The sequence below is a fragment of the Pogoniulus pusillus genome, chromosome Z (assembly GCF_015220805.1).
Source record: "Pogoniulus pusillus isolate bPogPus1 chromosome Z, bPogPus1.pri, whole genome shotgun sequence".
Classification (NCBI taxonomy): Eukaryota; Metazoa; Chordata; class Aves; order Piciformes; family Lybiidae; genus Pogoniulus; species Pogoniulus pusillus.
This window is the reverse complement of record NC_087309.1, coordinates 54716513-54788601: the sequence shown is the minus strand read 5'-3', so window position 1 is coordinate 54788601 and position 72089 is coordinate 54716513. Positions and strand designations below refer to the sequence as shown.

The following is a 72089-nucleotide window of genomic DNA, read 5'->3' as shown; positions in this document are numbered from 1 at the left end:
CCCAGCGCTCCAATCCTCCCCCCCACCAATGCCTCCACCATCCACAGGCCTAAACAGAAGCTTCTGGAGGCCCCCAAACAGGCCTACTGCTTACACTACACTGCTGAAAACCTGATCTCCTTTTATGATCAGGTTACCTGCCTGGTGAATGTGGGGCAGGCTGTGGATGTAGTCTACCTGGACTTCAGCAAAGCCTTTGACACTGTCTGCCACAAGAAGCTCCTAGCCAAGCTGGCAGCTCATGGTTTGGACAGATTCACTTTGATATGGGTCAAGAACTGGCTGGAAGGCCAGGCCCAGCGAGTGGTGGTGAATGGTGCCACATCCAGTTGGCAGCTGTCACTAGTGATGTTCCCCAGGGGTCAGTGCTGGGCCCAGTCCTGTTCAACATCTTTATTGATGATCTGGATGGGGGGATTGAGTCCAGCATCAGTAAGTTTGCAGATGACACCAAGACAAGAGCAGGTATTGATGTGTTGGAAGGTAGGAGAGCCCTGCAGAGGGACCTGGACAGGCTGGATGGGTGGGCAGAGGCCAATGGGATGAGATTGAACAAGGCCAAGTGCAGGGCTCTGCACTTTGGCCACAACAACCCCAAGCAGCGCTACAGGCTGGGGACAGAGTGGCTGGAGAGCAGCCAGGAGGAAAGGAACCTGGGGCTACTGGTAGATAGTAGTCTGAAGATGAGTGAGCAGTGTGCCCAGGTGGCCAAGAGAGCCAATGGCATCCTGGCCTGCATCAGGAACAGTGTGGCCAGTAGGACAAGGGAGGTTATTCTGCCCCTGTACTCAGCACTGGTCAGGCCACACCTTGAGTCCTGTGTCCAGTTCTGGGCCCCACAATTCAAGAGAGATGTTGAGGTACTGGAAGGTATCCAGAGAAGGGCAACAAAGCTGGTGAGGGGCCTAGAACACAAAGCCTATGAGGAGAGGCTGAGGGAGCTGGGGCTGTTTAGCCTGGAGAAGAGGAGGCTCAGGAGTGACCCCATTGCTGTCTACAACTACCTGAAGGGAGGCTGTATCCTAGTGGAGGTTGGTCTCTTCTCCCAGGCAACCAGCAATAGAACAAGGGGGGGACACAGTCTTGAGCTGTGCTGGGGAAAATATAGGCTGGATGTTAGGAGGAAGTTGTTGGCAGAGAGAGTGATTGGCATTGGAATGGGCTGCCCAGGGAGATGGTGGAGTCACCATCCCTGGAGGTGTTCAAGCAAAGCCTGGATGAGGAACTTAGTGCCATGGTCTAGTTGACTGGATAGGGCTGGGTGCTAGGTCGGACTGGATGATGTTGGAGGTCTCTTCCAACCTGATTCTATGATTCTATGGTTCTGTGTTTCTCCGATAAAGTGACTCCTGCTCGACACAGGGCAGGAGGGGGAGGAAAGGAGAACGAGCTGGGCTTGCCGTGAGTTTATAAAGAGACAGCAGAATTATGGGATTGAATAACAGTCTTCTAATCCCCAGAAGATTTTTTTAACCATATACTTCTCAACCTGGGACAATACCCTTCTGGACAAAGCACCCATCAGACAGGCTGACAAATCCATAATACTTTTGGAGTGTAATTGGCTGACAGGTCAGGCTCAAAGAGTTATAATAACAGTGGTTGCATCAGGAACCAGGATCTCTGATCCTCAGGGATCAGTTTTAGGGCTGCTGGTCTCTAATGTTGGTGTGGATTTGTTTGTTTTGTAATTATATGAACATAAGAATTAAATGTACATGAAGTGCATTTATTGATGATGCTAAGTCTGTCAACACCCTTGAGGACAGAGACAACTCACAGAGCAATCTGTGTAGATATGGGAATCTCCAGTCATATGAAATTTGTCAAGAGCAAGTGCCGGATCCCCCACCTGGAATGGGGTAATTCTGCTTATACATACAAACTAGAGTATGAAAGGCCAGAAAGCAGACCCATGGAAACAAATTTGAGTGGTTTGGGTTGATGGCAGTTTGTACATGAGTCAGCAGTGTGCCCTGGCAGCTAAAGTGGCCAGCTGTGTTCGAGGCACAGCACTGCACCACTGGCCAGTCAAAGCAGGTAAGCATCCCACTCTACGGTGCACTGGTGTGGCCCTGCCTAAAGTGCTGGGTGGCGTTTGAGCGCTTCAATACGAAGCAAAACATCAAACTGCTACCCTGTGTCCAGGGGAGGGTGACAAAAGTTCTGAAAAGCCTCGAAGGCAAGATTTAGGAGTGGTTGAGGTCACTTGGTTTGCTTGGGTTGGAGAAGAGAAGGCTGAGAGGAGACTATATCACGGTCTGTAACTCCCCCAAGAGGTCCAGCAGAGGGGCAGGAGCTGATCTTCTCTCTGTGGTCAGTAGAGGCAGGACATGAAGAAATGGAATCATCTGGACAGTTCAGACTGGACATAAAGAAAATGTTCTTGACTGAGAGGGCAGCCGGTCACTGGAACACGCTCTTCAGGGAAAAAGTCATGGCAGCAAGCTTCTCAGGGCACAAGAACCATCCGGGCAACACGCTGAGTCATACGGTTTAGTTTTAGGCAGTCCTGTGAGGAGAAGGGAATTGAACTCAATGATGTTTATGGGTACTTTCTAAGGCAAGATATTCAATGATTCTCTGATACAACAATCCTATGGGTAGGAAGATAAATGTGAAAACAGTAACAAGTGGATAATGCTACCCAATCAGCCAGACTCTGGATATAGTGCCCTCGATACAGGCTTCTGCAAGTCGGTGTCATGGATACTGGCTTCCCAAGAACAATATTTTCACAAGAGAAAAGAGTAAGAAGGTCATCAGAAGATGAATCTTCGCAAGTAGTCATCATCTTAAGGAATGCTGACTTTTTCCAGGGTAGGGGCCTGTATAACTGCAATGCTTCAGTGCTTTTTCTCTGAGCAAATTAGCTTCAGAGTTGAATACACCTACTTTTTTTTATCTGTTAAAATCCCCAGAACTTTTAACTACAGTTACTCGTTGAAGAGGTCATAAGGTGTGGCAGTGAGTGACAAGCCCTGGGTGATTCACTGGATGGATCCTTGTCTCTGGTACTGCAATGGTCTGATGCCTAAATTTTGATACCAACCATATATCTGGGGGGTATGGTTTGGCTAAGATGTTGTAATGAACTGCCAAAGGGAAACACAACAAATGACAATTCACTATTTTAAAGAGGCCACATTGTAAAAAGAGATGAAGTAAGGCATAGAGGGGAATCAAGCCCCAGTTTTCCTGGTGTTTTCACTGATGTATGATCCAATGACTTCAGGCCATGCAGTCTCTGAGAGGTAAAATGAGATCAGCATCCTGGGCTGTTTCATCTTGGTCTGAATTTGCTTCATGTGATTGCTGTACAGCAGCTGCTACATGAAAGAAGAAAGAGAAGGGTGCTCAGAAGAAGACTTGCAGATGCAAACTAGGTTTTCTCTGGAATCCCAGCAAGAAGCAAGCCAGCTTTTGAACAGACATGGTCAGCAGCAGGAAAGCAGTACACGGTGCAGGCAGTGAGTCACCTCAAACACATATACAGACACAAACACAATGAAGAGAGAGATACCACAGCCAATCAAAGGCAGCCAGTGACAGGCCATAATGGACATACAGCATTTACATGCTTACAAAAAGAAAACATGAATTTCCTTTCTGCATCCCAGTTATCTGCTAACCCATGCAAGAGTCAGATAGCCCTAAGTGGGCAGGGCAAATATGGTAATATGGTAAACATGCTAGCATAAGCATATCCAAAAATAGTTGCAAGAGGTGGCTTTTGTGAGTAGAAAACCTGAGGAAATAGATGTATCTGATACATGCTTCAGCAAACACCTGCATAACAGCATCATGAAAAAGAAACACAGGGAATAAAGAACATATTTCTCTATCTTAATGAGTTAATGATCTTTACTTACAGGCAGGATGTTGAAGAACAAAGGGATTTAGCCCAGAAACAAGCAGCAGAATAATCAATCAGTATTTTCCTTATTGCACATTGCTGGGTGTGCTAGTTTGAAGCAGGGTAGAATGTTTTGGTGAGAGAAAGTAGATAATTGGCTGTGAAAGGAAAACAATGGTTGTGTCTCCTTCCCTCACAGTCTCGCTGAGAGGTATGGGAACAAGAAAGTAAACATTAGATAACACTTTCGCCATTTTCTCTCTCTGCTTTTGGCTTCAGACTGAACCACAGCTCCTTAACCTCTCCTGCCACTAACCTTGCTTCTTAACCTCTTGGCTGAACCTCTTTTCTTCCTAGGACGGGGTAAGGTTGAGAGGGGCAGGGGGAAGGTGCAGGGGTGTTTGAGAGCCCCTCCTGGGGACTCAGGTTTCTGGGAGGGGAGTTGTGCTTCTGTATTACTTTTACTTTGTATATTTCTGTATATAACTGTATATACTGTAAATATCTGCTTGTATATTGTGCTGCTGTAAATAAATAGCTTCATTTATATTCCCAGAGCCCGTCTGAGTTAGCTGGGGTTCTTTTCTAAAGTGTGGGGGGGTGGGTAACAGCTGAACCACCACACTGGGCTTTGCACTGAGCGTTGCTGTATGCAGTGGCTCATTCATTCATAAGCACTAGCATCTCTTCAGACATAGGCAGCTCATCACAGTCCTGCAACGAACACACACATTAGACAGCACACAATAGCAGCAGGAAGAACAAATTTTACTTGATGAATATATAGAGAAGCTGGAAACGGACCACAACAGCAACAAATCTGTAGGGGAGTTGGAGGGATGGCCTGTGCAATTGTCAGGCTTTATGCTTTATGAGCATCACACCTTTACGGGACTAAGAACTGCACTTGCTGTTAAAATTCAGCAGCCATTTTTGCTTTGAGAATCTGTTTTGTGCTGAAGAAGGGACAATGTATAGTCATGCTTATACAAAACATTTTCACTTCCTCTTTCTCCCAGGAATTTAATCTTGTGGGTTTTTTTCTTGTTTTGCTGTTTCCTTACACACAAGAGAAGCACTCTTGATTGGGAGTGTACAGTGCTTTTGGTTGGTTGGTTTGTTGGGGGTGGGGTGGTGGTTTGCCTTTCTATTGTTGTCTGGGGCTTTTTTTGATGGTGGTGATTTTGTTTTTAGCGTAGCAGGACCCTGCAAAAACAATTAGCATCATTGCACCTCGATAAAATTACAAAGCGGAAACCAGAGGTGAAATAGCAGTTCCTCAGCCCACACAGCCATTTCTGGCCTCATGAGCAGCACAGCATGCATTACCTTTCAGATTTCAGGATTCTGCAGCGGGCTTGGCACCCATCTGTCCCATAAAATGTGAAATGCCTTGTGAGTTTGCAGGCTGCATCATCCTGGTACCGTTTCAGTCAATGCTTCTTCCTTTTGTCCTGTGTGAATCCCATCTGTAGCAAGAATCATCCATGCTGGTCACAAATGTCAAGCTGGTATAGTTTATGATAACCTGTATGTCAAGATCTTGCAAAAAAAAGGTAATGATAAACCAAGGAAGTACATTCAACCTCGCATCCTTTTTTGGTGCTATGATGGTGAGTTGAGTTGGACTCTGTCACAGGGCAGTCTGAAGGATGCATTGTGCCAGAGCCGCTCCTCCAGATTTACACATTCTGTCATGCACTGTGCTGAGAACTATAGATGCTTTGCACAAACTTTACTGAAGCCAGCCAGCAACAGGGAAAAAGACAAATCATCAATACCCATTGCATACCACTGGAACAAAGAGACTTGGCAAAGGGTGTCTCACTGTGCTAAAACTGCCTTCTACTGAATGATAGTGTCTTAGTCTGCTCCTCTCTTACTTGTATGGGCTTGTTTTTCTTCACAGGAATTCACTGTTTGTGTCAGGTGACATGTTGATAGTGCAATGGCATTGCAGCAGTTTACTTCAGGATATATGATCGTGCCTAATACCTTTAAAATGCTGAATTCTCTTTCTTGTTTCTGCATGGCAATGTAGCCCAAGCATGATGTGAACATCAAGGTTCAGGAATATGTTCATAGGAGAGAGAAGAGATCCTTTTCCTTTGTTTCTCCTGGAAATCTTTCCATACTGACATCAGGATGGCATAGTACCTAAACAATATAGCTGCAACTTGTCAAATGAGATTTCCTGTGAAAGTTCTTCAGAGCTAAGACTTTAGCCTGTGATAGGAGATTGCAGAAGTAAACAATCTAGATAGCTTAAAAATCATTATCAATACACTTGTAGTTTACCTCTGTGAGTAGCCTTAGAAGAGTAAAATAAGTAAAAGAGTTTCACTGCAGCACAAATATGATCAGGAGTGACTTGAGAAAGTCAGAAAAGAAAAACAAGTCAGTCATAGGTGAGGTTTTCCTTGCTACAAGTGCAAGTGACAGACAAAAGTTGCAAGATAGGGTTGCCTGGATTAGATGGGTTTAATTGAAGCTCATACTGGGGTTGCTGAAACCAGGGCTCAAAACGGAAGTGCTGGCACTAAGCTGGAATGAGGAAGAGAAGGAGAGAGGAAGGAAGGAAGGAAGGAAGGAAGGAAGGAAGGAAGGAAGGAAGGAAGGAAGGAAGGAAGGAAGGAAGGAAGGAAGGAAGGAAGGAAGGAAGGAAGGAAGGAAGGAAGGAAGGAAGGAAGGAAGGAAGGAAAGAAGGGAGGAAGGAAGGAAGGAAGGGAGGGAGGGAGGAAGGAAGGGAGGAAGGGAGGGAGGAAAGAAGGGAGGAAGGGAGGAAGGAAGGGAGGAAGGAAGGGAGGAAGGAAGGGAGGAAGGAAGGAAGGAAGGAAGGAAGGAAGGAAGGAAGGAAGGAAGGAAGGAAGGAAGGAAGGAAGGAAGGAAGGAAGGAAGGAAGGAAGGAAGGAAGGAAGGAAGGAAGGAAGGAAGGAAGGGAGGAAGGAAGGAAGGAAGGAAGGGAAGGAGGGAGGCAGAGACAGGGACAAAGGCAGGGATGGAGAAAGAGGTTAAGATGCTTCCAAGAACAAGCAGGTATGGAGTGGCCTGAGGCAGCAAAAAGGAGGAGAAATGAGGGAGATTTGGGGAAAACAAGTGGAATGTAACTAACTAGTAATAGCTAATGTAGGTCTTTGTTGTGTACTGAAGAGTGATTTCCTTACATTGTCATCACATGTATTTGAAATGTGTTTGTGGAGGTGGAAAGCAAAGAAAAAGTCTAGTTATGCTGCATGTGATTTTTTGTTTCATGTGGGGTTTTGTGATGTGTACAGGACCAAGGCCTGGAGTTAATGGCCAGTAGGTTCCTTCTGGCATGACACCTTGCTTGTGATAATTTGTGATGTGTCAGACACTTTTCAGAACATGGGTATGTGACATTTTCCTGCCTCAGAGGTCATATAACTCAAGAGACACTTTCATGTTCTGTTCATGTGCTTTCCAAAATACATGAAACCAGCTTTCTTTCTTAGTAACTTGTAAAGTTCATCTGCAAGGACAAGAGAGTTGTGAAGGGCAGCTCTCTGTCACAATTCTGCTTTGCTAATTGCATTACTTTTTGCCCTTCTTCTACTTTTCATCCATCTGTGTTTTGCTTTGTTACCAGATAAATTCTCCACTGGCTCATCAGTGTGGTGCCTTTCTGTGTGCATGGTTCATCATCACAAATCTTGGCTCTGTTGAGTCAAGCCATTCAGTAACCTTCCAAGCACAAATTATCTATGAAAAGTGTGCCAAGCTTTAGGTAGTTGTAGATGGTGCTGAGAGTGAAGGAGAAATGATAGGGAGCTGTGGCTGCAGATCAGAAGAATCAGAGGAAGTAGGAAAAGGAGATCTGAGGTTAGACATCAGTGTTATATAGGTAATCATTATTGTGCAGGCACCAAACTGCTCTAAGACACAGGAGAGCAATAAAGAGAGTGTTTAGCTAAAGCACTCTTTCTCTTAGGGTGTCCCCTGTTTGCTGAAATATTATTTACTACTCTATGGTATAAATATGAAAGGTCACATGCTGGGTTTTAGCCACTCCTGGGGAGAGTGTAAGCAAGCATTTCACCACTAACACAAACATACCACCAGGAATCACAGTGTAAACACCTTTGAAACTGAGGGAGAAAAAAACAATAACAACAACCAAGCCCACAACCAACCAACCAAACCCCAAAAAAAAAAAACAACCAATCAAACAAATAAAGAGACAAAACCAATCACCAAACAAATAAAGAAGAAACTCTCTTGGCTTGCTCTTTTTCCTGGTTGAAATCAGTAAGAAAGCTTCAGCCCAGTGATAAAAAGCTACTCTGACTCTGCACAGTAGTGGAAGGCAGCAGGCAGCACACTAACAATAGTTTTCAGCCAAGGGGTATTTGTGGACTGAACACCACAGAAAAGTGAAGGTGATGAAGAAGCACCAAAATCTACCCTCACCAAAGAACCACAGGAAATACAAGAAACTAGTGTTTAATGAAGGAAAGAGTTATGATTGGAGTTTACAGCAAGATACGAGGTAAGCAATGCACACACTGGAGAAGGCTTACAGCAGGAGTGGAATGGCTGTGATCCCTATGATACACAGTAGCCATGGCTCAACAGTTATCCGGCATTAGCTGGGACACTGATGTGTCTTGGGAGGAAAGCTTTATTTTAAAAGGATGTGAAACATCTTTTAAAAATATATTCTCCACTCCTTCCCTTGTCTTTTGTTCTGACTGTCCACAGAAGTAGCTTCCCAAGCTATTGTTGTGCCTTGGCTCTTTCTCCATGTCTCACCTCTCCGATGAGCCAATGTGTTCACACAGAATTTGCTGAATGCAGGACAAAGCATGGTAGTTGTAAAGCATCACAAGGCAGCTCTAAACTGCCACAACACATACACACACTGGAGTGACATGCTTCAAATAACGTATTTTTCTCTGATGACAATTTGGCACTGTTGTCAAGGGTCTGGCAGTTCAGATATTCCCACTTGTTATGGAGGGTGGCAAAGCCCCTGAAAGGCCCCCATGCCATGAAGGTTGCAGTGTCTCACATTTACGCCAGAAGCGTCGTAAAACCAAAACCACGACATTCTGAGAGCCTGAAAGTTCTCAAAGATGAGCTGAAGGCATATCAGAAGTTGGGGCCCTTGCACCCAAAGGATGCCCTAAGGGCTCAATGGGGTTTTTCTGAGAATGCCTCATACTGTGGAATTTTTCAGAGAGGACCCAATGGTCCTAGTCGAGCTCTTTTGTTTTCCTCAACAGCATTCAAAGAGGCCGAGACACGGTACTCGGAATGGGAAAAGGGACTCCTTTCCCTAACTCGAGCTGTCAAAGAGGCTGAAAAGCTTCACACTACACAAGATATTATAGTGCAAGGCCCATTTCCTCTGCTAAAATAGATCCTTAAAGGATCTCCTCCACCAGAAGGAATTGCCCAAAAGGCCACTGTGAGAAAGTGGTATGCCTACCTAGAGGGAATATCACAGCTCATGCCACTAAAAGAGGGACCTGCAAAGGTATCCAAATTGCAGCAACCCATTAACCCTGACAAGGCACTGCTTGGTCAGCCATATAAGCCTTCTCCTATACAGGTGGCCCCAGAAATGACCGCAGACTCTGACAAATCAGGAGTGTGGTTCACAGATGCATCCTCTCGGAGGGTGGGGTCAAAGTGGCGTTACAAAGCCGCTGCCTTGGAGATTGCTACAGGCCAAACCATCACTGAAGAGGGTGATGGCAGTGCACAGGTACGTGAACTGCGTGCTCTTATGCTAGCAACACAGCATGGAGCAACAACCATTTACACTGATTCCTACTCTACGTTCAAAGGCGCCACTGAGTGGATTTGCCAGTGGGAAGCGAATCAGTGGAAGGTCTCAAATGTGGAAATTTGGAGAGCTGATGACTGGAAAAGGCTATTAGAGATAGGCCGATCCAGATCCCTTAAGGTTGGTTGGATTAAAGGGCATTCCAAACAGCAAACTCCAGCTGCAGCCTGGAATGATCAGGCAGATTTCCTGGCGAAAATAAACATCGTTGATGATGAAAAGGATGAATGGTGGAGATTAGCTGAATGGTTACACATCAAAAGAGGTCATTCAGAAAAGGCAGACCTCTATTATGAGTGTAGATCCAGAGGATGGCCAACCTCTATGACTACCTGTGAGGAAATCATTTCAGCTTGTCCACAGTGTGATGTCAGGCTCAAAGCCAATCACCCCAACCTAGCACCAGCACAACATATCAGAGAAAACAAGAAATTATGGAGCACATGGCAAATTGACTATGTGGGACCATTCAAACCCTCACATGGGAAGAAATACATACTGGTGGGGGTGGAGGTGGTTTCAGGATTAGTCATGGCTACAACAACTAGTGCTGCCACAGGAGCTCAAACTATTGAAGCTCTGAAACAGTGGTTTAGTTTCTTGCCAATGCCAGAGTACATTCAAAGTGACAATGGATCTCACTTCACAGCGTCATCTGTACAAGACTGGGCTAAGGGTGAGGGAGTCACATGGGTATTCCACACTCCCTATTATCCTCAAGCTAATGGTATTGTAGAGAGAACAAATGCTCTGATCAAGAAACATACCATTGTGTCCAAAGGTAACTGGGATAAACGTTTACCATATGCAGTTTTCATTGTGAACAACCGATGGGGTAACTATGGTAGTCCCAAAATAAGAGCATTTTGTCCTGACAAGCCAGTGGAGAATGTTAAACATCCACCAGATAAATCTCAACACTCGCAACAATCATTACACAAATTACAGGTGGGACAACCAGTAAGGGTAAACTTGCCTTCGATTGGAGTTGTGCCTATGACCCTGTCAAAACCAAATGGGTTGTATGCATGGGAAGCAACTGATGTAAATGGGAAAACTCATCGCATCAGTGTACGATGGATTCTCCCAGACTTCTGAAATTGCTTTCGCATATACCAGGTTTTCTTGCTTTGTAAATATTTAATAAAGCTGTATATTATTCAGGGGGTGGGCATATGGGATTAATCTGTTTTAGGCTGGTTTAGGTTATAGTTATGCTTATGTATTAGTTATATTACTCATATAGGTATAATGGTTAAGTGTAACTTGGTTTTCATTTTGTTTTCCGATTCTTGGCTTAATGTGAGCCAGGGGGTGGAATATGTTATGGAGGGTGGCAAAGCCCCTGAAAGGCCCCCATGCCATGAAGGTTACAGTGTCTCACATTTACGCCAGAGGCATCGTAAAACCAAAACAATCGTCTAGTCCCATGAGAAGTCTCCTCCCTAGGGGAGATAAAAGGTAAACATAGGCCTTGTTTTCCAACTTTCGGCCTTGGTTCTCTTGCACACTGACCACCTGGTGATGGGCCGAGCTTTGGGTGGTCCTACAGGTTGTTTTGGTAAGAACTGTCCAATTATATAGGTTAATTATAACTTTGTACCAATCTGCAATAATATTGTAAAAATTGTCAGAACTGGTGAGCACAGCTCTTTGGAACATTATAAAATGGTGTGTCTGCCTGCTTCGGTGTTCGGACCACTCGGACTGTTCGGAACTGTTCGGACTGTTCGGGTCGGCTGGTTCGGTTCATATGCTACCAACCTGCCTGCGGCCCGTTCCACCTTATCAGCCTGCTCTAGCGTGCCTGCCTGCTTCGGTCTGCCTGCTTGCTTCAGTCTCAGCCCGGCGTAAGACTGCTGACGCCCGACTCTCAGAGACCGAGGGCCTGCATGGACCCGATCCTGGCCGGGGGAAAAGGGACAACACCCTGGTGGTGCTCCGAAACCCTGCTAAGCTGCTGACTGTGGGTAGACTGATGAACTCTTAAATCGAAACTGAGTGACTTCAAAGACTCAAAACTCTTCAAGGAACCATAGACTCTCTTTTATTTACCATTTTCTGAAATGTTACTCTTGCCTAATCGAGAATAATTCACGTGGGTAATTCGGTTTTCGGGAAGGGGATCTTCGCTTTTAGCAATAAATCACTGGGTCTCTGCAAACCAGCCTCGCGCCTTTTCCCCATGAATTTCTCGTGAAACTGCCTTCCACGACACCACTACTGTGCCACATGCTCACCTTGCTCCTGTCGGTCACTGTTGGTCACATCCTCTCACAGAGCTTGTGCTGCTCCACTACGGACAGTGACTTGTATACCTTAGAGGGGCAATCTGTTACTGCTTGATTGCCCTGAAGAGTAGGAGAGAGCCTCAGAACGCAATACAGCATCCTGGCTTGCCATTTCCCTTTTGTTCACAGGTGTAAATGGCAGTTTGTTTTGTTTTGCTATCAATTGTGCTTTAAACTAAATCAGCCTACTGGAATGGGCTGCCCGGGGAGGTGGTGGAGTCGCCATCCCTGGGGCAGTTCAAGGCAAGGTTGGACGTGACACTTGGTGCCATGGTCTAGCCTTGAGCTCTGTGGTGAAGGGTTGGACTTGATGATCTGTGAGGTCTCTTCCAAACTTGGTGATACCGTGTGATACTGTGAAGATATCTTCAGCTCAAAGATTCCTTCTGATTTATTTTATAAGGTTTTTTCCTCCCTTTTCCCCCTTTTTTTCTCCTCACATATGAACAATTGAATACCTAGCCTGGTGTAAGTCCAGAAGGACTAAACTGTAATGATCACAGAAGAGCCATTATGTAGGCAGATTCAGACTGGATGTGATGAGGAAGTTCTTCACCATGAGAGTAGTAAGACCCTGGAATGGGTTGCCCAGGGAGGGGGTTGAGGCCCCATCCCTGGAGATGTTTAGGGCCTGGCTGAATGAGGCTCTGGCCAGCCTGCTCTAGGGTAGGGTGTCCCTGCCCATGGCAGGGAGGTTGAAACTAGATAATCCTTGTGGTCCCTTCCAACCTTGACTGGTTCTATGAGTCTATGGTTCTAGACAATTTGGTAAGTGAAGCAGAATATCAGGAATGTCATTTACTCAACTGCAGCATAATTTAGAGATTAAAGAAACACACACACATAATGCATTTAACAACAGATGGCATAAATCAATCTGTTTAATTTAAGTGTTCAAGTTATAAGGCACTAGGGAGGCAGTTTAGAGTGCTAGTGCCTGTAGGGCAAGCAGACAGGGACATGCTTCCTCAGCTGCACTGTTGCCACCACCTCCCTCCTGCAGCAACACTATGGGACCTCAAACCTTCTGCTTCCCACAGAGCAACTCATTATGGATGCAGTTGGCACTGTGTCTGGATCACTACTCTTAGGTATGTCTGTAACACTGGTGCCAAGTTTGAGAGGCTGTCACTACATGCCCAAGTACCCCTCATGGTATGCAGGGGCAGGTTGATCTTCAATCCAGGATTCAAGGGTAGAACCAGTAGCATGGGCCAGATTAGCACTAAAAGGAAATGAACTGAGTCATTCAGGTGCTGTGTTAGTTGGTAATGGAAAACAGACTTCTGCCTGAGCCTCAGATGAATTTTTAGCACATAAAATCCCCTCTTGAATGGGTTTAGGCAAACTAAACTTCACACACACAGACACAGACCCCAACTGTGGTAGAGAACAGAGTCTTGAAGTTTGATCCATTGTCCAAATGAACCAATGTAAATCAATATGATATTGTGCATACTAGAGGGAAATGCAGTTTAAGATGGTTGCACTGATGGAGAGCATGGGATGATGGGGTTTTAGTTAATTACTCAGATGTGGTAAGAGATGTTAATAGGTCACTGACATACATCCCTCTTTTCAGGCTTTTGTTTATGAAAGCTCCACAAGGAGTTCCACCTTAGGAAACAGCAGTTAAAACAACAACAAATCCATTGGAGGAAAGATTCAAGAATTCAGCATTGCATGTTGCCTCCAGTTTGATGTGACTACTGCACATTCAGACTGCAGACACAGCACACTGGGAGCTGTGGAAGTTACTTACATAAGCAATACAAACAGGATCTGATGGCTCATACATGCTGATAATGGTGACTGACAAACCAAGGGGTGGTTTGTGTTTTCTGTTTCATGTTGTTGTGACGGGATGCCATGGTGATAGAAGGTATAAAGAGACAGATGGTTTAGATTGATAGAAACACTGGCTCTTTATGGCATAAAACGTCAGTTCAGCTACAGAATTCTCTGTCTTCACCATAATGCTTGCACAGTACATTCATCTGCCTGCAAGATCAAAACTTTATTTTTAATGAACCAGAACCAGTCTCCTGAGGAGAAGCAATACCTTATGTTTTTTAGAGCATTTCCAGGGACAACCCCATCATGTCAGAGCCCCAGTAGATTTTAGGAAGGAAGGGGCTTCTACTAAGAGCCTTGAAGGAGGAAATTTCCTTCGGAGTAGTTTGGAAATGCAAGGTTACAGCAAAACTCTAGATAGAAATATTACACTTGCCATTTTTCATTAGTAATACCCTGAAGGGAAATTCCACTCATCAGGACTGCTCACAGGAGAGTTTATGTCCTGTCTAATGAACTGAAAAAAATGGACTTGTTTCTGTATTTTAATTTGTTCTGTTAGCTGCAGAGTTCAATTATATTAATTGTTTACTATGTTTCTGATAACTGGAGCACCTTAGACAATTAATGACTCTAGAGTTACTGCTGCTCTCTGTGTGACAGTCACAGTATTTAGTATGTTGATGAGACCAGACAGAGACATCCTCCCTGCCTTCATGAACTCAGAGGGATAAATAAAAAGCAAGATCTTGCAGTTTCCCCAGTTGTGAGCAGTATGTGAAAATGCAACTGTAAATACAGTTGAATAGAAAACAGACAGCTTGGATATGGTATATCCAAATTATGGGACAAGTCTGCATACTGATGATGTGGCTGAGCAAAGGATGAGTCAGGTTGGTCAGCACAAGACTGTGAGTGTCTTAGCAGAGCAACCTGAGAAATTCAAATTGCTTATTTCATTGCTGGACTCCACTAAAACCTCTGCTCTCATATGACACAATATGCTTATCGAGTGTCAGTGCAGCTCTGGGCTTTGCTACAACATCATGAATGGGCTTCATGGGAATTGCTTGAAATCACGTACCCTGTGTGTTACCCTGAGGGACCAATCTGTCCTGGATGTCCAGTCTGCTGCTCTCTTTGTGGAGCAGCTCCTTTTCAGCATGTGTGCAGCTGCGTGCACACATGCACAGAGATATGCGTGTGTGTAATGGATGGGGACAGAGAGAGTTGAGGGTCCACACATGCCCTGGTTAGTGTTCTGTGCAGACCTGAAGTAAATCAGCCTAGTGTTCCCTAGGCAGCCTAAATTTGGGGCAAGGCAGCTGATGTGCTCTCATGTGGACCATATTGTTCACGTGAAGGAAGTCTGCATTTCTTGTTCCTTAGTACTGGCTACATTAACAGTGGCTTGCAGCCTGGGGAGAAGATGGCTGAGCAGGTCCAGTGATGATGTGTAGGTGGTGCAGCAATAGTAAGTGTGGCATGCAACAATGGTAAGTGTGGCATGCCTAGAAATTTTCCTGGGGTTGTGGGCTGCAGATGAAACTGCAGAGGTTCTCCTTTGCACAACAGCTTGTGTGTTAGTTTGAAGCAAGCTGGAATGTTTTGGTAAAAGAACTAGATAACAGGCAGTGAAATGAAAACAATTGTGTCTCCTTCTCTCACAGTCACGCTGAGAGCTCTGGGAAGAAGAAGTAAAACATTCTCCATTTTGTCTTTCATTCTGCCTTTGCCTTCAGACCTAGTCACATCTCATTAACCTTGCTCCTACTAACCTTGCTCCCTAACCTCTTGGCTGCACCTCTCTTCTTCCTGAGAACTGGGGTAAGGTTGAGAGGGCTGGGGGAGGTGTTGGGGTGGTTTGAGAGCCCCTTCTGGGGACTCAGGTTTCTGGGAGGGGAGTTGTGCTTCTGTATTGTTTATCTTTTGTATATTTCTGTTTATAACTGTATATACTGTAAATAGCTGCTTGTATACTTGCTGCTGTAAAATAAACAGCTTCATTTATATTCCCAGAGGCCGTCTGAGTTAGCTGGGGCAAATTCAAAAGTGGGGGGGGGGGGGGGACAGGTAAGAGCCCAAACCATCACAGCTTGTAAAACTGTGGTTGTGGTTAACCCCAGACAACAGCTAAGCACCACACAGCTGCTCACTCACTCCCCCACTGCCAGCTAAAAGTGAGAAAACTCATGGGCTGAGATAATATCAGGGTTTTTAAATTATAATGGTAATTATAATAATGATAATGATGATGATTATAATAATAATAATAAATGTAATGAAAAGGGAAACAGTGACATATATAAACCTCAAGAAAGACAAGTAATGCAGATGAAAACAATTGTTCTCCCCCAACTGGTGCCCAGCCAATCACTGAACAACATCACCCCAGCTAAGCTTCCCCTTAGTTTTACTGACATGAATGACATCAAATTGGCTGAAACATTTCTTTGGTCACTTGGTGTTAGCTGTCCTGGTTATGTGTGCTCCCAGCTGCTCATGCACCCTCAGCCTACTTAGTGGTGGGGTGGTGAGAAGCAGAAAAGGCCTTGATGCTGTCTAGGTGCTGCTCAACATCAACAAAAGCGTTCCTGCATTATCAACACTGTTTTCAGCACAAATCCAAAATGCAGCCTCTTACCAGCTACTATGAAGAAAATTACTCTAGCCAATTTTCATGGCTCACAGATGAGACTAGATGAATTCGTAAGACTAAAATATGAAGGCAGTCACTGCATTTAAGTGAGAAGGTCCTTGACCTAGCAATCAGTAAGGACTGGATAAGTATTCTGGCAAAGCATTGCTATGTAATGTCCTTAAATTCTCTCTAGGCACCCACAGATGGCCACTGCCAGGGACTAGAGAGTAGGTTAGATAGATCTCTGATGTGCCCTGGCACCATTAGTATTTTCTCCTCATGTGATGACTTTGTCCATCTGCCGTTTCTTTTGTCTGCAATTTGTCCATAAACAAGAAGTTGTAGGTGGAGAAAGTCTTACTGCTCCATATTTATAAAATCAGATGGGTTTGTGCAAATGGTTGTGGTTCTTGGGCATGAAAGAACACAAGTAACGCCGTGGAAGGATGTGCTAAGTAGTTAGGTGTTGCAGAGCTGATGTTCTTGCATAGCTACTACTCACACAATGAATGGCGCCAGTTCCATTTCTGCCTTGTCAGCTTTCAGATGTACAGTATGCAGCAATCCCATGCTCAGCAACAGTGTCATGTGAAGGCTTGTAAAGGATTAGTTTACACAGAAAGTGAAGCATATTTGTTTTCTACAGAAGCACTTTGTAGCCTGCAAACCTGCAGCTGCTACTGGCTGAGAAATGGGCAGGTAAGGGAATTCCTTTGCCTTTGCACGTTAAAGCTGATTTACACCTCGGGGGATGGCATTCAAGCGGTTCCCACGCAGACAAAGCTGCGGCAGCGCGCAAGGATGTCCAACCGGGAAGAGATTCTCCTAGCGGCACAGATTCACCAAACCCCCCCGCGGAAGACATAAGGGGGGAGAGACCAAAACAAACGAGACGACTGAACACGTAAATCCAGACAGTCGCAATTCCTGGGAGACGGGAGCTGCAGGCAAACCCTATCTCTAGGACTCTCCAAACCCACCTTAAAGCAGCTGGCGAACTGGCAGCTGAGAGGCTTGGCGCTACGCATCCCGCCTGGTGAGCCCAGCGGCGGCGGCCGCAAGCAGCCTCGGGGCGGCAACTTGCCTAGCGATAGCGACACGCCCCGAGGCGGCCGGCCCCTGCGGGGGATTCTGCCGCTTCGCCAGGAGGGAAAGTTAACCTCTTCTCGTTTCCCACATGGGAGGCAAAACATTTACATGGAGACAGCAGTGGCTCAGGCAGCTTTGAAAGGTCAGCAACCACTGGGAGAGCTACAGAAGCCCCAAAATGAAGGCTTGCTGCCTAGTTCAGCCGGTCATCGGCACTGACCACATGTCACAAGGAACCAAGATAATTCCTTGTCCCTAATAGAATCATAGAATCAACCAGGTTGGAAGAGACCTCCAAGATCATCCAGTCCAACCTAGCACCCAGCCCTAGCCAGTCAACTAGACCATGACACTAACTGCCTTATCCAGGCTTTCCTTGAACACCTCCAGGGACGGTGCCTCCACCACCTCCCTGGGCAGCCCATTCCAATGCCAATCACTCTCTCTGGCAAGAACTTCCTCCTAACATCCAGCCTTTATCTCCCTCTGCACAACTTGAGACTGTGTCTGTGATGGTTTGAGTGTTACTTGCCCTCCAACGCTTCAGAAAAAAATCACCCAGACTAGACTCAGTAGCTCTGGAAATTGAATGAAGCTTTATATTTAGAGCTTAGCACAATATACAACCAGATATTTACAGTGCATATGGAAATATACAAGTGAGAAAGTAATACAGAGACACAACTCCCCTCCCAGAAACCTGAGTCCCCAGGAGGGGCTCCCAACCACTCTTCCACCTTCTCCCATTCCTCTCTACCTTACACCAGACATTGCCTTGTGCCTAAGGGAGAATGGAGGGTTGGCCAGGGGGGTTAGGAAGCAGGTGGATTAATCAAGTTAGGTTAGAGAGAAAAAAGCAGCCCACAGCCCAGACACAGAGCGACTACTTATCTATGTTTGGATTCTTGCTTTTCTATCTCTCAGCAAGCCTATGAGTGAAGTAGACCACCATTGCTTCCCTTCTATTTCTTCTCAACAAAACATTCTAGCTAGCTTCAAAGTAGCACAGTGTCCTCTTGTTCTGTTGCTGGTTGCCTGGGAGAAGAGACCAACCCCCACCTGGCTACAACCTCCCTTCAGGTAGTTGTAGACAGCAATGAGGTCATCCCTGAGCCTCCTCTTCTCCAGGCTTAACAGCCCCAGCTCCCTCAGCCTCTCCTCATAGGGTTTGTGTTCCAGGCCCCTCACCAGCTTTGTTGCCTTTCTCTGGACATGTTCCAGCACCTCAACATCTCTCTTGAATTGAGGAGCCCAGAACTGGACATGGTACTCAAGGTGTGGCCTGACCAGTGTCAATCACAGGGGAAGAACCTCCCTTGTCCTACTGGCCACACTGTTCCTGATACAGGCCAGGGTGGAATCGGCTGGTTAAACTACCCCCTACAGGAGTTGTGCCCATGGTAAACCCAGAAGCTTATATGCCTGAGAAGCTCTGGATGCCAATGGGAAAATCCACTGCAACAGTGCACTGTGCATTGCCCCCATTTATTAATTGCCAAGCCTGGCTCTTATATGCTATGGCAAGTTTTGTCTCCCTGCAGGACAGAGTCAAAGTTGTGGACCAGCTCCCTGGGAAAGGGAGAACCACCTACACAGGAGATGGAGGCACATCACCAGGGTGGCCAGTGGATGAGGGCATCAGGACCTGCAGAGTATGACTTCCAGCCATGGACTCAAAGAAGATAAGGCTCTGCCATGAACTTTATTATTGCTCTACCAGGGACAGCGCAATTAATTACTCAGTTAACCGTGTAGCTTTACTTAACATTTTTTGGGCTATGGTTAAGCCTTGTTAAATATTGGACTATTGCTAAGTGTTGTTTAACATTGTTAGTATTGGTGTTACATATAAAAAAAGCTAACCTATATATACAGCACACACAGCTTACTGAATTGCAAGGGGTTATTACTTATCACTTTGAATTTCTAGACAAATCTGCCCATTGCCACCTGGGTGGAATGTTCTGGAGCACTCCAAATTCCTTTCTTCTTCCCTGCCCTCCCACGGGTTTGAAGAGGGAGGAAAAGAAGATGTGAAAACTACTTCCTCCCCCCCCCTCAATTGCAGGCTTGAAGGGGGAACAGCAGGAGGCGCCTTTCCACATGTGTGCTGACCCATGTGGAAGCCCGTGCTGGAGTCGGGATGGTGGTTGGTTGGGTTTTGTGCCTAGTATAAAATGGCAAATGGACACTTTGTTTAGAAAAGGATAAATAGAGAAAGAGAAAAGCCATAAGGTGGTTCCCACCTTGAAAGAGTTCCTGCCTTGACAGAGCTTTCGATAGGACAGGTTCCTGCCATGACAGAATCCCCATTTTGGACCACCCCTGCTTTTGGATGGCTCCTACCTCTTTACACGGCTCTCAGTTTTACACTGTCCCTGCTTTTGGGTGGTTCTTTCCTCTTCTGCACCATTCTGTGCAAACTTGCAAGCTTGGCAAGTCCTGGGGTCCTTCTGAGAAAGCTGCCGGCAGCACCCAGACCCAGCTGCTCTCGGACCATACACAGCCAGCTTCCTGGCTGCCATTCTGGACTGGGGAGACCCTAGCAGTTTGGCTCTCCCCTGCTGCTGCTGAGGCAGCATTGCTTCCACGAATCCCTGCCTTGTGGCAGCTGTGTCTTGAGACATTTCTGAGTTTGGAGGCTTTGCCACTCACCTTGGGCTTCTGCCACTTGGATCCAGACTATTGGATATTGCTTGCAGTGTCAGGAGGTAGCCAAGCTGCAGAGAAATCCAGCAAGGGATCACTGCCAAATACCTACCTCACCTCTGTGAGTAAAGCCTGCTGTTCCCTAAGTTCTCTGCTCAGCCTGATTGATAGTGGGGTAAAGATGTATTTATAGCTTAGCCTTTTCCATTTCCTGACTTCCTAAATCTCTAAATTTGTCCATATCATCCTTTTGAAGAATTCCCAATCGGATTAGAATCCATAAATAAACCTAAACTAGTTTTGTATATAGTTTGGGGGCAGGGTGTTGAGGAAAATAAAATAATTCTACTTCTATAATTCCTGACTCAGCCACATTAATTCCCTGCCTCCCCGACACTTGGGCCAGAACTTTTGCAGACATGTCTGGTGTAAGAATGATGGAATGCAATTGTGAGAATGCAACTTGTCCTTGTTGTGGCCTTTTCCACTTGTTGCACTGAGAACAGAGTTCTCCCAAATGGTTTTAAAACACTTACGTGATTAGGTAAAGCATCTGCAGGTGTGTAAAACCTAAGCAGTCCAGAAAAATGAAGCAAAATGTCTTGCATTATCCTAGTGTGCCGTCTTGTCATTACTACATGTACTGCCAATTCAACAGCCAGGATAAAGTACTCCCATAGGAGTGAGTTATCATGAGACTCCAGATGGCTCTTCCTCCTTCTTCCAGTACATAACCTAAATATGTAACAACTCATGCACCGTCACACCGAGAATATCTTACTAGAATGACACAACAAAATGAACTGGTGGGAAAGCAAGAGACAGTTTGGGGACTTTTATAATGTTCCCCTCTGAATTTCAGGCTCAAAAAAAAGAAAGAACAAAGAAAAAAAGAAAGAAAAAAAAAATTAACATGTCTCATGGTATGAATGAAGTAATTCACAGGAGGATGGGCTTTCATCACCCTACACCTGGAAAACAACACAAGGCATTGTCCAGAAATGAAATTTGCTCTTGAGCAGAGAGTCTGTTTATCAGCCTGTGCTCCCATCATGAAATCATCCTTATCCATCTAACTTTGTTCAAATTATAGCTTAAAGAGAAAAATAAGCTTCAGATTTTTCTGACTGATGAGATATGGAAGGCCAGAGATATCTCAAAAAAGCAATGCTGAAAAAATTAATCAGTGTCTCCCATTGCATGTACACACCTCATATTTGTGCTTCAGTGTAAGGGTGAATAGGAATTGGGTTTGATTTTCAGTTTACTATATTTGATTTAGCTTCTGAGAGTAGTAATTTGTTCAAAAAACAGTAACTGTGGAGGTATGTCTGATTTTGTTTTTTCTCTGATAATCAGAGAAGAGAACAATACAATACTCACTCTAGTAGTCCGCTCACAATACCCTGCTACAATTACCTGCTTGGTATATAATGGCAAAGAAAGTAATACTTGAAGTAAAAAAGTTTCCCAATCATAACCTAGACCTGCTTGGACCAAAAAGTGAAATTTCCTTGATGTAACTGGAACTTAGGTGAGTAACTATTGACAGGTAAAAGGTGAGTGCCAGGAGGATGGAGCCAGGCTCTTCTCGGTGATGTCCAATGGTGGGACAAGGGGCAATGAGTGGAAGTTGAGGCATAGGAAGTTTCATGTAAACATGAAACTCTCTTCACTGTGAGAGTGGCAGAATACTGGAACAGGCTGCCGAGGGATATTGTGGAGTCTCCCTCTCTGGAGGTATTAAAAAGCTGCCTGGATGTGTTCCTATGTGATCTGGTATAGAGACCCTGCTCTGGCAGGGAGGGCGTTGGACTAGATGACCTTTTGAGGTCCCTTCCAGCCCGTGACATTCTGTGGTTCTGTGATTCCATGTAATATTGACTGGGAATGAGAAAAGTCTGAAGAAGATTTAATACAAAGCCGTCTCTAGGTAAATAATTGAAAATTAATAATAAACTGGTCGAAGACAATAAAGATTCTGGACAGTTTTCTGTCCTCTTAGAAGGGAATTTTTTTGGCTGTAAATAGTGTGGTGGGAAGTCACTGACTATATGTACATTTTTCTAGCTCTCTTGAGCACTGGGTGGATGTGCAGAATTTAACATTAACAGGCTCTCTTCACTTGCAGCAACCAGGTTTGGATCAACAGTTCCATAGACATGCAGTTAACATAGGAATTACAGCATGCTTTATAGGCCCTTTTCTCTCAAGGCAGCTAACTGTGAGTCATTCAAATTCAGTTTCTATGAGGTGTAAAAATATGACTCCATTAGACCTCATAAATGAACTGTTGGAACCCACATTCCACAGTAACCTGTATCTCTGTTTTTTTGTGGAATAAATCAACACTACTCCATTAGTTTTTAATGGACTCAAGCTAATTTACACCAACTGAGGTTATCATCCAGGAAAGTCAGGCTTCCACAATGTATGGATTGTCTCATTCATCACAAAATCACATCTGCCTACAGCTGGCAGAAAGTACCTACTCAGCTCCTTAACACTGAACAATAAAGCAGAGTAAACCAGGAAATGAATAAGGCCCTTGTGGGACTGTACAGGGCATGTCCATTTTCTGAACACGGTGTGGAATTTGGCCAGGGTGCTTGTGATACAGCCATGGGGTGCTTGGGAATAGGGGAAAGCAGTTTAAAATCCCTGTAGGATCTTAGATATAATGCAACAGGATATACAACAGAACAACATAGGTATTGGGTTAGTCCATCTGTGCAGTCTTTGAAATCTGACAGAAATTTAGGACAGAAGTCAAAAGATTTTTTAAAAAAACATTAATGATTTTTTCCCTTGCCAATCAAAAACCTGAAATGGAGGACAAGGGTTAGACTCCATCTGCCTGAGGCAGGCATTTCTCACCAGCCTATCTGTTCTCTTGTAGCTTTTTCACCATGTTATTAGTGGTGACTACAATATAGTGATACTCAGAAGACAAGTGAGAAGTAATACAAAATGTATATAAATAGCAGTTATTTCTCCTTGTTGTGGAGGCAGTGAATTAATGTGGCTGAGTCAGGAATTTTCATAGAAACATAGAATCAACCAGGTTGGAAGAGACCTCCAAGATCATTCAGGCCAACCTAGCACCCAGCCCTAGCCAGTCAACTAGACCATGGCACTAAGTGCCTCATCCAGTCTCCTTTTGAACACCGCCTGAACATGAGCCAGCAGTGTGCCCAGGTGGCCAAGAGAGCCAGTGGCATCCTGGCCTGCATCAGGAATGGTGTGGTCAGCAGGAGCAGGGAGGTCATTCTGCCCCTGGACTCTGCACTGGTCAGACCACACCTCGAGTACTGCGTTCAGTTCTGGGCCCCCCAGTTTAGGAAGGACACTGAGATGCTTGAGCGTGTCCAGAGAAGGGCGACGAGGCTGGTGAGAGGCCTCGAGCACAAACCCTACGAGGAGAGGCTTAGGGAGCTGGGGTTGTTTAGCCTGGAGAAGAGGAGGCTCAGGGGTGACCTTATTGCTGTCTACAACTCCCTGAGGGGTGGTTGTGGCCAGGAGGAGGTTGCTCTCTTCTCTCAGGTGGCCAGCTCCAGAACAAGAGGACACAGCCTCAGGCTGCGCCAGGGGAAATTTCGGCTCGAGGTGAGGAGAAAGTTCTTCACTGAGAGAGTCATTGGGCACTGGAATGGGCTGCCCGGGGAGGTGGTGGAGTCGCCGTCCCTGGGGCTGTTCAAGGCAAGGTTGGATGTGGCACTTGGTGCCATGGTCTAGCCTTGGGCACTGTGGTAAAGGGTTGGACTTGATGATCTGTGAGGTCTCTTCCAACCTTGGTGATACTGTGATACTGTGTGATACCTCCAGGGACAGTGCCTCCACCACCTCCCCGGGCAGCTCATTCCAATGGCAAATCACTGGAAAACCTGCCCCCAAAACTATATACAGAAATTTATTTAGTTTTAATTACCAGATTCAGTTCGTTTGAGAAAATCTACAGGATGCCATAGATAATTTGACTATTTCGGAAGTCAGAAGTTGGAAAAGGCTTTTAGCGAGTAAATTATAGCATTTTTCTTAATAATAAAGCTGAGCTAAACAAATCCCGGTCAGGCTGGCTGAAAAGGGTGGACTGCTGCTTGTCTTCTCAGGTTCCCTTTCAGAAGCCGCAGGAGGGTCGTTAAGGGTTAACGTTAATAGGTGTTAATGGGTGAAGCAGTCCTTTGGAACAGGGCACCAAGGGCTCCTGCTGCAGAATCTATCCAGGCCAGGTGAGCAGGGCAGGGGGAAGAACTCTCAGGCAGGCACAAACGCTCAGGCAGGCACAATCTCTAACGCAGGAACCCCAAAGGCAGGAAGTCCCCCAATATTTATACCCTCCCTAGACAAAGAGCAGTTACTACTTCCCAGGTGCGAAGACCACAGCCAATCCCCAGCCCGATCCCAGCGCGGGCACTGCATGGGGCACCCCTCGTGCCTAAGGGCCCCTTGCTCTACCCCCTTCATGCCTGCAGGGCAGGGAGGGGAAACAGGTCTTTTTGTGCCTTTTTCCTCTCCCATTCAAACCACAGAGGGAGAGGAATTTAGGGGTACACAGGACTCCAGGACACTACTAAATTAGGGTATTTGTACCTTAAATAGTAAATATTCCAAGCCCTATATTGGGACTTCTACTTTCAAGATCAGCAGCACTACCCTGGAGAAGAAAGCCTTGACAGAATCCAGTGGCTTTTGTGTAGACCATTAGATGTTTGTGAAAAAAAAATACAATTATAAATATTGACCAACCAAAAATTTGCCAGAAACCAGATGCTAACAGAGCTGTTAATACTTCTGTCCACAATCTCACCTTTCCAGGAGAGCTGGTATCTGCTGTTTTGCACACGTGTGGTAACAGGAACATGCTACTTGGTTTGTAGGCGCTCTAAGGCGACAAAAATGAGCAAACTGCCCCTCCTCAGCTATGTCATACAGAAACACTCTGGCTGGAAAAGACCCCCAGGATCATCAAGTCCAACCGTTATCCCTACTCTACAAAGTTCTCTCTTAAACCATATCCCCAAGCACCACGTCAAAACAAGTTTTAAACACATCCAGAGTTGGTGACTCAACCACCTCCCTGGGCAATCCATTGCAATATCTGACCGCTCTTTCTGTGAAAAAGTGTTTCTTAATGTCCAGTCTAAACCTACCCAGTCACAGCTTGAGGCCATTCCCTCTTGTTCTATCACTATTTACCCGTGAGAACAGACCAGTGGCAGCCTCTCCACAATGTCCTTTCAGGTAGCTGTAGACAGTAACAAGGTATCACCTCAGTCTCCTCTTCTTCAAACTAAGCAACCCCAGCTCCCTCAGTTGCTCCTCGTAAGTTTTATTTTCCAGGCTTCATTGCCTTCCTCTGCACTCACTGGTCTTGTTTTCACAGAATACATGTGAGGTAACGCTTGTGAAGTTATTGAAGAAACTGAGGAGAGGTTCAGACTCTGGGAAGGTAGGAGTATTTGTGGGGTTTGTGTGCCTTTCTTCTTTGTTTTGGTGGGTGCTTCTTTTTTTTTTTGCTTGCTTATTTTTGTTTGTTTGTTTGTTTTCTTGCTTGTTATTGTTTCTTTTTTGTGCCACTCCACACTCCTTTTTTTTTTTTTTTCCAAAAGGAAGTGTGTAAAGTTAGAAACATCTTGAAAGTTGAGTTTTTCAAACAGAAGAAAAAGGTGAATCCTGAGAAGGAGGTGGGGTGCAAGAGGAGCCTCCACTCCTTACTGGACTGCGAGGGGAAGAAAAGGCTGAGGTCCTGAATGCCTTCTTCACCTCAGTTTTCAACAGCAAGGAGGGAGGAGTTCAGGGCAAGTGGCCTCTTGAACTGGGGGATGGGGTGGGGGAGCAGTGTGTTCCCCTGGAAATTCATGAAGAATTAGTTCAGGACCTGCTGAGCCATCTGGACACCCACAAGTCCATGGGACCAGATGGGATCCATCCCAGGGTGCTGAGAGAGCTGGCAGCTGAGCTGGCCAAGCCACTCTCCATCATTTTCCAGCAGTCCTGGCTCACTGGAGAGGTCCCAGGAGACTGGAAAATGGCCAACGTGGTCCCCATCCACAAGAAGGGTCGGATGGAGGAACCTGGGAACTACAGACCTGTCAGCCTGACCTCAGTGCCAGGGAAAATGATGGAGCAGGTTATCTTGGGGGTGATAAGAGCGCACCTGAGGGATGGCAAAGGGCTCAGGTCCAGCCAGCATGGGTTTAGGAAGGGCAGATCCTGCCTCGCCAACCTGATCTCCTTCTATGATCAGGTGACCCGCTTGGTGGATGTGGGGAGGCCTGTGGATGTGGTCTATCTGGACTTCAGCAAGTCCTTTGACACTGTCCCCCACAGCAAACTGCTGGCTAAGCTGTCAGCCCATGGCTTGGATGGCAACACTCTGTGCTGGGTTAGGAACTGGCTGGAGGGCCGGACCCAGAGAGTGGTGGTGAATGGTGCCACATCCAGCTGGCGGCCAGTCACTAGTGGTGTCCCTCAGGGATCTGTGCTGGGCCCCATCCTCTTTAACATCTTCATAGATGATCTGGATGAGGGCATGGAGTCAGTCATCAGCAAGTTTGCAGATGACACTAAGCTGGGGGCAGATGTGGCTGGGTTGGAGGGCAGAAGGGCTCTGCAGCGGGACCTTGACCGCCTGCACAGATGGGCAGAATCCAATGGGATGGGGTTCAATAGCTCAAAGTGCAGGGTGCTGCACTTTGGCCACAACAACCCCATGCAGAGATACAGGCTGGGGTCGGAGTGGCTGGAGAGCAGCCAGACAGAGAGGGATCTGGGGGTGCTGATTGATACCCACCTGAACATGAGCCAGCAGTGTGCCCAGGTGGCCAAGAGAGCCAGTGGCATCCTGGCCTGCATCAGGAATGGTGTGGTCAGCAGGAGCCGGGAGGTCATTCTGCCCCTGTACTCTGCACTGGTTAGACCACACCTTGAGTCCTGTGTTCAGTTCTGGGCCCCCCAGTTTAGGAGGGACATTGAGATGCTTGAGCGTGTCCAGAGAAGGGCGATGAGGCTGGTGAAAGGCCTTGAGCACAGCCCTATGAGGAGAGGCTGAGGGAGCTGGGATTGTTTAGCCTGGAGAAGAGGAGGCTCAGGGGTGACCTTATTGCTGTCTACAACTACCTGAGGGGTGGTTGTGGCCAGGGGGAGGTTGCTCTCTTCTCTCAGGTGGCCAGCACCAGAACAAGAGGACACAGCCTCAGGCTGTGCCAGGGGAGATTTAGGCTGGAGGTGAAGAGAAAGTTCTTCACTGAGAGAGTCATTGGACACTGGAATGGGCTGCCCGGGGAGGTGGTGGAGTCACCGTCCCTGGGGCAGTTCAAGGCAGAATTGGACGTGGCACTTGGTGCCATGGTCTAGCCTTGAGAATTGTGGTGAAGGGTTGGACTTGATGATCTATGAGGTCTCTTCCAACCCTGATGATACTGTGATACTGTGATACTGTGATATAAAACATACCCATATGTGTGTTTTTTCTTGCTAGGCAGTTCTTGGGTTGAAGAATGAAGAGGTGGAGCAGATGGAGTCTACAAAATCAAGATTCTTGATGGAGGATCTAGAAGAATTTTTACAGACAACAGTACCAGGGGAGCCAGAAAACATATAAGTAATAATGCAGTTTTAAAAAGTCCATTAAGAAAATACTGTATGGTATGCAGCATCTGAGACCTTTCTGTATCTCTAGAAAGCTTCATCATCATATGTTCTTCAGTCTGAGTAACACCAGTAGGAAGCCTGTTCTAAAGGGACAAATCTATCTTAAGCTCCAGAGACTCCATCACAAAGGGGGAGATAGGATCTTGCTTCACCTGCATCTAGGAGTCTCAGCTTGGACAGCAGATTATGCGACACACAGTCTCATAAGACATTAGCCTAAAACTGGTTGTGCTCATTAAAATATAGAGGCATCAATGGAAATGTGGAAAATCCATTATTCTCTGGACTAATTTAGCCTAAAGATAAAAAAATGCCTTTCCAACTTTTTTTGTCTGATGCTTCTTTTTACAACACAGCTTCTTTGTTTCCTGTTTTCCCTGTTCCATTTTGACCAAACATATGCTAATTTATGCTGGTGGACTCCTTAGAATGTACGAGAAGTCTGCAAAACTTCAGGAGCACTACACTCATCATCTTTTTGTTGGGGAAGGCAGGTTGGGAAAATCCTATCACAGAAACACAGCTCTGCTCCTCTGCCCCTGTTTTGGAATGAAGTATTTTCAGGGCTCAAGGCTCTGGGTTTTGTAGTGATGTCTGAAGGTTTAGCTTTGTGGCTTTAAGGATTGGGATACACAGACCAGCTGATAGATCTAGTCCTGAGTATGGAGAGTATGGCTGTTATGATTACAAACCAAGCATTTTCTTCAAGATTATTTTGGTTATATATTTTGTCTGAATGTTGTTATGTTACACTCTCAATGGACTAGAAATTTTTTAGGGTAGAATAATTTTTCATCTTCTTATCCATTATTTACTACAACGTTGCTCTTATTTTTATGGCAGCCGTGAGCTACACTAAAATATCAGTAACATCAAAATAAATATGGTATTCTTGCATTCTGTCCCTGCTAACATTGTTCCCTGCTTTCCCTGCTAATGTTGTCAATTTGTTCTAACTACCTAATTGTTGTTTTCCACCTTGGAGAAAGCCCCTTCGTATCTACATGATTCAGACATCCTCCAAATAAAATAATAGTGGCCACGCAGGACACAAAGCAAAATTAAACTGAGAGGATTTAACTATAGCAAATTAAATAGCTATCATTTTTATCAAGGAGGACTCTAAATGATTAATGATGAATTAGACAGGAAAAACATCTGTGCCCGGATATGCCTTCACTTTCCATTAACAGGAATTCCAGTGTGATTTCGCACCTTGGACTGAAATTTCCTGTACTTGCTGTAGGTCTAGAAGTTGAATTCTTACACAGGTCACTGGGATGGGAGTTTGCTGCTGGCATGCCTTCTGCATACCTTTCTCAAACATTAATTTCTTATGTGAGATCGCCCATTCAGGGGCTGTTTGGACATATTATTGGACCTAATTCAAGCAAAAAAGGTCTGGGAAGACAAGACAGTGTCAGAGAGGATAAAGTATATCCTGAGTTTTCCAGTTCTGTTAGCCACTAATGGAAATAGAAATGGCAACCAGCTAGTCAGCGATTTTACAGTCCACAAGTTCTGTTCTAGAATATATCATTAAAGCAGATCTAGCCTGGACTCATGGCAGTAGCATCTAAGATTTCATGCAGCCACTGGTGCTCAGATTCTCTCTCCTGTTTCCACCACTTTGAACCACAGCAGTTCAGCAACCTCTCCTAGTATTCAGCTTTAATGCCCTTGCAGATAGCCACCAGTGTGCAAACTTACAAGCCAAGGCTCTAAATGCTGGAGATGTGGCTCAGGTTTCAAACCATTATTTATTATTATTATTTTTGCCCAGCAGCAAAAGGCTGAACTTGTATTCCTGCACAAAAAGTCCATAGATACATAGATAATTTGGACTGGTTCCCAGGGAGGTGGTGGAGTCACCATCCCTGGAGGTCTTCAAGAAAAGACTGGATGAGGCACTTGGTGCCATGATCTAGTTGACTGGGTAGGGCTGGGTGATAGTTTGGACTGGATGATCTGGATTGAGAGAGTGATTTCCCATTGGAATGGACTGCCCAGGGAGGCGGTGGAGGCACTATCCCTGGAGCTCTTCAAGAAAAGACTGGATGAGGCACTTGGTGCCATGGTCTATTTGACTGGATAGGGCTGGGAGATAGGTTGGACTGGATGATCTTGGAGGCATCTTCCAACCTGTTGATTCTGTGATTCTATGATTCTATAAAAGACTGGATGAGGCACTTAGTGTCATGGTCTAGATGACTGGATAGGGCTGGGTGCTAGGTTGGACTGGATGATCTTGCAGGTCTCTTCCAACCTGGTTGATTCTATGATTCTATGATTGATATTGTCAAGAAATAGAAGTATTTACTTTATTAGCCATGTAAACACCTCTCAAAACTCCTCAATAGCTTTAAAAAGAAATCTATACAAATGCTGTACATTTTACTTTCTCTGACCTTGTATTAAGAGCCAAACATGACATTCTTTGGGACCCTAGATGGTCTTGCAGGTGGTGCATCTGTAAAAGATGTTTCAAGAACATGACAACAAGCTGGGGGCAGATGTTGCTGAGTAGGAGAGCCCTGCAGTGGGACCTCAACCACCTGGACAGATGAGCAGAGTCCAATGGGATGGGGTTCAATAGCTCCAAGTGCAGGGTGCTGCACTTTGGCCACAACAACCCCATGCAGAGATACAGACTGGGGTCAGAGTGGCTGGAGAAGAGACAAACAGAGAGGGATCTGGGGGCGCTGATTGATACCCACCTGAACATGAGCCAGCAGTGTGCCCAGGTGGCCAAGAGGGCCAATGGCATCCTGGCCTGCATCAGGAATGGTGTGGTCAGCAGGAGCAGGGAGGTCATTCTGCCCCTGGACTCTACACTGGTTAGACCACACCTCGAGTACTGCGTTCAGTTCTGGGCCCCTCAATTTAGGAAGGACATTGAGATGCTTGAGCGTGTCTAGAGAAGGGCGATGAGGCTGGTGAGAGGCCTTGAGCACAAACCCTACGAGGAGAGGCTGAGGGAGCTGGGATTGTTTAGCCTGGAGAAGAGGAGGCTCAGGGGTGACCTCATTGCTGTCTACATCTACCTGAAGGGTGGTTGTGGCCAGGAGGAGTTTGCTCTCTTCTCTCAGGTGGCCAGCACCAGAGCAAGAGGACACAGCCTCAGGCTATACCAGGGGAAATTTAGGCTGGAGGTGAGGAGAAAGTTCTTCACTGAGAGAGTCATTGGACACTGGAATGGGCTGCCCGGGGAGGTAGTGGAGTCGCCATCCCTGGAGCTGTTCAAGGCAGGATTGGACGTGGCACTTGGTGCCATGGTCTAGCCTTGAGCTCTGTGGTGAAGGGTTGGACTTGATGATCTATGAGGTCTCTTCCAACCTTGGTGGTACTGTGATATTGTGAAGAACCAGAAGAGTTGTTGTCGTGGCAGAACCTGGAAGAAACTCAGCTAAGGAGTAGGGGCTCACTGTTTTTAATTAATACTCATAAACACATATCAACACATTCAATCTCTATATGTAAATAGCTGTACAACTATGACCTGCAGAGGAGCACAAGCCATTTAGAGAACTCGTTCAAATAGGTTCATTTTTTTTCTCCCCCAGTTTTCATTATGGTCCATAGTAGAAATAAAAATGTTATTGCTACTATTTAGCCATCACTCTGAGAGGCTCACTGATTGGGCACTCACAGCAGAGACATGAAAGGTCTGGATACCAAATCACATCACTGGAGCGACGAGCTGAAGTTTGCAACAGAGAAAATGGCTATTTTCTGAAGCTATTATTTGAATTTTTAATTATTTTTTTTTACACCAGCTTTCAATTTTCTTTTTAGGAAAATGTGTTGGTTTTTTTGTTTGTTTGTTTTTTTTCAAACAAGAAATTATAGCCTGCAGAAAACATCTGCTACTAACTTGGTTAATTAAAGACTAGATTCCCTGAAAGCAACTGTTGTGTTAGGCTGGAAATAAGAGATACAGAGAGTGTGGCTGAGCAGCCTGGAGAGAGCAGCAGTAATAGTTTCTAAACTTATATGGACAAGCCACAGGCGAGCAATAAGCTGAAGAAGTCAGAGGTTCGTCATTTTTAATAACCAGATGAAATTTAATTCATTAAGACACAAACACTGTAAAAGATGTTCTGGGTGCATAAGCATGACAGACAGTATAATTTTCTTCATGCCAGACAGAATACCAGACACTAAGAACGGGTTTACTTCTTTGCTGCATGCTAAAGACACTGTTCCTTGAGTCTAACTGAAAGAGCAATGGCAGAGGTTTTAAATCTTGCCGCTTGCATTGTACTTTCTCAGGTAACCCCTGAGGACCACTATTTTTTTCCTGAGCAGTTGTGGGAAATGAGTGCTTCTTCCAGATCCCCTCTCTGGAGGTGGTCTCTCGAGTGGAAAGCCCTAAGCCCCTCAGATGCACCTGCAGGAGAGTCACCCAGCCAATGACATGTCCTGCCTCTGCCTGGTGCTACATGAACCTCCAAGCCCTTCTCAGCACCTCTTCAATCATCCAGAGTCATTAGAGGGACCTAATGAAGCACTCTCAAATTACACTTTTTGTGTGGAGTCAGTCACGGGAATCTGTGTTTCATTCCCTGCTGGGTGCCACACCATTGAGTGTGATACTAATGCAAACAACACTGCCATGATGTTTGCATCTTTAATGCCATGCTTGGCTGGTTGTTCAGGACCTGGTCTTTTTCACCAGATATTATTTATTAATTCAAAAAATAGTAATGCTGGGAAGATTCATGGCTTATGAGGCATAAGTTGCATTCATTGCTGCAGGCATTTCCCAGACTGCTGATGAAGGGCTGAGAGCCACTTGAAGTCCCAAAGCTGAGGTTATATGTAGCAATATTGAGTCAAAACCACTATGTGGTCTCTCTAACCTTTCCCTCATGATGCCTTTATTAGGTTCTTTTTCATCTGTCATGTGTTTAGGTGGATAAATTAATCCAGATACATGTATTTTGGGTTTAAATCAGTCTTACTTTGGTTGAATGCATCTATTAGTTTGGCTGTTTCTAAAGACAACCGAAATAAATAGCAATACTGGGGACCACAAATAGCCTTGCACCAGTTTAGCTGAATCCCCATATTTTCATAAGTGGAAACCCATTTTGTACAATTCTCCATCTGTCAGGGAACACCTGTGAGGAGGAGAGCATAACTACAGCATACCTGAGAGATTTATCTTTGCAGTAGTAGGACGGTACAGTACTTTGCAGTACAGTAAAAGAGCTCATTGGCTTTCTGCTACAATAGCCTATTTTCCATTTTTTTTCAATTATTGGAGCAGGAAGCTTCCTGGAGAGGCTTTTCTTTATTCAGCTTTGTGGCACATTACTCAGCCTCAGTCATCACCAGTTACAGAACTAAAAAAAAAACCCCAAAACAACAACTTACTGCTAAACAAGTAAAATTTCAGTTTAGTGACCTGACCCCCTTTCAGCTTAGTCTAAGAAAGAGATACAGTCATGAAAGAATTGTGCTGTACAGCACAAGCACTTCAATAAAAGTCTACCATATACGAACCACAGACCTATTCTAATTAGATAAAACAAGAATTTAATTGCTTTGAAACATATTCTATAATCAAAATAGTAGAAAGTGAAATGGAATTGCTTCCTTACTGCAATTAGCTGTTGAGGATTCCTAGGTCATAGGAACAAATGTTTATTTCAGTAGTGGGAAAGAATATGTATTAACTTATATAGAACTCAAATATGAATTTCTACATAAAATATTTTTAAGACAGTCTATGGTGGAGAAGGAGTTGAAAACAGTCTAATAAGGATCTATCCTCTGATGCAGAATTAAGCCTATGGCTTATCACTCAAATGTAAGAGCTAGATGTTCAGAAATGACTTATAGGCTGCCCTGTGTGGCACAAGGTGCAGCCATGAGCTTGGGAAAAGTCATTAACATAGAAGACAATGGAAATGCTAAACTGGGAACTTAGTTTCCTGATCTTCTTTTTACTATTTCTTAAGGAGGAAAAGAGGACAGCAGTGCAATATAGGAGAGTAAATTAAAAAGGAACAGACTCACAAAAAAAAAAAAACTTTTCCAGATGAGCTGTCTGACAACACTAATTCAGTCACTTGTATATACGGCTCCACTTAAATGAAAACTCAGCATTACTTCTGAGTTTGACATAACCACTTTGCGAGTGCATCTGTATGCACGTCGAGAGGGCACACAGTTAACATTTTGGAAGCAGCATCAAACCTCAACTTCTTGATATTTTTTTTGGCAGCCAGAACATAACACTGCCTTTCAAGTGGATTTTCTTGCATTTAAATTTGTTGGATTAAGACAACTAAAATCATAGAATCAACCAGGTTGGAAGAGACCTCCAAGATCATCCAGGCCAACCTAGCACCCAGCCCTATCCAGTCATCTAGACCACGGCACTAAGTGCCTCATCTTTCTCTTTGTCACTTTGGGTTTGGTGGGGTATTTTATTTTTTGCATGCTCTCTGGCAATAGTTCACTGTTTGCCAGTTTGGTGACAGACTGCTTGATTGAGTTTAATCATATTGCCCTCCGTGGTGAATACAATGTTGTGTCATGAGCAAAGCATCCATCACACCATAGTTTTAGGCTCTGGTGGATGTACACCAGAGAAAATAAAAGCTGTAAAACAAATATTTGTCTGTTCAAATTTCCCTGTGCCTGCTGGTAGTTTACATTTTTGTATTCACTACTTTTCTTCCATTAGAAGTTTCTGCTTTGTTATTAGGAAAAAAATCCTTTCCTTCACCAATCATATACTTTTGTTTCACAGGTCTTGATATATGGATATAGGGTTGGTTTTTGGTTTTGTTTTTGTTTTTGTTTTTTTTTTTTTTTTGAAAGCTCTTAACTTACATGGTTCTTTCTGCCTATCCTGGCCTGTCTGTGGGATCAGTGTAATTTTAAGTAAGAAAATCTCTTCTGGAGTTCAACACTGTATCCTAACAATAAATTGCTAGGCCTGAAAACCAGAGAAAAGATGAGGCATTTAGTGCCGTGATGATTGGATAGGGCTGGGTGAATAGTTGGACTGGGTGATCTTCAAGGTCTCTTCCAACCTGGTTGATTCTATGACTCTTTAAAGGCAGATGGAAATTTCCCTCAAATCTAAGGCATCTTCTAAATTCACCTTTTGTCATAAGATGATGATAGTGGCAAAGTGAGAACATAGAATTGTTACACAACGAATAAACACTCCAGATCTTCGTAGCACCACAAATATTCCCTACTTGTAGGGTATGTTCCCTACTCTGTAGCCAACAGCTACCTGGCAATTAAATAAGATAGAAAAAAATTGCTGTCAAATTTAATCAATTGATATTAATAATCCCTTTTATTACCATTAATAGTAATAATGGTTCATTATCATTACAATTTAGGCTGTTCTGATCATGGAGACTGTAAAATGTGTTCTGCTGAACTTAGTTGACTGTTACCTCTAGGCTGTTACTATGGTTGCAAAGCTCTTACTTTGAGGAAACCAGGTTCCAGCCCCAGGGTACCAGATTTTCTGTGAATGTTTAAGGAACAGCTGTTCTCCAGACTTCAGGGAAGCATATCACACATGTAGGGTTTCAGACACAGAAAATAATAATAATATTATGCTGTTACATAAATCTAATGGAAATGACAACTCGCTCTGAAGGAGGAGCTCTATAGAAAACAACAACAAAAATACTCCTAGTATCTTTATAATTTTGTAATTTACCAAGTTCGATTTTCTCCCTTATCCAGAGCAAATAAATCACTTTGATTTTGTTTAAACAGGGCAAACTTTCATGAACATATTAAAAAAATAGATATATTTTTGTACCACCTAAAGTATGCACAGTTCAAGACAGGGTGTTTATTGTTATGCCCAGGCACAACAGTGCAGATATCTTAGTATGTGCCTTTCCTTTTTCAGTTACATTAAGTGAATATTAATTTTAGCTAGGATGTAAATGACAATAATATGGTAGCTTGTTTTACATCAGGCAAGTTATTCTGCTTTGCCTCTTACACGATCATTTGTCTGTACACAAAGAGAGAAAAAGCTGGTCAAGGTTTCTTGCTGTTTGACTACTATTTGGCAAGCCCATTAAATTACTACACAAAGCAGACAATGCAGATTCAAGCCCCAAGTCTCGTGTTAACTTGACTGCATAAATGGGTCTCCAAGACAGAAACAGTTGAACAAAAGAGCCACCACGGAGTGATTAAGATTTATTTGGGTGCTGGAGTGCACAGCTGCTGCAGGGAGGAGGGAGGGAGACAGCACACATCCTCAGGGCTCACCAGTGCTTGGCATAGATCCCAGCTGTGAGGGAAGGAACTGAGCAACTGTACAACCCTTGTGCTCCTCTGCTTCCTCAGGGCTGGCCTAATCCCCCTGCACAAATCAGATCAGGCCCACAGAAGTACCACTCTGTGCAGGACCTGCCAGGCTGCAGCAGCACTTTGGGTAAGTGCTGTCACCTGCCACAACTGCCCCCAACTTTGTCCAGTTTTCCTGTAGGTGGATCTGTGGTACTTTTGCATTATTCTAGCTGGAGCAGAGGGTAGAGGTTAGGTGAGGAGTGGACTTCCAGCTTTCTGGTGAGCTCTACTTCTTCATCTCAACAACCTGAATGCCCAGAATTGTTTGCAAAAATAAACCTTTGACAGCTCTGCTATCATCAACAACAAAAGGGTGACCTCCAGCAAAAGGCTGTCTCCTGTTTCCTACATTACTGCTTATCCCAGCCTATTCATGTTTACTAATGTTCTGAGAAGCCTGTTGAGAAGGAAGAGCAGCACCAGTAAGATTAAAGCATTGCAAGAGCAATATTAACACAGAAGCAAAACACTTCATTGTGACTGCTTTAAAAATGACCAATTGTGGTGGAAATGTGCCGCCTCTACAAGGGCAGCCAGCACAGGATTTTAATTAAGCTAGACAGAACAAAAATCATAATTTTACAAGTTAGGAAGCCATTCACCTATTCAGCACTATAGCTTTAGCAAAAAGATAACAAATTGCTGTGTTTATTTTAATGCCATCAGACAGTTTACTAACAGCAGATTTTATTTAACAGTCCACTTGTAATGCATCAACAGATGGGAGGGCTGATAGAGTACATCCAGCTTCTATGTCGGTGTCCTTTGCCCTCAATACAAGATGGTATTGTCATACAAGTTGCAGATTTTTACTTTGGTTTCTCCTTTGGGACAAACGTGGTTTAGCTTTATCATACGTAAAGCCCCACATCACAGCAACGAATTATGATTTTGTTACACTTAAGAGAATTCTTGATTGTTACAAATGTTCTTAGTGGCATAGGCCAATTAAACAATAAAAACGTCTGAAGGTCACGATGCTACCCACCTTAAGCCCTCTGCTCATATTATTAGCTTGCTGCTTTTGAAAATGTGCTTATGCTGAGTACATCAAAGAATGACAAATGCGGTGGGCAGGTATGTTAAGATTTCCAATCAACAAAAAGCAAACCAGATTATTCTTGAAACTCCTGCGTAACCTGAACAGATCAGTCTTGGAACTAGTACCTAAGTTTGTGAGTTAACAGAGAACTGAAGTCTCAAGTGTGTGTACATATACTCAAAAGCATCACTGATCCAGGTCTTGAAGTACATTTACTTCCACTAAATGTTAGTTTAGTGGAAGTAATCATGTTTTTTGCTCAGAACAAGAATTTCTTACTCTGGTGGGTGACATTTGCATTTCGGTCCATTACTGTCTTCAAAAACAATTCCTTGTTTTGTGGCCCTGTACCAGAAAGCCCTACTGACTCACTGCTAAAAGAAACTAACATCTTAAGTTGATCAAGAACTGAGTAACAAAGCATGATCTAAGCTGAAAACTGTGAGATAAAAACAATAATAATTAGTTTTAAAAAGTCCCCCAAATAACTACTAAGTTATTGAGAATATGAGTGATGAATACCTGCAGTGAGCTGCCATGAGGTCATGGCAATTCCATCCTCTGGATATTCAAAACTTGCCCACACAAAGCCCTGAGCAATCTGATTTAGGTATGAAAAGTTCTCTGCTCCAAGAAGAAGGCTGTAGCAGATGACCTCCAAAGATTTTTCTGTGGTTCTCTATTTGAAATCCAGTTACTGACATGGTATTTTTTGTTTACTCTTCTTGCTACTTTAAAACATACTGCCTGCACTTTAGACCAGTGTAATACATTTTGTAGAATGAACATAAATACATTTAATTAATTAATGTGATTTGATTAAATGTCATATATGTGTCACTTCTGTTCCTTTCTCCTAGGCACAACATGCTTAATACAAAATCTTACAAATAACAGCGAAGTAAATGTCCTTATGGTGCCCATCAGCTACTCTGTCTGCTCGAAAATACACAGCAGCAGAATGCTAGAAGATCTCACCAGAAGTCTTAGCTAAGATTTGGTTAAACTGGACACCTTTAAGTGAAATCTATTTCATAGAATCATAGAATTAACCAGGTTGGAAGAGATCTCAAAGATCATCCAGTCCAACGTATCCATCCAGTCCAACCTATCCAACCAAGATCATGCAGTTCAACCTATCCAATCAACTAGACCATGGCACTAAGTGCCCCATCCAGTCTTCTCTTGAACACCTCCAGGGACAGTGACTCCACCACCTCCCTGGGCAGCCCATTCCAATGCCAATCACTCTCTCTGGCAAGAACTTCCTCCTAACATCCAGCCTAGACCTCCCCCGGCACAACTTCAGACTGTGTCCCCTTCATTCTGTGTCCCCTTCATTCTGTTATTGGTTGTCTGGGAGAAGAGACCAATCCCCGCCTGCCTACAACCTCCCTTCAGGCAGACGTAGACAGCAATGAAGTCACTCCTCAGCCTCCTCTTCTCTAGGCTAAACAGCCCCAGCTCCCTCAGCCTCTCCTCATAGGGCTTTGTTCCAGGCCCCTCACCAGCTTCATCGTGCTTCTCTGCACACTTTCCGGTATGGGAACATCTCTTCTGAATCAAGTAGCCCTTAACTAGACACAGTATTCAAGGTGTGGCCTTACCAGTGATGAATACAGGTGAAGAATAACCTCCCTTCTCCTACTGGCCACACTGTACATGTGTGTTTGTGTGCATGGTTGCACATATGTGCAGGCACCCACAAACTCCTAGAGCTTTACAAGTTCTAGATAACATTCACATACCAAGTCAATATCCCCTGTGAGTTGTATCAAGTAGAAAAACAGTGGGTCAGTGGATCCCGCAACAATACCACTTCATAGCTATGTCAGCATATGAGCTTATGATGATAAATTGCTGAGGGAAGCATTTTCTTTTATGTCAGGCAGAGGATTTCTGTGACTTTAGCACATTTGTTTCTGCCCTCAGCAACACTACAGAGAGTACACTGGACTGTTTGTTGGTACACTTGTCTGTGTGCTTCTTTTAAAAGCAAACTATGAGTTATAACCATACCAAGCTATACATTTGTCAAGCTGAAACCAGACATAGATTTGGTTTTGCTCTTATTTGTACAAAGCAAAAAGTATCAAAATGAATTAAAGCATTAGTAATGAAGCATAGGATCAAAAAATCATAGAATAGCTTGAGTTGGAAGGGGCCTTAAAGATCCTCTAATTCTAGCTCCACTGTCATGGGCAAGGCCACCTTGCAGGAGACCAGGATGCTCAACTCCACATGCAACCTGATCTTAAACAGTTCCAGGGATGAGGCATCCACAACTTCTCTGGGCAGCCTGGTTTAGTGTCTCACTACTATGAAAGAAATTCTTCCTTATGTCTGATCTAAATCTACTCTGCTCTACTTTAAAACTATTTGCCCTATCACCACATGTTTCTCCAGCTTTCCTGTAGACCATTTTCAGGTACTGGAAGGCTGCAATAAGGTCTCTTCGGAGCCCTCATTTATTCAGACTCAGTAGAATCACAGAATCATCCAGGTTGGAAGAGACCTCCAAGATCATCCAGTCCAACCTAGCACCCAGCCCTAGCCAGTCAACTAGACCATGGCACTAAGTGCCTCAGCCAGGCTTTTCTTGGACACCTCCAGGGACGGTGACTCCACCACCTCCCTGGGCAGCCCATTCCAAAGGCAAATCACTCTCTCTGGCAAGAACTTCCTCCTAACATCCAGCCTATACCTCCCCTGGCACAACTTGACACTGTGCCCCCTTGTTCTGTTGCTGGTTGCCTGGTAGAAGAGACCAACCTCCACCTGGCTACAGCCTCGCTTCAGGTAGTTGTAGACAGCAATGAGGTCCCCCCTGAGCCTCCTCTTCTCCAGGCTAAACATCCCCGGTCCCTCAGCCTCTCCTCATAGGGTTTGTGTTCCAGGCCTCTCACCAGCTTTGTTGCCCTTCTCTGGACACGTTCCAGTAGACCCAGCTCTCGTAGCCTGTGTTTATAGTAGAGGTCCTCCAACCTTCTGACCATCTTTGGGGCCCTCCTCTGGACCCTCTTCAGTAGATACATGTCCTTCTTGTACAGAGGCTCCAGAGCCAGACAAAGTAAATCAGATAGGGCATCACAAGAGACAAGGGGCAGAATCATCTCCCCTGACCTGCTGGTCACACATATTTTGATGCAGGACATGACATAGTTGGCTTTTTGGACTGTCTGCACACATTGTCTGCTCATGTTGAGTACTTCATGAACCAGCACTGTCAAGTCCTTCTCTGCAGGGCTGCTCTCAGTCCACTTGTCACCTAGCCTGTATTTGTGCTTGGGATTGCCTTGACCCACCTGCAGCCCTTGCACTTTGTCTTGTGGAATGTCATGAGGTCAGCATGGACTCACCTCTCCAGGCTGTCGAGGTCCCTCTGGATGGCATCCCTTCCCTTCACTATTTTGACCACACCACACAGCTCGGTGTTATCTGCAAACTTGCTGAGGGTGCACTCTATCTCGCTTTGACATAGCTGACAAGGATGCTAAGCAGCAGCTGTCTTAGTAGGTTGCTGAGGCATTCTGCTTGTCACAGGTTTACATTCAGATGCTGAGCAATTGGTCTCAACATTGAGAGTGGCGCATCTAGCCCATTCCTTACCCATTGAGTAGTCCATACCTCAAAGCTGCGTCCTTCCAATTTAGAGACAAGGATGTCATGCAGGACAACGTCAAATGCTTTGCACATGTCCAGGAAAATTACATCAGTTACTCTTCTCCTATCCACTAGTGCTCTGAACACATCATAAAAAGACACCAAATTTATCATGAAGGACTGTCCCTTGGTGAAGCCATGTTGATTATCACCAACCACTGCCTTGTTTCCCATGTGCTGTAGCAGAGACGTCAGGAGGATCTGTGCCATTATCTTGCTAGCACTGAGTTGAGACTGACTGACCTGTACTTCCCTGGCTTTTCCTTTTGCCCCTTTTGGAAAATGGGAGGTGTCTCCCCTTTTTCTGGTGATTGGGACTTCACCAGACCACCATGACTTTTCAAATGTAATGTAAAGCGTCTTTGCAACTTCATGTGCTAGTTCCCTCAGGATTCATGGATGGATCTCATTCAGTCCCAGGGATTGTGCATCTTTAGCTTCACTAGACAGTCTTGAACCTGGTCTTCTCTTACAGTGGGTGGATATCCATTCTCCTGGTCCCTGTCCTTACCTTCTGCATATTCCCTGCTACTGATGGGTTATGGCCTTCTTTATCCTTATTGTTTTAGTAGCTGAGCTATGAATAGCTTCTGGACTTTTAGTCAAACTAGAAAATAGCAATCTTTATCTGTACTCTATGCACTTAATGCAGTTCATAAAGTAACAACAACAATCCATTCTGACAAGGATCCCCTGCAAGACAAGAATAAGTGGCAACATTACCTTAAATTTTACACACTAGTCTTTAATGTACTGCTCCATTTTTAATATTAATTTCTGAAAATCTTAAGTGATACAGGATGTCTTCTTGCTTGCTTATTGCTCCTCATTCCTGTTTCACCACATGGATGAGGAATCCTACAATGCCCTTGGAAGAGAGCTGGAGCCTTTCTGTAAGTCCCAGACTCTCTGACAGGAACTAACCCTTCAAAGGCCATCTAAGGATGGTGCTGCACACTTTATAGAGGCCTTCCAAACCTTTTCTGCTCCTTTAAGGTTGCCTTACCTTTTGCAGTGGGGTTTTTGCATGTTTTGCTTATGTTTTTGAATTTAACCGTGCAATTGCTTCTGATTTCTATTTGCTTCCTGTGATCTGAGGTCAACAGAAAAGAGACTGAAAGCTTATCTAAGAATATGGGATGACGAAAGTAAATCCAAGAGATAGCCCAGACCACCACCTGACAGCGCATTCACCACGCTGCTGTTACTGCCTGCAACAGACTCTTTGACACTGGAAAACTCAAGGTTGCTCATCCATCCTTGTATACCTACCTTGTACTCTTTGTTCCCACAGACCTTATTTCAGAGCATCAAGAATCTTCTGAAAGAAGCTAAAAGGAGAATTGCAGGCAAAGCGAAACAAGATACATTGTTTAGGTGCACCAGAGGCACTGAAATATTTACTGCTGATGATTAGCTTCCCAGAGACCCAATGAAGCCCATCTCCTGAGTGCAGAAGCATTATACTCTTTGTAAATAAGCAGTTTTACAGCATTTCTTTCCTTGCCTTTACTTCCATAAACGACACCATCAGTGGAAGCTGCCAAAGAAGAAAAAGGACTAGAAACTGCTAGCTATTTCTGTGCATAGGCCACTTTGCAATCTGGCAGTTGTTCACTCTGAGCCAAGCAGTTTTTCAAACTCTGTTTCTGAGGCATGATAACAGGCATATTACAACTACAAACTTGCCAGCTTTTACCCAGTAGCAGGAACTTTATAATGTGTGGGATTCACAATCAATACTTAAATTCTATGGATTCCACTCCACCCACCCAATTACATTGACCTATTCTTCAACCAAAAAGAGCCAAGGTGGAGTGGCCTAACTAAAGAATAAGTAATGTTTCTTCCTGTAAAACCAAAAGGACCAAGCTGCTTCTGCATCAGTAACTGCACAAGTCATTTGAATTTTTCTGTTGAGGCCTTCTTGCAATGATTTGAAAAAAGTTCATGAGATGAGCTTCTTTTACCACCAGAGGCATAACCTGAAAGTTGCAAACAGATGATTTCTCACTTAGTGGGTATTTGTCATTTAGTGGGTATGCTTTCACCAAGGAGTGACAAGTTTCAAGCTTTGCAGGCTACAAGAACATGAAGCAGAAATAAATACTTGAAGTATAAAGCTCTTGAGCTATACATTTCAGCTTGGAGAAAAATGTTTTGTTTTTCATGGGATTCTTCTAATCCTCTGCAGAAAATATATTGTACAGTGACACTACGGTGGGCAAAATCATCGCCACCTTACAAGGACAACTTCTAGATCTGTAAAGTTCTCTTCATCTGGCCAGGCAGAGATCCAAAAACAGGACTAAAAGATTACAACGGAAAGCCCACTGACACAAGCAGACTAGTGTCAACCAGAAGAGACATCCAAGAGATGGAAAACTGCATTATGTTAACTTGCCATTAGTGATTAGAATGCTTAAGTGACTGTGCCTAGGCCATTCTCTGCTTAGAAGTATGAATGTTTGCTACCCCCTACTTTCCATTTTATCCACCACAGGAACTCCCATCTATAGGGATAATATTTATCACCATTTTGAAAGAAAGCCAAATCAAAACAAGAAAGAAAGAGTGTATTTATTATTAGAAGAGCAACATTTTGGAAGCCTGACTGTGGTGGAAGGTCCAAATTATACCTAGAATTCATGATATGTCCTAAACACCTGTCTGAATACCCACCTTGGTGCCCCACCCCACTTCTTCCTGGGCAGAGAAGCACAGGAAAGCAGACAAAAGCCTTGGCACCTCTCAGTCTACCACAGACACCATATTTGACCTTGTTTTGCAGCCTGCTTTGTCTTTGGTAAATACAGGTCACATACGCTTGGCATGTGCATCTCCCTTTTTTGGTGAAATAACTTAGGATTGGTTTTAGGGGTGGTTTTATCTGCTGCTATTGGCCAAAGGCAGTCATTAAAATGCTTAAAGCCCTAGCAAATCTGTTTGCTTGCTGCTGCCTTTATTTTGTTCGCCACCCATTTGCTTTGCGTGCCTTTGCATTCTACGACACTTTGCACCACGTGTAGCTGGGGACTTGCCACCTCCACGAAGGGAAGCCCTGACCCTGCACTGAGGTGAGGAACTGAAATGGCTTGCCCCAGGCTGGGATACAGCTGCCCACCTGAGCTCAGGTGAGCCCAAGTCCGTTTGACTCTAGTTGAGCCTGGGCAACAACCTAGCAACAAGTTGCGACACCAGGACCTGCTGGCCTACCGCTCCAGCCCAACGCTGACTCACCTCAGTGCAGGGTCAGGGCTTCCCTTCGTGGAGGTGGCAAGTCCCCAGCTACACGTGGAAGTCCAAGTGCAGTGCTCAGATGTAGTTTGCAATGAGCGCTGGGCAGAGGGGACAGATCCTACTTACACCTCTATCACTGCTGCCGCTGCTGGCCCTTGTTGGTGCCTGTCCCTAGTCTGCATTGTTGCAGGGTTTTGCCTTCCCAGGCCTGTTCCCCTTTGCTGGATTTCAGGGTATCCTTGTCAGTCCCTTTCTCCTACCTGTGCAAATCCCCCCAAGACAGCAGCTCTGTCTTTGAGTGTATTCAGCAGTTCTGCCCCACCACTTACTTGATGCTCTACAAACTTGATGACCATACCCACAGCACGCTTCTCAGGGTTCCTGATAAAGACATTGAACAGAACTCATCATAGGACAGATCCAACCTCCTTGCAGAGCACAATCCATTATCCACAACCCTCAGTTTTCACCTCTCTGAGTTGTCCTCTCCTGCAGGCCATAATGTCCCAGATTTGGACAGAAGAATATCACAAAAGATAGTGCTGAATGCCTAAAGGTGCATAGGTTAGTAGAGCACAATCAACCCTCAGTAATTTCACGTAAGCAGAGTGTGTTCAGAGTGTGTGGAGTTTCTTCAAATGATTGAACACACCCACCAAGTTTTACTACAGCAATATCAGTGCCTTGACACGATGAGATAAGCAGCTAAAGAACAAACTAAGAACATTAACATTTTTCTTAACTACCTGTCACCAAGTAAGTTACCTATCTTTTTAAATCCCCATGAGACTGAGTTCTAAGAAGCTTTCCAATCATGGCCTAAAAAGAATAAGTATCTTCTTAAGCCACGTTCTCTACTGCTAAATTCAGGAGACAAAAAGCTACAACCACAATATATTATGCAACTACCAAGTCACAGGCCAGCCTCCTTGAATTAGAAAATCTAAGACTTAAAACCTCACTTGTGCATTTAATACATTTTAAGAGAGAAAAAAAAAGGAATAAACTGTCAAAGTGTCTAAAGAAAGCCACTTCTCACTTGCATACCACCACAAAAGGGACCTTATAGCAGGTAGCACTGCTTTTAAATTATGGCACTGTCTTCAGTGATCAGCCTTTCAAACACACCTCTAAGCAACTAATATGTTCCACTAGAGGGAAGCAACTCTTCTGCATGTCAATGTGGTCACATTGCTGTCTGAGTTTTAAATCTACACTGACAGTAACTGCTATTTCCATGCATTTTGACATTTGACTCCAAGAGAACCTATCTAGGGAAAGTGAGGAAAGAGGTGCTAAAAACTGCTTACTATTCCTACACCAGACTTCTCCACAGGAAAAAAAAAAATTCTACAAGTCATTTGTCTTTACTGCTTACTGTTTCCTATGTTTGAGCAATTTAGAGTATGTTAGTATATCAGTTTCAAGAGGATCAGCAAGTCAGTACTAGCTGGCATCTGTACTTCAACAGATCAGATCTCTTCAAGAACCTAAGAACCTTCTTTCAATAAGTGACAGTATCAGTCATTGTTGTAAGACAGCTCAGAGGAGGAACAGGAGCATGCTTCTCCACAGAAATGCTGTGGTTTATCTGCAGAAACTACTGGCATGTCTTTACTTGCATGCAAGTCTATACAGTGAAGAGTGCTTCTGTAACTCTAAGCTTTTTCCTTTACTTGAGGTCTGTTATCATAGAATCAAACAGATTGGAAGAGACCTCCAGGCTTGTCCAATCTATCACCCAGCCCTATCCAATCAACTAGACCATGGCACTAAGTGCCTCATTCAGGCCTTCCTTGAACATCTCCAGGGACAGCAACTGCACCACCTCCCTGGGCAGCCTATTTCAATGGGAAATCACTCTCTCTGGCAAAACTTCCTCCTGATATCAAGCCTATACCTTCTGTGCTAGTTTGAAACAGGCTAGAATGTTTTGGCAAGAGAAAGTAGATAATTGGCTATGAAAGGAAAACAATGGTTGTGTCTCTTCTCTCACAGTCCCGCTGAGAAGTATGGGAACAAGAAGTAGACATTAGATAACATTCTCCATTTTGTATCACTCTGCTTTTGGCTTCAGACTAAGCAACATCTCCTTAACCTCACTGCCACTAACCTTGCTCCCTAACCCCTTGGCTGCACCTCTATTCTTTCTCAAGACTGGGGTAAGGTTGAGAGGGGCAGGGGGAGGTGCTGGGGTGGTTGAGAGCCCCTCCTGGGGACTCAGGTTTCTGGGAGGGGAGTTGTGCTTCTGTATTGTTTATCCTTTGTATATTTCTGTATATAGCTATATATATTGTAAATAGCTGCTTGTATATTATGCTAGCTGTAAATAAATAACTTCATTTATATTCCCAAAGTCTGTCTGAGTTAGCTGGGGCAATTTCTAAAGTGTGGAGGGGCAGGTTACAGCCAAACCACCACAATCTCCCCAGTACAACCTGACACTGTGTCCCCTTGTTCTGTTGCTGGCTACCTGGGAAAAGAGACCAACCCCCACCTGGCTACAACCTCCCTTCAGGTGGTTGTAGACAGCAGTAAGGTCACCCCTGAGCATCCTCTTCTCCAGGCCAAACAACCCCAGCTCCCTCAGCATCTCTTCATAGGGTTTATGCTCCAGGCCCCTCACCAGATTCATCACCCTTCTCTGGACACGTTCCAATTTCTCAACATCTCTCTTGAATTGAGGAGCCCAGAACTGGAAACAGTACTCAAGGTGTGGCCTGACCAGTGCTGAGTACAGGGGAAGAATAACCTCCCTTGTCCTACTGGCCACACTGTTCCTGATGCAGGCCAGGATGCCATTGGCTCTCTTGGCCACCTGGGCACACTGCTGCCTCATCTTCAGCCTACTATCTACCAGTAGCCCCAGGTCCCTTTCTTCCTGGCTGTTCTCCAGCCACTCTGTTCCCAGCCTGTAGCGCTGCTTGGGGTTGTTGTGGCCAAAGTGCAGAACCCTGCACTTGGCCTTGTTAAATCTCATCCCAATGGCCTCTGTCCACCCATCCAGCATGTCAAGGTCCCTTTGCAGGGCTCTCCTACCCTCCAACAGATCAACACCTGCTCCTAGCTTGGTGTCATCTGCAAACTTACTGATGCTGGACTCAATCCCCCCATCCAGATCATCAGTAAAAGATATTGAACAGGACTGGGCCCAGCACTCATCCTTGGGGAACACCACTAGGGACTGGCTGCCAACTGGATGTGGCACCATTTACCACCACTCTCTGGGCCTGGCCCTCCAGACAGTTCTTGATCCAGCACAGAGTGAATCTGTCCAAGCCATGAGCTGCCAGCTTTGCTAGAAGCTTCTTGTGGCAGACAGTGTCAAAGGCTTTGCTGAAGTCCAGGTAGACTACATGCACAGCCTGCCCCACATTCACCAGGCAGGTAACCTGATCACAAAAGGAGATCAGGTTGGTCAGGCAGGACCTGCCCTTCCTAAACCCATGCTGGCTGGGCCTGATCCCTTGGCCATCCTGTAGGTGCTTTGTGATGGCACTCAAGATGACCTGTTCCATGCCCTTGCCTGGCACTGAGGTCAGGCTGACAGGTCTGTAGTTTTCTGGTTCCTCCTTCTGTCTGGGCATCACATTGGCAGCTTCCAGCCTTTGTGGACCTCTCCAGTGAGCCAGGACTGCTAATAAATGTTGGAGAGCAGCTTGGCCAGCTCATCTGCTCTCTCAGCACCCTAGGATGGATCCCATCTGGTCCCATGGACTTGAGGCGCTGAGTGGCTCAGCAGGTCCCTTACTGCTTCCTCCTGGGTTACAGGGGGAATATATTGGTCCTTGACTCCATCTACCAGCTCAGGAGGCCAGTTGTCCTAGAGACAATCTGTCCCCCTACTGAAGACTGTGGCAAGTGTGGTGTTAAGTACCTCTGCCTATTCATCATCTTTTGTCACTATATACTCCTCTCCATCTAATAAGGATTGGAGGCTGTCCTTGGCCCTTCTTCTGCTGTTAATATTCTTATAGAAACATCTTTTATTCTCCTTAACAGCCGTAGCCAGCCTAAGTTCCAAATTGGCTTTTGCCTCTCTCATTTTTTTCCTGCAAGACCTAGCAACATCCTTGAACTCTTCTGGGATACCTCCCCTTTTTTCTCTTTGTTTTGTCTTTAATTTCTTTAGAAGCTCCCTTCCCATCCAGCCTGGCAGTCTCCCTCATCAGCTCATCTTCCAGCACATTGGGAGAACCTGTTCCTGTGCCCTCAAGAGTTGCTTCTTGAAGTAGGCCCAACCTTCCTGGACTCCTCTGTTTTTAAGACCTTTGTTTTTCTGTCAACTTTCTTCCAGTCTAAGTTCTTGTCTCCCTTTTCACTACTACAGCAAGATTCAGTATTTACATAAAAATAGATAAATAGATCTGCTAAAAGGAAAGACAAGTAAGAGTTGGGTAAGGAGAAGGCACACTACAGGTATGGGCAGAGAAACATGGTGCAGAAAGGGGAAGAAGTGAATTACATGAGCAACTTCAATTCCCTTTACAGTAATTTTCCTCCAGTTTTGCTGGTACAGTAGGTATTTTACATTACTGCTTAAAGGCAGATCAAATATGGTGTAAAAACTGTGGGAGCAGGGGAACAGTATTAAGAGAAACTAATATTTGCAAGGGAGAGAAGCGTTTCAAAGCTAGCTTTGTACTCACTGCCTAGCAGATGTTGATAATATTTAGAAACAGAGGACTTTGCATTCAGATGGGAAACAAAAATTACACTATTATTATTTTAATAATAATTTAAAACCATGCTTACGTATCTCTCTTGAAAAACGTACTGCTAGTAGATACAAAACCAACTTAAGAGTAAAATCTGACCAAACTGGTTATTAACATCCCATTGCTCTGGGAGACAGCGAGACTGCAGCAGAGGAGCTGAGACAAGGATGATCTGAGAATTCATTTAGCAGTCACCAGCACAGCCACAGGCTGCTGCGGGAGTTTTTAGTACAGCTATGAGACCTTCATAAGATGCCAAGAGAGTCACATGACAGAGTAAAAAAGTCAAACACTTCCAGATGGCAGGGGGGAAAATTGTTCAAAGATAGTAAGGCATTTGTCTGTGCAAGTTGGATTTTTTTTTACTATAGAAGGAATCCCTGACTACTCTCCAAAGTTTACTGTGGGAGTAAACAATGATTCCATAACAGAAAAATGAAAAAGGGGTAAGGCAGAATAAATCTAAGGAGATTAAGAGCCAAAAAAACAACTGCAACTAAGTACAAGCCATCTTATGTCATCTCCTGCTACAGCCTGACATTCCCCACTCCTCCCTCCAGCCATATTATCAGGGAAAGTGTTAAGTCTACAGCTCCTAGTAAGTACTTGTGTCAGAAGCACTACTCTGACAACTTTGTGCAGCACATTGGACTGTTAGAAAACAAGCTACCAGAGCCCACAGTTTCTGCAAGAATTAAGTCAAGTTCCCAAAATAAGATCCAGCTGAACGTTAACCTCAAGAAGGGTTTTTGTTTGACTACACCATATGCCACTTGGTATGATACTGGTGACAGGAATGAACTTGAACAGACTCTGTATCTTTGCTCATCTTCTGTATGAAGATTTAAAAAGGCAGAGCATTTTTTCTGTAGTGAGCTGCCACATAGATTTACAAGCAACAAGCTGACTGACAATCATGTTTTAGGCTTTGCCACATTTCAACATGAATACTTTGTAGTATTACAAGTTAAACATCTGACTGAAAATGCTGAATTCTACTAGTAATGCCTACATAGCAGTAGGCTGATAGGAAAGGCACTTTATCTCATAAAGAACTCAATAAATACAATACTCTTGGCCAAAAACTTTAGAGGTCCCCTTAGATCCTAATCCTTCCAAGATATTTCAGTCCACGTGCATCCCAGATATGTAAAGCAAGAGTTGCCAGGGATAGCTAGTTAGAATCTTCAATTCTGAGCAGCAAGCTTGCTAGGACAATTTGTTTTAAAACTCTACAGAACTTGTGACCTGTCCTTGTTTGTCAAAAAAGGCATCCACAATACACAAATGACCATTACAAGAGCAGATTCCAGCTATAACTGCAATGAGAACAGCAATTAAAACCAGGAACTGATCCAAGTTCTAACTTGGCTTTTATTGTTGCTATTCTAAAGACATGACTGATGGAGAATGATGTAACACATCTTCACTAAAGCATAGGCAGGAGATTTTCACTTCCTCCAAATTCTGTCTTAGACAAGCAATTTCCTCTTTACCATGAAGGAATAAGGGTTAGCCAGCTATGAAGCAGCATGTCCTGCTACAGTAATTGAGGTAGCAATTCCAGGTCAAAATTCTGCAGCATCAGGTGAAAACAACAAACAGCATGACTCCATGCTAGAAAAATAAGTTGTCATTAAGGAAACTACTGTTGTCTAGGACAGCTTAGTTTTACTCATTTGGAGACTACCAAGTAGTTATGCCATAAAGAAAAAAAATTTCTCTGTTTACTCCAGACTGGATCAGAGGATAAAATGTCTCAAGACCACAAAACCTGCAAATTAATTCAACCATTATCCTTTATGGCATGAATGAACTACACATGTACCACAGGATAAGGAACTGAAGTTAGCACTCAAGTAGTATGGTACTAAATGGTTAAAGATGAGTAATCACTTTCTCAGACCCAGAAGAGTTGTACATTTTTATCTCCTATGGTCACCCAAGAGAAAAGCTCTAGCACCTTAAGCTGTCAGTATCTTAGAGCCATTGCAAGGAACTGGGTTGCCACAGAGCAGGGGACACTAGTTCATAGAAGGCCCCTGCAACGAGCAGAAGTTATTATACATATATCAATAGGGGCTTTTCAGCACTGAGATTACAGGACCAGGCTGTCACAATTAGTTCCAAATCACAGCTCTGCTATTCTTTTGTACAGGTGCAGCAGCTACCAAGATTTAGCTTGCACTGGTATTGTTTGGAGTAACTACTAAGAGTTTAACACCACTGTGAGTTTTAACATAACATTCTTTACAAAGACCTTACACTTACCTGACAAAGAATGCCTTAACCTCTCTTGACACAGTATCTTTATTAATGCTACCTCTTAAAGGCTTACAATAGTAGTTCAGTAATTTTAGCCAGTATCAACCTTAACTTAAGAGTCCAGCTGGAGGCCCACAAAAGGAGACCGTCAGTTCAGTGCCCTGCAGACTACTAGTCCGAATTATGAACGTAAATCACCTGACAGGTTAGTAGTGTCTTAATAGTCTGGGGTACTGCTGAGATAACATTTTGTTCTGTGTGTCAGTAACAACGTGTCCTACCAAAGCTACTAACTTCAGAGCTACTCTTTTACGTCAGAGCTGACATAATAACCAGAGACCAAAACTTAAAGTTGCTCTTTTTTATTGTCCTTTTTCCCTTCTCTGCATTTAAGATTACAGTGGCTTCCTAAAGAGCATTCATAGTTGTGCATCTCTAAAAGGTAAGAGACAAAATTGTTTGAATCATACATACAAAATTACTTCTGTTTAGAAATTTTTTGGCAATTGTAGTAACCCGTTTTTTCCTATTGCCATTGTCCCCATCATTGAAAAAGATAGTGTACAATAAATTACATTTGAAGTATTTCAAAGTGCTTGATAGTGAGTTTCCAAGAACAGTATTTACAAGTGGCCTATACACATATGTACAGGTGTTACAAGTTGTGGCTGGAATATGGCTTTCTATGGAAAGTGCTTTATATTTGGTCAGTGGTGTTACTGACTGACCAATTCAAGGGTTACTGATAAAATTGTAACCACTAAAAGCTGAATTGTTGTGGACAGGTTATTTACAGTTTGTTAAGGTGTATAAAATAGGTATTTACATAACTGTTCCATACATACAGAAAGTATCTTCTTTCTTCCAAGAATGGAGGAAGTCTTTCAGCCACAAACCTGGTTACTATCCCCAAAGAGTGTAAAACACAAGTAAACTGCAAGTGATTGCTGATCCAGTGTTCACGCCATATCATCATCTGTGCTTACAACAGAGATCTGTACAAAAATAAATACAGAGTTAGCTGCAACTGTACTAGTAAAGAATACAAAAGAATTACTATCATCACTACAAGGCAGTATGAAACATGGGTTGCTTCTGCAGACTAGTGACCAATGATTACTGTGCCCCAGATATACGGCAGTAGTTGTTTACTCTAAGTTCAATCATAATTAAAAGGACAAGCTCTCAGCTAAATAAGCTTGGATGCAGCCAGTAGCTTTCAACAGCATAGATTTGTCCTAAACTCAAGCTGGGTATCATTTGGCAGTCTTTATGCTTCCTCTGAGAACTAACCCAGAGCTTCAGACACACCAATAGATTTACTTACTGCAGGGTAGGTGTGTCCTACTGAAGCACCGTGTCTTCCAATATCAATTGTGATATCCTCTTCTGTAGTTTTCAGGTAGACAGGATTATCAAAATTCATGCTTTTCATGTTCTTGTGCTGCCAGTTACGCCACATGAAGTAGCCAGCCAATGCTGCCATCATCAGCAGTACTGTAGGGAGAGAAGAGAGAGACTGTAAGAGCAGAGTAAGGTTAAGCCAAGCTCCTGACTAAGAGTGGTTTGTCCCATGACAATAGGCCTCCCAAAGGTTAGCAAATGCTGTACTCACAGACAGGAAGAACTGTCCAAGCTGCTGACTTTCCTCCAGCTGCAGATACTTCAGATGTTGTACCACTGGTATTGGAAGCTGCATGAGAATTTGAACCAGTGAGCCTGCTTACCGACAGGCTGGCAGACTTTGTCAGATGCAAGCATTTCCCAAGCCCAGAAGATGCTATCATGTTAGCTTCTTAGTAACACAGTGCAGAAACAGCGTAACAGGCTTTAATCCTATATTAGTAGAAAAGTTCTTCACTGCTTGCCTTTGCTGATCACTCCTAAGGATTTCACAGAACTTATAGGTTCCATACTGTCACAAGTGAACTAATTCTGTTTACCACATGCTCCAGCTGTTGTACTACACACATGACCTCAACAGTGTTCTCTACTTGCATGCAAGAGTAGACTAGTGAGTCAGTTTGCATTTATTTTTTCTAATGTTTAGCAGTCTGAATTATTTGGACCAGTACCTCCAGGAACTAGACCAACAGTTGGAGACTTTTCTGTTGTGCTGGTATCTTTAGCCTCAGTGTAAGCCACAGTTGTTCCAGTACCTGAAACTAATTATAGACCAAGAACCCAGTTAATCCTGAAGTTCTACAATGGCTTAGCTATGACAGCCATGGTAGTGGATGTTTAGTGGATGGCAAAATGATCATGCAGCTTGTTAGCTTTACTGGAAACACTAACAGGAGCTATTTTAATAGCACATCCTCAGCTGAGGGCATTTGACTAAATGTGATTTCAAGAAACAGGCTAGACAGTTAACCAGGCTTGAAATACAAGTATTTAGTCATGAAAGCAGTAAGTCACTCCATTCCTCACTTCAGGTTCTTTGGGTAAGACTTTTTAGTTTCAGAAGTGTATTGTTAAGGTACGGCATTTGATACCTATTGCAACCTCTCAGAGCAGCCAACAGAGAGCACTGAATGTAGACACTGTCCTAACTGTGGCAGTCAGAATCAACATGCAGTACAGTGAGTACAAACTTGGGAGTTTTGTTTATATCTCATTTTACCAGAAAGGGTTTCAGTATGTTTTGTGTGTGTGCCTGCTGTCTGCAGAAAGTCATGGAGGTACAAGGGCTTGTTGCAAATGAGGATGCAGAAGTGAAACATGATCTCTGAATAGTATCTGCAGATGTTGAGAGTTATTTAATGCATGCTAGAAGACTAACCCTTGCACAACTACATCAGACTAACTCATGCAAAGCTGTAAGCCTACACTGCCGCATTTGCCTCCAGTAGGCTCAGCAGCCCTACTTTCTCATGCAAAGCTGTCAGCCTATACTGTTTTATTTACCTCCAGTAGGTTCAGTAACTCTACTTCTTCCCTATCCATCCTTGAAAATATTTCAGTCATATTGCCTTACCTGCACATCTCAAACCATCATCCTGCAAGAAGAAGCCAGTGGGACATGCACAGGTGTATTTTGGGGAGTGTTCATTTATCTGAGGAGCAGGTAGGCAGAGGTAGCTGCATCCTCCATTTGCCTTGTTCTCTTCACACCAGTTTCTGCCTGTTGGTACAGCAATTGACAGGAGTGAGTCTTTTTAAGTCCAGATGTATAGTAATTACTTACTCACTAATTGCTCCAAGAGACTTACTTGTCTCTGCACCATTAAGATTTGTACCTGCTCTGAGAAGGAACAACTGCAACTAGACCTTCTCTAAACCCTAGTGCAGGTGCCTCTGCTAGAAGCTCCAGACACTAAGTAGAAGTGAAGTAGATAGCTATACAGGGGAGCAGTATCAGTTGGAGGACAACCTTCAAGTACACACTAGCATAACTACAAGTACTATTAGTTACCTGAAGGCTGAACAAGTTCATGATACACAATGATGTCCTGTGCATCATTGAGGTTGTTCACTAGAGTTACCACTTCAGATCCTGTAAATTTGTTTGCACCATATACTGCCTCATTCTCTCCATCAATCCAGTACACACGGTCCTAGAAGACAGACATTGCACCTTGTTACCCTTGTGTTGCTGTCAGCACTGTAACTGCCACCTACCCATATACCAGCAAGAAGAATATCTTTGACAGTTACTACAGAAAGTGATTTTTACCTCAAATATTGTTAGTGCAAGAGGATGAGGAAGGAACATATGAGACTTCAGCACAATTCTACGGTCCTGGCCATTCAAGTCCACACTTGACAGCATATGTAGTTTAGAATCAAGCCAGTACAGTCGGCTTTTTACAAGATCTAGGAGAAGAAAACCCAAACATTTGTTATCTACATGGAGGAAACCTCCACAGCTTCATGCAAAAGTTGAATCATCCACAGCTTCAAGGATAGTTGCAGTGTTGCTCTAGTGTCTTACCACAACAGGATGCAGAAGGATGCTACAATGCTAAGTGGCCTGTGCCTCAAACAGAATATAGAGTACTGAAAAAATGACTGTTCTTACATATCTGAGAAGTGCTATATGTGCCTATTGCAATGCTTTCAGATATGCACAAACTTCTGATTCTCAGAAGCTGAAAACATTTATCTGAAGTATGACCTTACTTTTGTAGTAAATTAATTACTAAAGCTTCAGAATATCTCTGGCACAGATACAAGTTCAACGTACCTAGAGCAATTCCATTAGGCCACTGGATTTCTGTTGTCACAAGCTGCTGTCTGTCAAATCCATTCATTCCTGCTTTTTCAATTTTTGCTGGCTCACCCCAGTCTGACCAGTACATAAAGCTGTGAAGCAGAATTTATGTTGTATAATGTGTAGTACCACTCTTAATTATGACCAGGAACTAACAAAGGCCACATAAATCAATTATTCAGGACATGGAACAGCTAGTAGGTCCACTTTAAAGAGAACCAGAACAAATACTCACCCAGAGAGAGGATCTACAGCAATAGATGCTGGCTCTCTCAGTTCAGAGAGAAACAACACTCTTCTTTTTCTGCCATCCAGGCTAGCCACTGAAATGGTCTTGGCAGTTGAGTCAGACCAGTAGATATTCTTATAAACCCAGTCAACAGCAATTCCTGCAGGGCTGTGTATGTTGTCCAGGATTCTGATGTGTGTTCCAACTTTATCACGGGTATCAATAGAGGCACTGGAAGACAAAAATTAGTTGCTGTCAAGCCGTTCCTCCACAGATACTGACACTCAGCACACCGCAAGTACCACACACAGACCTCAGTTGATATACTTGTGACTCTCCACAGAGTGGTTTTTTTGTACTATTCTAGCAGTAGTTACTAGGAACTGCCATAGGCATACACATTGCTATTTGGAGGTACTAGCATCTACTGTATCTTGTCTTTAGGATATCTAGCTCTCGGAATCTAGTTCTCAGAACTATCTTGGGTAAATACAGGATGGTTTAGAGGAATACACCAGGGTTTAGAAGCTGAGTCCATTTACCTGAAGATTGCTTTTTGGCTGAAGTCAGCCCAATAGAGTTTTTGCTCAGCAATATCAGCATCTAGAGCTACAGTGTTTCTTAGCTGCTCTACTAGTTGAATGTATTCTTTCCTCTCAAGGCCAATCTTCCGGATATCCCGTCGGTTGGTGAAAACAAGACATGGTTCTTTCCCTGTGAAAAGAGTACAAGTGGTATCTCTACTTCTAGACATGCAATCACATACTATACTTCTGAGAAGTTTTAAGCGTCATCATACTTAGTTTTTCCCATTCAACCCTAGATAACAGATACTGACAGAGGTCTTGGCTGTCCTATACATCATCCTTCCTTTCCTCCCTGACTTACTAAGGAGGGTCTTCCTGCCCAGAAAGCAGGCACCAGTGGTTTATGTCTGTCAGCATACTGTATCATGGCAGAGAGTTAAAAATGTTCAGAACTGTACAAGTTACATTGTTAACAACTAATATCAAAACCACACCAGCATAAACAGTACAAAATTTGCTATTTCATTTCAAATTTGGAATACAAAAGTCTTATGCCAATACTCACCCACTGCCTTGCACACTCCAGTAGCAAGATCCATCTGATAGCCACGGCTACATTCACACTTGTAGCCTCCTTTCAGGTTGATGCAGATTTGACTACAGATTCCAGGGTTCTGGCATTCATCAATGTCTGTAAAGAAATTTAATTTGCTCTTATCTCCAATAGCACCATCAGGATCCACATTTACCTATTTGAAATCTTACCTCCACAAGTTCTCCTGTCTATAAGCTCAAACCCAGCTGGACAGTCACATTCATAGCCAACAACGAGATCTCTGCAGATATGAGAGCATCCACCGTTGTTCACCAGACATTCGTTTATATCTACAAGAGAAGAAATGGCCACTTCTAAGACAGTACATGCTTTAAAGTCATAGCCACAGAGGGCTTTATCCTCCATTTTCTAAGGATGTCAGTCACATCTGACTAACCATGCTGGCACTTGATGTTACATGAAAGACACTTTCCTCAAATTTGTATCGGTGCAGCTACCAGTGTGTTACTCAACAGCTCAGGAACAATAAACTTTGAGTTTAATACTTCAAATACCTCTGGCCATGCATAAGTCATTCCAACAGCCAGTTTGACTGTGACAATGCCAGACTATCATCTAGGTTGTTTATTTGCCATCAAGTGCAGATGGACATCCAGATCAACAGACAGCTCAGCATCGGTATCAACGTACATCCAGTGGTCAGCATTGTCTAAGGAGTTTGTTTACTTACTACACTCCTTGAGGGGCTCATCACTCCAGTCTTTGCAGTCTCGCTGCTGGTTGCACACTTTATTGATATCTATGCATTCTCCACTTCTGCACTTGAATTTACCAGGTCCAGAGCACTGAATAACTGAGACAATGAAGACTGTGAGGGCAACTATCAGCTTCAACAAATATTCTGCAAAGACTTTATGCTTGCTTAGTTCCTCACTTACCATTATTACAACTTGCTTCATCAGTGCCATCCAAACAGTCTCTCACACCATTGCACTGTCTACTCCCGTGGATGCAGTTCCCATCTTCACATCTGAACTGGTCTGGTCTGCAGGTCCGAGAAGCTGAAGACATAGCCATTACAGATTTTAACTCATAACCTAAGGTCGGCTAAGGGAAAGAAAAACAGGAGCCAACCAGCATCTGCTAGAGAACAACAAAGTTGACTTACGGCAGTTAATTTCATCACTTCCATCCTTGCAGTCAGGGTCTCCATCACAGCGCCACTTTTTGTGGATACATTCACCTGAGCCACATTGCACCTCGCTGGCAGAGCATTTTGCAGGAGGTGCAGGCTGACGACCACATTGCTCTAAGGATTCATCTGACTGGTCAGAGCAGTCAGCATCATCATCACACACCCAGCTGATGGGGATGCAGCTGGAGCTCTTACACTGGAACTCATGAACTCCACAGGTAGGAGGTGCACACTCAATCTCATCACTGCCATCACTGCAGTCATCTTGACCATTGCAGACAAAGCTCTTGGAAATACATTGCCCACTACTGCATGTGAACTCTGCTGGACTACAAGTCACATTGCCTGAAGTAACAAGAGTAAGAGATTAGATATGATCACAAGCCAGACTTCTGTATGAAAGTTTTTTGCAGGTTCCTTATCAGCTGTTAGCTGATTGATTCCTATTCTGTATAAAGCTCTACGAGAACCTAACTGACCACCTACAGGACACTTGGACCTCACACATACTGTCCATTTTAACTTTGGATCTTGTGAGAGGAAGCAGTTTTGAGCTACAGAGTGAAAATAATCTCCTTCTGAAGCAGGTAGGCTATTCTGTGTCATAGCGTGACCCTTTCACAGATCAGGCTACAATGCTGTAAGCTAGGGAGAGAAGGTAAGAAAATTATTAATTCTAGATTACAGTCTAAGATTAAGGCAGTCAGATGGTCAGCATGCACAGTAATTTGAAATGCCAAGTGTTCTGTGCTGGTCTCCAGGACAGAAGCAACAGGTTTGCCTGGACCACTGGGGTTAACATTTAAAGAACTTGCACCATTTGATCCTGTGGTATTAAGTACAGCCACACAACTCAGACTAGTACACACTGTGCTGGTTTAATAGCACTGTAGCTAGCAGCTCAGTATGCCTAGGCTGATGGTTTTATCAACTTCATTAGAAATATCTTTTGTAGATTTACTTGTCAGATTAGGGCATTTGCCTGCCAAGTGACGCAGCAGCCACAGACACATAGCAGAAATCTGTTATGTGGGCAAGGCTCACTAGCCCATCCAGATAAGGTGCTTCTGATGGAAGCCAGCTCTGTAGGCTTGGTTATAGCAAATTTGCCATAGGACAACTCAGACAACTCATACATAAACTCATTAGAACAAGCCAGGAACGCTGATCTCTTAATTCTCTCAGTGGCACCCTCATGTTACCCCCAGTACTTGAAACCAAGCATCCCCAGCCTGCACTTTCAGACATGCACACAGAATACTCCAGTATAGCACTATAAAAAGCAGACCAGCTGTGCCTGTGGCTACACATCATTACCACGTTTTTATGAGATAATTTGTTAATGTAAGCAGCAATCAGTTACCTGTTGAGAATCTCTGCAGAGAACAAGTTCTGACTGTCTGCCTGACATGTGACTAAGGCTTTGGCTATTGCCAAAGGTAAGCAGAGACTGCAGATGGATTTTGAACATCTTATATTTCTCCACTTCTTAACTTAGCAGGCTAGAAGAGTTTCAAAACAAGACTGCTTTGTTAAACAGGCTGCAATACAAGATGCCAGTAAGTTTAACAATGTATTAATACTACAAGAAATGCCTTCCCAGGTATACTGCCCAGCTAGTGCCATTCCAGATAAGTCAACTTCAAAGAGTTATGCAGCCACTGTTTTCACTCTTACCGCAATTCTCCTCATCTTCTCCACTGTCACAGTCTTTTTCACCATCACACTTCCAGGACACTGGGATACACTGGGTTGACTGAGGACCACAGTTGATTTCATTTACCCGGCATGTTCTCATATCTGTTGAATGAAGTTTAATTTCAATTTAAGAGTTCTCAAATTTACGAGCTACTGATCTTGGGTTTTAGCAGTTGTACTAAAATTTGAGCTTCACCTCTGGACAAAGTTTGGTCCAACTACATTGATGTCTCTGTCATGGAAGAGGTTACACTGGTTTGCAGCAATCCCTAAAAAGATGCCTCCAGCTCCTAATAGGTTTCAATTTTAAGACTATCTTTGTGATGGTAGTTTTCTGATTACACATCAGTTCATGTAGAAGCTTGAGCTATAGTACACAGTAGTAGGCAGGAGCAATGCCAAAGCACACTAGGTCTCAGGAGTTAAGTATTTCTCAGAGTCGGTCCTACTGATGATGAGAAATGAAGCTTCACAGATGTATGTTCCTTCATCAGTTGCCACAGTTAAGACTAGTGTTGCTAACTGCAAGACTTCGCAGTCAAGCTTCTGCACCCCTGCTCTCCACCCCACCACATGTAGTCAGTCATTTAGCTCCTACATTAGCTCTGGTTATCTCACAAAGTTGTTGCCTCAGAGGACAGTGATCACTTGGCAAACAAGTCACCATAATGGTTACACATGCCATGTTGTACTTGCTGCTTCTGACTGCCAGTAAAGCCTTGTACTTGCTGTTTATCACCAAGTGCATAGCCTTCAATCAGTTCTCAATCTTTAAGCAGTCAAGCCTTGACCCCAATGTGGCCAAAGTCAAGCCAACACTTAATGAAGGTGCTCCCCAATACAGTAATTTCAGCTTTGCTTTAGGAAGACCACTGGGCTGCAAACAAGCAAAAAACAGAAAAAGCTGCTCCCTGCAGGCTTGTTAGTACCAACAAGCCAGGCTCACTTACGGCAGAGTTCAGCATTCTCATCAGACCCGTCTTCGCAGTCTGGATCCCCATCACACTGCCATCTGTTAGGCACACACTGACCATTGAGGCACACAAAATCAGATTCAGCACACGTCTTCTTCACTGCAATAAAGGACAGTCACTTTAGAGATCAAAGCTTAGGGTTTTTTTGTAGCTAGAGATAAGCTACCTTGCCCTAGGAAAGTAATGCAAAATCTTTAGTTCTTGGATTTCTGATGTCATCCTTCACCAGTGCAGCTATAATATTAACACTTCCTTAAGAGTTGTGCTGTGCACAAATAAACATTTACCTTGAAGCAGGCACCGAAGGGCTGCTACTGCCAAGTGAGAATAGAATCATAGAATCAACCAGGTTGGAAGAGACCTCCAACATCATCCAGTCCAACCTAGCACCCAGCCCTAGCCAGTCAACTAGACCATGGTACTAAGTGCCTCATCCAGGCTTTTCTTGAAGATCTCCAGGGATGGTGACTCCACCACCTTCCTGGGTAGCCCATTCCAATAGGAAATCACTCTCTCTGTGATGAACTTCCTCCTAACATCCAGCCTATACTTTCCTCGGCACAACTTGAGACTGTGTCCCCTTGTTCTATTGGTGGTTGCCTGGGAGAAGAGGCCACCCCCCACCTGGCTAAAATGTCCCTTCAGATAGTTGTAGACAGCTGTTGCTCTGAACACACCCGAGTTAAAGTAAGGTCTCTTATAATATTACTACTCAGATTCTGATCTCTGAGTTTATTATCAAGGCATTTGATTTGTCACTGCAGAAGCATGGTACTATGTAACCCTAAAGTCCTTAGGTCTGAGTGAGCACACTGGCAGTTCAACCACACCAGCATTAGATACTGAGTCCATTTTGTCTCATATCTAAGTACATTTAATCATCCATCTTGGCCTCTGTGTCTGCTTAAAGTAAGAGCTGGCAGCCAAAACTAGACTTCATGTTTATAGAGGACTCAGCACAATCACTTCCACAAGTAACACAGTGCATTTAACATAGCCCACAGCCAAGTGCTAGCCGCAGAAAAGTTTGTACTATGTCTTCAAGCAACAAGAATACGTTTCCATTCTGTTCTTGACAGTCACCACCCTCACAACTAAAGTGGTTGCATCATGGGTTTCTCTGTCATAACTCCATGAAATTTTCTTGAAAATACTCAAGAAAATTCAGCTGCTTCGTGTGAATACAATTCCCAGTTGTTTCAGGGAATTCACCCTCTGCTCTTTGTTCTGGCTGTCAGAAGTGCTGGACAGGATAAGAACCTTTTCAGCTACCTATTACTAAGGCTTCACAGTCAAGCAGCAAGTAGTACTACAGAGGTATTATTTATTTTAATCACTTACCACAAGCACTCTCATCACTGCCATCTGAACAGTCTTCATCACCATCACATTTCCAGAGTAAAGGAATACAGCGTCCATTACTACATGGAAACTGGGATTCTTCACATTTTGCTCTTCCACCTTCAATTGAAAAAAGGAAATCCAAGTCACAACATTGTTTAGCAATACTTTCTTGCTTTTCCCCACTACTGAACAAGAAGTTACTCAGCTTACTAAACAACATAGCATCAACATGAAACCAGAGTTGAACTCTAAAGCTTTGTAGTCACCTTAATCAGTCACAGAAGCAGACCCAGAAGCTCTCCATCAGAGTGCAAGTTCAGGATTTAAGTACTATGACAGTTCACCCACCAGACAACCATAAATCAACCTCATCAGTCTTAAGAGGTTTTCCTTTTCAAGGTTGGGTCAAGTTTACAAGGCATAGGGATGTGTGCACACAAATAAGAGTTCAGAATACCGTACTAGGTGTCAAATTCTAAGCAAACTGGGTTTAAGCTTTACTAACATGAAAAAGGATTAGCATTTTAGAGCTCTTAAGACATTACAGCAGAGTCCTTGAGATGTCTGTAAAGACCTCCTAGATATGTGCTCAAGCTCATGAGGTATCTATCGAACACTACATTTTCATGACATTACTCCTCAAACCAGGGCACCCAGAGATGTTCCAATGTGCACAAAGAGAAGTGATTACTTACCTGGATCTCACTTATTAAAGTTAGGTCTCAGGTGCGATGTTAGGAGAGCAAGATAATTTAATAAATTATTCTGGAAGTTTAATAAATTATTCTAGAAGGAAGTGACGTCTCCCAACTGCTAAGTCCTGTCAGCACATAGCAGTAAGGTATTGCTTTTTGCATGGCACTTAAGGGTGCATTTCTCACAGTATCTTTAACTCTAAAACTGCATGACCCCATCCCTCAAGGGAACCTGCTTTGTCTTGAAGCCATGTTACTACTGTCACCAAAAGCACCAGTTTGTGTCTTCAGCAGCTGAGCCAGACTGCTCTGTGTAATGCATGCAGGCATGTATAAGCTCACACATTAGTATTGGCTGCACATTTCTACAGCATGATGCAAGATTCATGCTCCTCCTTGGCCTATTGCATCATTTAGTGGAGGTACTTTGTCTTGGCATTCAAGCACTTACAATGGGCATCAAATTTTAGACCAGTATTTTTTTATTGTCTGTGATTAACATGCAAAATGACAGACTGTTTCCAAGTGGAAGGAAACTATTCAGTCATTTCAATTGATATAGGTCAGCCATCAGACACTAGCAAGGGCAAACTCGGTCCACAGAGTATGAGCAAGGACAACATACTTAAAATTACCTGCTGAGTGTCTCAAATTCATGCTAACAGTAAAGGATTTGAAACAGCCACTTACTGAGCACTGCTAAGGTTTTCAGTCTCAACGGCCAACTAAAATAACAACACACCTGTCAAAGTGAAGTTACAAGTTGTTCATGGGAACTGTGTTCAAAGAGTGCCAAAACCCAGAACACTAGCTCTTGTGCTCTGTATTTCCATCCCTCCTTTCCTTTTCAGGATGGAGGTCACAACAGCATGCACTTTTGAATTATGTTTTGTAATGTTACTACTGTTTAGTAAAGAGCTGTCAAACAAGTATCCTGCCTTGAACTTAAAGTTACACTTGTGATCGTAAAAGAGGATGTAGAAGCCATAGCTATTACTTTACACTAAACCTGGTATTACCTTGTAGATCAGTAAACTTTAACAGAAGTAGTCCTCTACTGGCAAGCCTTGGTCAGATGTTACTCCAGTTAGTCAATGCATATTTTAGGTGGTGGCACTGTTATAACTCCCGCTAGTTTTGAGACATTCTTATCCAGGCTTTCAGAGTGAGAATAGTCAACCTTTCCAAAAATAGCATGCTAGAGACATTAGACTAGGCTTGTCACTCAGGAGATCCCAAAATAACTCCACAGTCCTTAATTACTCTACTTCAAGCTAGGATAACTAGAAAAGGTTTGCTGAGATTGCCTAGTGCATCGTGACTTAAACAGGTTTGGCCAAATGTTATCGGGAAGCCACAAAAAGGGCTAAACAAAATGCTGAGCATGGAGTAACAGCTGCAACTTTACAATTACAACCTTTACAAAAAGCCATTCCAAGAAAGTATCATCACTTCTGCAGCTGATAGGAAGTGAAATGTCAGCACAACTACTTTTGTTAGCCCACAAACAAGTAACAAACTGACAGCACATAACGCCCACACAGGTGCACAATGATAATCACCTGCTGCTACTCCTAAAGATGACTGTCAAATTATAAAGGCCACTTAGAGTAAGCTCCAGCTAAGATGAAGGTTAGTTCTAAGCAGTAACTAACTGTGGTCCTCTTACATCCAGCAGTTCTGAAATGCCAGCTAAAGTCATGACACTACCAGTCTAATCCACTGCTATTTGAAGCCACAGAGCAATACCTCAGTTGCAGCTTTAGTCAGCATACAACGATTTTCAGATTAGCATATTTTAATGTTCTTTGGGCAACTACTTTCTAGAAGTTGGCTCATGAGCAGCAGTGTGTGCCAGGTAAAGGAGCTTGGCTATCCAAGTTAAACTAGCTTTCTCTATTCCTCTGCTGCTGCTTTTTGCCTCAGCTCCTTAAGCAAGTCGTCATATTACTTGTCTAGAGAGCCTCAAACATGTGACACTTGTGTGCTGTCATCTGACACCAACTCCCAGAAAAGCTTACAACAGGGATCGGGAAACGCTGCAAGAGCTCGTACAGGAACTAGCTTAGACTCCCCCCGACCATGGCAATTGCAACTACCAGCAGGAAAGAGCTGGAAGGGCTACCAACTCAAACTCGGGGAAGAATCAGCCTAACGTGGTGATTTTAAAGTCGCATATCTCGTTACCGTTTCAGACTACAGCTGTTTCAGTACGGGCCAGCTTGGTTCTTCATAATACTGCTGTTCAGGCCGGACAAACGAGGCACTCTGCACCAAGGAGCGACTAGTGACTCTTCTTCCTCATACGAGAACTGGACATGACCATCTCCTGGCTATGCTCTACCTGACGGGCCCAGTGTCTAACTACTGCACACAATTAGGACTACAATGTCCAGCACTCTTTATGCATACTTTCCCAACACAGCCACGAACTGAACACTTAGGTCTGCTTTAGGTTATTTGGTATGACTCAGTTTCCTAACAACAGCATCACCATCGATTGCTCATCTCCCACCCTGTCCTGAAAGAAGAGAGGGGTCAGCCAACTGATAACTATGTCCACTCAGAAGGAAAATACTTCTAGTACAATTGGCTTAATGTACAGTTCCCTTTGCCATAGGCTGGGAGGCAGCAGCGAAGCCCGCCACGAGCTGTGGCCCAACCCGCAAGAGCGAACATGCTGCCAAGGCTCGACCTTGCCACCAGGTGGAGATCCCTGCTGGTGGTTACCATTGGCCCTGAACTAGAGCCATGCCAGCGCTGCTGGATGCCATGAAGCCAAAGTTGCACAGTAGTTTGACAGCACCTTTAACGCCGTAGGCTTTTTAAGGGCTCCTCTTTCTCCCTCCACGACAAAGCCCCAACCCCCGCCCCCTCCATTAAACTCCACAGATCTTCCCTTCAGCAACAGGCATCACGGAGGAAAACAAACCTTCCCGCGGCAGCTGAGTCGCTCCCGGGGGAGATGTTCCCAGGGCGGCTCGGGCCCGGCCAGGCAGGGGCACGGGCCCGCTCCCCCTGGCCCTTCGCTGTGCTTGGGCCCCCGGTGGGGAAGGCGGTATCTCTCCCGAAAAGACAGCCGGTGGGGCAGAAATCGTTCCCCTGGGAATCCAGGCCCACCTCGTCGGCCCTTCCTTGGAGCCCCACTCCCCCTGCGCAGCGGGCGACCAGCCTTAAACACAAAAAAATCCCAACCCTCCCCCAAAAAAGGCCCACCCCAAATAAAAAATTCCTAAACCGGGAAAAAAAAAAAGAAAAAAAAAAAAGGGTAGTGGAAGGAAAAAGAAAAGGCTGGTGGCCGAAGGAATTACTGCGAAGGGCGGCGGCCAGAGCCGCCGCCGAGGTACGCGCCCCTACCCCCCCAAGCCCCGCGGACACTCACCAGCGGCTGCGACGCACAAACAGCTGAGGGCCAGCAGCAGACACAGCGCCCGGCAGCACGGGACCGCCTGCCGCTCCGCACCGAGCCCGGGGCCGCCGGCGGCCGCGGCGGCGCTTGGGTCCCTGCGCTGCCTGTCCGACCTCATGGCAGCGCCGGAGAGGAAAGCGGGCAGCGAGGGCGAGCAGGCGCCGCGGTCGAAGAGCCGAAGTGGAAAGAAAGGAGACAGAAGCAAGCACAGGGGGAGGGTGTCCTCGCGGCGCTTTTATACCAGCTGCCCGGCCGCCCTGCGCGACCGCTAGTGACTCACGGCGCCGCGCCGGGCCACGGTTGGCTCGCCAGCGCCGCCCGCCCAGGCTTCCTCCTCCTCGGCACCTGCAGTCGCCGCGGTGTGCCCGCACACCGGCTCGGCTCGGCTTGACTCGGCTCGGCGTGGCACGGTGAGTGGCGCTGCGGCGACGCGACCTGGTGCTTTGCAGTGGGCAGAGTCCTCACACACTCCCCCTCTCTCGGTTTTCCTTCCTCGGGGCGTGGGGCCTTGTGACCCTGCTGCTACCTCCTGCCTCCGGCGCGGCGGTGTGGGGCAGCCCCTGCGTGAGAGAGCTTCGGCGGGCTTAGGGTGGGGTGCGGCGGTGGCGGCGGCTTTGTTTCTCCTTCCTTCCCAGAACGTCGATGCCGCCGTCAGCGCCCCGCCGCGGGGAGGGGGCGTTGCGAAGCCCCCTGTCCTGGGCGGCACAGCAAGGCGTGCCGAGATGCGCGTTGCGGGATGGTTGTCGGTGAAGATGCGTGACTTCTATTTGGTGCCCCATGCGCACATGCTTGCCCGCCTGTGGGTTTCAACTTCCTCCCTGGCAGAGCTTGACTTAAATGAAGACACGGCTTTTGAGGAAGAACATCGCTACTTCTGCGCTCTCCGATGAGGCGTCATAGTTAATTAGTAATCGCACAAAACGATAAGCCGAAGTCGTGCCGCGGAAGCTTACTTTTTTGTCTGAAGGAAGGGAATTGATAGTTTTATTTCGCGTCTGTAGCGCTTTGACCATCCGATTATTTCCTGGTGAAATTATTTTTACTTTTATTTCTTGGGTTGGTAAAATATAAATTTGATTCTGTTCACGGCACTCTTGGAATTTGCAGTCGAGGTTTAGTGATCCTCTGCTTTTTCTCATTTATTTTCACAGACTTGCTGTTGTATGGTAATGTCGTGTGCTGTATTATTAATATTCTAGTGAAGATAAAAATCTCAGCAAGCTGCTCCCCTGAGAAATGATGGAAAGATTGATGTTTCTTACCTTGGAAATGAAATCTTGAATTATTAGCCTAATACTTTCAAGGTGGTTTTTTTGGTGGTTGTTTTTTGGTTTTGTTTTTCACTGATGTGGATGATTCCTCCAAATAAGCAAGTATCTTTGAGATGCTGTATTTCCTAAATGTCATAACATATTTTTTAATACATTATTTACAGAGTGAAGCCCTTTTTGAATCATGTCCAGTTGTATCATGCCTCCATTAAGGACAGATCGTACCACTGCATGAATAACTTTGGAGTGGATTGTCTCTTGCAGTTCATGTAACAAATGACTGTCCAGGTCATCCAAAGGGGCAAAGAATTGGTGTATCAGAGATGTGTTAAAGAAGTCAAGATTCATTTTTATGTAACTGAAATACATCTGAGAATTATATTTCTGATATGCTTGCAAATGTGAAGAGACAGTTTATGAGTTTGCTTCCCTACAGCCCCTCTACCTCATTGCCTCAGGAGCAGCAGGAGAAAGACTCTACTTTTCTACTCTGCCTGATATGTGACATAAGATGCCAAAGCACTGTTCTTGCAAACATGTGCTGCTTCAAGAAAGGAAAATCTATTGTGTACAAAAGGGTTGACTAAGGTCAACAGGCTTAGTTTAAGTGGTACTCTGAAAATGCTGTTCTCTGTGTTGATCTTCAGCATGACATATTGCCTTCAGTTGGTGCATAGCGTACTGTGATTTGGGCTGAACAGTATTTTCACAACTGACTGTTTATCATTACAGAATTATTTTATAAGACATATACTGAGTGCAGCAATACACAAGAAGACTCCAGTCACGCAGAAATACAAATCTAGACGGCACTTAGCGTGTACTGGTAGTTGATGGGTTTTCCTTGTTTGTATATGGAAGACACAGAGTTACTGGAGGAGGGCAAACTCGTTATTTGTCCTCTGTGTTGTTGCTACTCTGTGTATACCTGTATCTGGCTTTCTGATGGGAAAGCAACTTTTTGACTTAGATGTATCTAGCTCTTTACACACCCAAATGCTCGGACTCAAAAGTGGAGCCTGCTATAGAATAACTTTTTGGCATTTCAGCTAAGCTGACAGGCAAATGACAAATGCAGATAGTACCAAATTGGGTGGGAGTCTTGATCTGGTCAAAAGTAGGAAGGCTCTAATGTGAGATCTGGACACAGTAGATCAATGAGCCAAGGCAATTCATATGGGGTTTAACAAGACCAAGCACCAGGTCCTGAACTTGGATGACAACAGCCCCATGTAATGCTACAGACTTGGGGAAGAGTGGCTGGAGAGCTGCCTGGCAGAAATGGACCTGGAGGGGCACATTGACAGCTGACTAAATGTGAGCCAGTGTGCTTGGGTGGCCAAGAGAGTCAACAGCATCCTGGCCTCTATCAGCAACAGTGTGACCAGCAGGAGTAGGGAAGTGATCAATCAAGAAAAGACTGGATGGGGCACTTAGTGCCATGGTCTACTTGACTGGCTAGGGCTGGATGCTAGGTTGGACTGGATGATCTTGGAGGTCTCTTCCAACCTGGTTGATTCTTTGCTTCTGTGTCCCTGTACTGGGCACTGTGAAGGTCACACCTTGAATACTACGTTTGCTTTGAGGCCCCACGCTACATGAAAGACATTGAAGTGCTGGAGCATGTCCTGAGATGGGCAGTGAAGCTGGTGAAGGGTCTGGAGATGAATTGTTATGAGGAGCAGCTGAGGGAACTAAGGTTATTTATTCTGGGAAAGATGAAGCTGCAGGGAGACCTCTAGAACTACTTGAATGGAGACTGTAGTGAGATGAGCACTGGACTCTTCTCCCAAGTAGCTGATTGTAGGATGAAAAGAAAGGTCCCCAAGTTGCACCTGGGAAGACTGGATATTAGGAAAAAATTATTTAGTCAGACACTGGAACAGGCTGCTCAGGGAGGTGATGGAGCCACTATCCCTAGAGGTGTTCAAAAACCACGTAGGCATGGCACTTTGGACATGGTTTGATAGACATTTTGAGGATGGGTTGATGGCTGGACTCGATGATCTCAAAGGTCTTTTCCAACCAATATGATTCTATGATTCTAAGTTAAAAGCAAGTAAGCATATCAACCTGATCATTCCTAGGCTTTGGTGGAATGGTCAGAAAAAGATCTGACGGAAATGGTCTTTTCCTTTCTTACCATGATCCTTACAAGAATTCTGTTTAGAAGAAGGGCAAGTAGCCTGCCAGACTCTATGAGGGGATCTATGAGATCCATGGGATTCATCTGCACTGAGGTCTTGTGGCTTTGCAGTATACAGTCTTGCAAATACTTGCTTCATGTGGAAAGAGGAAGATGTCTATGGGCATAAGACTGCAGTGTATATAATGAATTGTAGTGTAACTTTGTTCGTACTAAGTATAGATACTAGAATAGATCTATACAGGAGAAATAGAATAGAATTGTCTGCTTCTGTTGGAAATGCACACACTAAGGGGAATAGCAAGCCTACTATGCTAGTAGTAACGTAAGAGCAAAGTGCCTAGAAGAGTCTATGATTTAGGAAGGGTGCTGAATTTTGTAGGAAATGTGAGTTGGCTTTTGTAACTGGAAGTCCATCATCAGTCTGGGAAGTGCATTAACATTTGCATTGTGTCTATGTGTGACTCTTGGTCATTATTTATTTATTTATTTATTTATTCCCTGTGTCTGTTTGAATTGAACATCTTCAGTTGTTGCAAAACGAGGAAGCTGCAGGCAGAAGCTGGATGAGAAAGTGGGCTGCCTCAAGCAGCATGGAGAGGGAGTGTGAAGGCAAAGCTGGCATTGCCTGCTCAGTTAAGCAGGTTCCTGTAGTCAAGAGCAATAAATCTCAAAGTGTGGTCTGCTCCTCTTGGAACCAATCAGGGTCCATCTTCTGTTATTTGCATTAATATATATTTATGATAATGTTATTAAATATACAGTATAAATGCATATGATGTGCAGAGTATGGGGCTAATGTTTCCAAAAGTGATCAGACATTATGCAAGACTACTTTCTAACTAACAAACTGACAGAGATAGAAGAGAAAAGCATTCCAAAATAGTGATTCTTAACAGTGTCTCTGTTGTATTGAGCAGGCACTAAGACATAGTGAAGCCTCAAGAGAAGTGAAGGTTTGTTGCAGATTTCTTGTTTGTGACAGTAGGACATGACACTCTCATGGGTGTATTGTACAGAACAATCTGTGTGTGTGCAAAGAACTGTAAAATGTGAGATTGTGGTATATGATATTGAATGTTATGCATAGTAATTTTATTACTGCTAACTGTTTTTAGAGAAGTCTCCAAATCTCCATCCTGTTTTCTGACACACACTGGTGAATGTTCTTAAATGTCTACTGTAGTGATGTAGTGTAGTGAAAAAAGATGGAAAAGGTAGCCAAGAAGCTAAATGGGTGATTTAGATGTTGCCTTTACCTGAAAAAATGGCCCAAGTATCAAGAAACGGCATGGTATTACCCTTTTCCTTTTCAAAACTGTGGAAATCTTGGGACCTGTGGTACCTCAGAGACTTTCCAACATCTGTTCACCTGCATTTAGACTTAAAATAAATTTGGATCCTTTGCAATAATTAATTTACCCAGATGGTTATAGAGTGTAAACTCAATTTACAAGTGAAAATAAAGAACAGAGTGGACCTTTTGTGGTACATTTAATATGAATTCAGTGTGGTTTGTGTTCTGTTTTCGGTTTGCATTAAAGACCCTCTGGCCTCCATTTCTAAATGAGATTCTGAAGCACTGGGTTTACTAATTCACCCTGAGGTCTTGAGTCAATGGGACTTCTGCCTCTAGCTCCTCTGATGAAAGACATGAAGTGAGGATACATCTACACTATGCAACTGAATCTAATAAAGAAAAGGAAAGCCTCCTGGGTAGAAAAAACAGCAGCTACAAATTATGGGATAGCATCCTGCCTTACTACCATGAGCAAAAATAGTTTCTTCATTGTGTGCTGCCATCAAAGATGTTAATTGCTCATATGATCATTGAATGCCTGAACTGACAGTAATCGAAAGAGGTGTATTCATGGATGTATTTTGGAACTGTAGAGCCAGAATCTCTATTACTGACTTCAGAGTTGTACAGCACAAGAGAAAGACAGAATGCATCCTTTGAGGCTAATTTAAAATGGGTAGGTGCATGAATCCTGATCCATGTTATTGTGTGTCTGCATCAAAGGGAGAAATTGACACTTTTTTTTTTTTTTTTTTTTAACAGTTCAAGGATTCTCTGCAAACTGTGTGAAGGTTTAAAAGTGCTGCTCAAATGCATGTTTTGTGGATTTGCTGCAGCTTTGGGGGAAAAGGAAAAAAAATTTAAAACTAACTTTGTATTCATTTAATAACTTTCCTCTGTTGTTCTCAGGATACCTAGCAAACAGTAAATTAAGACTCACCAAAAAGCCCTCCTTACCCTTCCCATTATCATCATCTGAGCTGTAAAAATGAGACAGAGTCTTGCTGGTGATTTTAATATTATGTTTTACTATTTGTTTTGGGGCTTTTTTTATCATTAGTGTTACAAGAAACTTGGATAGTTCATCTCTGAGGGAGGTTAAAAAGTACTTCTCTCTTTTGAATGTGTTCTTCACAATGGGAAAAACACGGGATATAATTCTTGACCTGCCAGCACAAATTGGAAATTGCCATTGGTTTCCGTGAGGACAGGATTTCCTCCTCTGTGCTACAAATTCATCAATTTGCTTTGTATAGTCACTTGCTAATGGGTTTCCCCTGATTATGAGGATCCAGCATATGTGATACGGGCATGAACACATTTCATTTACTGTTACACTACTGGGAGACATCACAATAATGTTAAGAGTCAGAACTTGGAAATACTTAATTCATTTTCAAAACCTAAATCCATGTTTCATTGGTGGTGTTGCTCAGTGCACACAGTGCATAAACTTGCAAAGGAGAGAGTTGT

The 72089-nt window shown here is 44.1% G+C and overlaps 1 protein-coding gene across 2 annotated transcripts; it reads right to left on the bottom strand.

The window, feature by feature from the left end:
* Positions 1 to 51405: 51405 nt before the first annotated feature.
* On the bottom strand, positions 51406 to 66252 carry VLDLR (very low density lipoprotein receptor). 2 transcript variants are annotated; one of them, XM_064176471.1, is made up of 19 exons: positions 65873 to 66093; positions 61793 to 61912; positions 60428 to 60550; positions 59457 to 59579; positions 57753 to 58124; positions 57523 to 57645; positions 57315 to 57437; positions 56794 to 56913; positions 56594 to 56719; positions 56044 to 56215; positions 55508 to 55732; positions 55246 to 55364; positions 54736 to 54875; positions 54475 to 54616; positions 54037 to 54183; positions 53135 to 53224; positions 52675 to 52752; positions 52387 to 52556; positions 51406 to 52054 (listed from the first exon to the last, which is right to left on the bottom strand). In XM_064176471.1, exons 1-19 carry the CDS (start codon positions 66015 to 66017, stop codon positions 52019 to 52021), a joined length of 2694 nt encoding a protein of 897 aa, XP_064032541.1. In that variant the 5' UTR covers positions 66018 to 66093; the 3' UTR covers positions 51406 to 52018. The 2 variants fall into 2 exon arrangements, with proteins under 2 accessions (XP_064032541.1, XP_064032540.1); XM_064176470.1 differs by lacking the exon at positions 53135 to 53224 and having other exon boundaries at positions 65873 to 66252.
* Positions 66253 to 72089: the final 5837 nt, after the last annotated feature.

What these genes read in the sequence shown, in the direction of transcription:
- VLDLR (XM_064176471.1), bottom strand. Translation starts at nt 66,017, where the DNA reads ATGAGGTCGGACAGGCAGCGCAGGGACCCAAGCGCCGCCGCGGCCGCC. An exon ending in TGGAGTGTGCAAGGCAGTGG is followed by an intron (nt 56,216 to 56,593) that starts GTGAGTATTGGC and finishes CTCTTTTCACAG; the next exon opens with GGAAAGAACCATGTCTTGTT. An exon ending in GCTGTAGATCCTCTCTCTGG is followed by an intron (nt 55,365 to 55,507) that starts GTGAGTATTTGT and finishes TCTGCTTCACAG; the next exon opens with CTTTATGTACTGGTCAGACT.